This window comes from Pocillopora verrucosa, chromosome 14 (assembly GCF_036669915.1).
Source record: "Pocillopora verrucosa isolate sample1 chromosome 14, ASM3666991v2, whole genome shotgun sequence".
Lineage (NCBI taxonomy): Eukaryota > Metazoa > Cnidaria > Anthozoa > Scleractinia > Pocilloporidae > Pocillopora > Pocillopora verrucosa.
Window position 1 is genome coordinate 18,958,045 of NC_089325.1, and position 72,089 is coordinate 19,030,133.

At 40.2% G+C, this 72,089-nt stretch overlaps 4 protein-coding genes and 2 pseudogenes across 4 annotated transcripts; 4 read left to right on the forward strand and 2 right to left on the reverse strand.

Annotated features, from left to right (window-relative positions):
* Positions 1–9,695: 9,695 nt before the first annotated feature.
* Positions 9,696–11,427, forward strand: LOC131793352 (craniofacial development protein 2-like). Its single transcript, XM_059110765.2, has 2 exons — positions 9,696–10,436; positions 10,552–11,427. The coding sequence occupies exons 1-2, from the start codon at positions 9,696–9,698 to the stop codon at positions 11,425–11,427; spliced, it is 1,617 nt and encodes a 538-aa protein (XP_058966748.2).
* Positions 11,428–12,746: 1,319 nt separating this feature from the next.
* Positions 12,747–13,445, forward strand: LOC131793324 (uncharacterized; annotated as a pseudogene).
* Positions 13,446–24,898: 11,453 nt separating this feature from the next.
* LOC131772416 (uncharacterized) lies at positions 24,899–25,708 on the forward strand. The gene has a single exon (XM_059088305.2). It carries the CDS (start codon positions 24,899–24,901, stop codon positions 25,706–25,708), a length of 810 nt encoding a protein of 269 aa, XP_058944288.2.
* Positions 25,709–35,045: 9,337 nt separating this feature from the next.
* LOC136278307 (uncharacterized) lies at positions 35,046–35,762 on the forward strand. The gene is made up of 2 exons (XM_066161826.1): positions 35,046–35,310; positions 35,464–35,762. The coding sequence occupies exons 1-2, from the start codon at positions 35,046–35,048 to the stop codon at positions 35,760–35,762; spliced, it is 564 nt and encodes a 187-aa protein (XP_066017923.1).
* Positions 35,763–42,132: 6,370 nt separating this feature from the next.
* LOC131786376 (uncharacterized) lies at positions 42,133–43,123 on the reverse strand. The gene is made up of 2 exons (XM_066161827.1): positions 42,550–43,123; positions 42,133–42,506 (listed from the first exon to the last, which is right to left on the reverse strand). The coding sequence occupies exons 1-2, from the start codon at positions 43,121–43,123 to the stop codon at positions 42,133–42,135; spliced, it is 948 nt and encodes a 315-aa protein (XP_066017924.1).
* Positions 43,124–43,153: 30 nt separating this feature from the next.
* On the reverse strand, positions 43,154–47,821 carry LOC131769936 (uncharacterized; annotated as a pseudogene).
* Positions 47,822–72,089: the final 24,268 nt, after the last annotated feature.

Here is a 72,089-nt window from a genome sequence, read left to right on the forward strand (position 1 = left end):
CAGGCAATAGCTACAGAAGCGATGTAGAGCCCGTGCCCTTGCCTGGACATGATCACAAGACGTATCAGTCATCATATACTGAAACTTACGCAATCAAATGCAAATCCAACTTTTTCTCCATCGTCATTTCGTACAATAGACACACATGATTTCTTTGGCACTAAATATGGGATTATAGATAAAAGTTCTTTTCTCAAGGCAAGAAAACCGACATCCTTTGGGGCCGTGTGAGCCTTTAACACTTAAAACAAATGTACAGAAAACTTGATGTACTACGAAGTCGTGTAGGCTTGTCAGCCCCAATTTACACTCGATTATTAAACAGCTGCTTTGAACTCTCTGAAGAAACATTCGTAAGATGCTTTCAGACTTTTGAGGCGAATGTGACATTAAAACAGATGAAACTGAAAAAAGCGAGAAGTTATCTTGGCTTGGCGGAAGAAGAGGCTCTAATCACAATTTGGAGTTGGAACAGTTCAATGTGGTCTTCCCGGCGCATGGAACCCTTCTTCTAACTTTAAAACTTTCCGTGGAGGTTTAAAGAAGATTTCAACCTATTGAACAAATCTGATAATCAGTCGAACAAGAAGGTTCGGTCATGCTTCACTGGCACTTAAAACTGAACGCTCAAAATGCAAATGGTTCAACAATTGATGTACTCACTACGACTAGTTACTAACGTCAAAAAGAGAAAGCAAGCACGGATGCAGGAGAAGCAAACTCTGAACATTACGTCTGCCTCTTGTTTTTTCTTTGTTTGATTTTGAAATGCCAATAGCTGTTACATTACACAGTGAGCTGAGACTTTCGTCTCTACAACGAGACGTCAAAAAAAAAAAAAAACGGTCAAACTGTGATAACCCGGTTAGTGAAACTTAGTTTAATTAAGAAAACTGACCTGTAGTAACTTTCATCAGGAACCAATGATCCCCCCGCCAAAACAAAGGCCAGAAAATGAACAAGAATGTTAAGTTTTGGCACATCTTGAAAGTTAAACCTGGGTATCTGATCCTCTTGATTAACCTGAAGACGGGAGCAACCCAATGAAGGGCAGAAGTAAGGAGGCAAAGGGGCACAAAAGTACGGGAGGCGGGAGAACGTGGTACGGGAAGCGGGAAACTCTGACTTCAATGTCGGATTGCCGAGTGATATGGATAAAAGCCATATGTTATCTTTAATCGAGCAAAAGATGCGTGCTGACGACAGGAAGGTGTGGTCACGTCATCTGGAGAAGACAAAACAGCCTACTACGCTTAACCAGCTGATGACATGGATGACAGTAGAAATGAAGTCCCAAATGCGAGCAACCGCGCCCCTCAGGACAAGCCGTGGATCCCTATCAGTTCATAATGTAAACAAAGTAAACGATGACGGTAAAAAAACTCCCCATTACAAGTGTTGGTTGTGCAAGAGTCCGACTCATTGGCCAGATCAATGCCAGAAATTTGCAGCCCTAAATGCCGATGACCGCCTCAAAGCTGTGAAGGACAACCACGCCTCTTTTAGCTGTCTCAAACGAGTGGGAAGAGATCATAGGCTTTCAAACTGTAGTCGAAGAAAAACAATGTACAGAAAAGGAGAACAACTTTTAATGCTCGTGGTACCATCATTCTCTGTTACATAAGAGCACAGACCTACAAGTGAGCATATCTTCAGTTACCGACAATCAGGATGCCCTGCTCCCTGTTATCACTGCAGACATCAGTGGACAAACAGGACTGTACAAGCGTGGAAATGTACTTTTCGACTCAAGAGCGCAGATTAGCTTGATCAGTATGGAAACCGCAGAGAGCCTTGGTTTGGAAGGGAAGAATGTTTCCATTATGATAATGAAAGTTAGTGGCGAAGAGTAAGAAATGAAGGCAAAGGAGTTGAAAGTGCAACTAACGTCACCAAGCAACGAAAGAGGTTTCCTCGTAAAGGCCATTAGAATTCCGCGAATCAGCGATGATGTATCGGCAATCATAAGAAAAGCTTTTACAGAACGTACATGACTGAAAGGAAGAAGGATTCACCGAGGTACAGGACCAGTAGACCTTCTTATTGGAATAGACCATGCATGCCTGCACATTGGTGAGACCAAGCAATCGGGACATCTTGTAGCCAGAAACTCACCTCTTGGATGGGTAGTCTTCAGAGCCGCGTCAAGAAAGACTAAGCAGGCCAATAGTGTCCTTCAGGTCAGTTACAGCACTCCAGTTGACCTCTCTAAATTTTTGACCACGGAAGCTATGGGAGTAGCTGTGAAGCCATGTATTTGTTCAGCAGACAATTTAACTCAGTTAGAGTGAGAAGAAACAAGAATAACTCAGAGCTCGTGCAAGAAAATGGGGAGTCAATGGACGATTCCATACCCGTGGAAAGCAGACCCAAAGCTTCTGCCCGACAACAGGTCTCAAGCATTCAAGAAATTTGAGGCAACAGAGTGCCGATTATGAAAAAATCTAGAGAACGCAGAGGCATACGACCAACAAATACAGGAGACAGAACAAATGAGGTTTTCATGGAAGCTGTCAGAAAAGGAACTAGCTGAGTACCAAGGACCAGTTCATTACATTGCGCATCATGAAATTCCACGACCTGACAAGAAAAGTACCACGGTATGAATCGTATTCAATTCGTCTTCTGTTTATCAAGGCCACAAACGGAACAACTATTGGTTGAAAGGGGCGGACCTGCTCAATGGTCTCTTTGGAATCGTACTACGGTTTAGAGAGAACCAAGTAGCTATCAATGGAGATATTTCCAAGCTGTACCACAGAATCCCAATCCCATTAGAAGATCAGCGCGTACATCGTTTTCTGTGGAGGGAAATGAAGACAGATCGAGAGCTGGACACCTGTGTGAAGACCATATTGACTTTCGGAGACAAGTCAGCTCTCGCCATGGCGCCAATAGCGTTAAGAAAAACGGCAGAAGAAGGAGAAAACCCTCACCCAGCGAAAACACTGAAGAGCAATAGTTTCATGGATGATATACTGGACTCTGTTCACACTGTACAAGAGGCTCAAGAACTGACAACCGGAATTGACAATGTACTGGAGAAAGGTGGTTCTCTTCAGATTGAAGAAGAGATTGCTTGCTAAAACGAAACAGGAGGAGATTGAAGAAAGTCTAGCACCGCTTACAGCTCAAGAGCTAGAGGAGCGCAGGAAATACCAAGCAAAGATCTACAGAAGAGCCTGCATAGTTGCTTTAAGAAAGACGACTTCAACATGCTGAGTCCTTTCATAGACGACGAGGGAATAATCTAAGTCGGAGGACGTACGGACAAGGCAATTGTGTTGTACGAAACGAAGCATCCTGCGTTACTGCCACATGACCATGAGATATCCCTTCTAATCACACAGGAAGCCCATCAATGTGGACACCCAGGGGTGGAAACAACAGCAGCCAAAACGAGAACAAAGTACTGGATCTTGCGAGTTCATGAGCTGGTGAAGACAGTCAAATTCAAGTGTATCACTTGCAGAGAAATGGAGCCAAAGACAGAAAAGCAGATTATGGCCGACTTACCTCTTCACAGAACAGCACCAGATAGCCCACCATTTTATTACATGTCGTGTGACTACTTTATTTCTCTAACTGTGAAAGTTGGAAGAAATAAAACAACAAAGCATTATGGAGTTATTTTTACTTGCCTGAAAACCAGAGCTGTGCATCTTGAAATAGCTACTAACTGCACCACCACGGAGTTCATTCAAACACTGCACAGATTCTTCTCTATCAGAGGGTACCCCACTATGATGATGAGAGACAATGGAACGCAGATGGTAAGCCCTCAGAGGGGCGCAAGATGATTGAAGGCTGGGACATTAAGAAACGTCTAGAGTACAGTGCAGATAAAGGCATGAAATGGAGATTCACAACTCCAACAGCCCTACACCAGAATGGTTGCGCTGAAGCACTGGCGAAAAGCTGCAAGATTGGTCTTAAAAACAGGATTTGTTGCCGAGTGTACAGGCAGACTATGGGAATTTGAAGGCAGCACTCTGTGAGCGGTATGTCCCAAAGGAACAGAGAGGGCTTCACAAAGCTGAGTTTCGTGCAAGGTTTTGCGAGTGAGATGAGAAGCTGCCAGATCTCGCCAGTTAATTGCGGAGACTTGTTGGGAAAGCATACCTGCAGGCGGTTACTGATTTGCACGACTGCCTAGCAAAGGATCAGTTCATTGATGCGTTGAAGGATCGGGAAATACGGATGAAAATCCGAGAATCTGCCTCAAAAACGCTCGATGAGGCTATAGTCGAACCTTGCAGATCAAGGCAATGTACAAGGCTGAGTCTTGGCGCACAAAAGGTCGATTATACGGTTAATAAGGTCGATTGTTGCGATCAAGAGGAGAAGAGCGAATTTGCAGAACTCCTGAAGCAAAACATGGCTGCCATAAGCCAGATGGTTCAGTTTGTGTAGAGACAACACAACCCCCAACATCCAACGAGAATGAACGTAAACAAAATGGTCGGGGATTGGGGCCAAATGCTAAAGGTCACATAGAATGGCCATTACATTGCTGAGTGTAACCAACTGCCCAGGGATCAACAGGGAAACTGCCAGTGATTGGCACCGTGAGTCAAGCGTTGGTCAGGGAGAAGGGAGAGACCTACAAAGTACCGGAGAAGGATTCAAATGTGAAAGTAGAGAATTCGTCTGCAAGAATTCATAGTGTTTCTAGTTAAAATGCCGTGTATGTGCCTGGGCTAGTGGGAGGGCAACCTATTAAGATGTTGTTTGACACTGGGTCGGCAGAGACTCTTGTACATCAGCGGGTACTTGACAGGTCCCCTAAAAGTTTTAAGTTAAGCTTCGTGGGTGACCCTGTGGTTTTGGCAAACGGCCAACCTTTGGATATTATGGGGAAGTGTGACCTGCTAATTTGCAATGATAGGGTAAATGTTGTTCAATCGGTGTTAATCGCTGCAGATGTTACCTAGGACTGTTTGCTAGGAAAAGATTTTCTGGGAAAAAATAGTTGCAAAATTGATTTTGAGGCCAAAAAAATTGTAAGGTAAAATTGTTAAGGCATAGAATGGCGTGAAGAAAGCTTTTGAGATAAGTTTGGCGGAGACTGTTGTTGTTCCTGGATGGCATGAAATGGTTTGTTAGGGTTAGTGGAACCATCTCCAAGTTTTGTTAAACAACACGATCTCTTATTTGCTTGTGTGTTATCTCGCCCAAAAGACAATACAGTAAGAATCCCCCTGTTTAACCCATCGCCAACTCGTGTGACCCTGTACCTCAGTTGGTACCTTTAGCGAGTTAGAAGAAAGTGTCCTTGACCCAGTCTAGTGCAACCACCTCAAGCATACAGCACCCTCCCCTAAGACGAAGCCAAAGATGTCCAGCAAATTTGACTTTGACTCCCTGGATCTGATCAGTAAACAAAGGACTGTACTGAAAACGTTTTTGCATGTGTGTGCAGACATCTTTTCAACGGCACCCGCAGACCTGGGTAGAACTGGTGTGGTAAAGCACCAAACTGATACAGGAGACTCCCCTCTGATAAAGCAGGTGCTAAGGCGGGTACCATTGGACCAGCAGCAGGTTGTACACCAGCACGTGAAAGACATGTTGCAGAATGGGATTGTACGTCCGTCTTCTAGTCCATGGGCCTCACCAATTGTTCTGGTCAATAAGAAAGGTGGTAGTACTAGTTTCTGTGTGAACTATTGTAAGCTGAACGACGTGACCAGGAAGGATCCCTACTCTCTGCCACAAATAGACAAGACTTTAGATACACTAACAGGTGCAAAACTGTTTAGCACCCTTTAATCTCAAGTGATGGCATTTGGTCTGTGTTATACATCGGGTACATTCCAAGGGCTTATGGAGTTCGTCCTTTCTGCCCTGCAGTGGCGGACATGCTTGATCTACCTGGACGATGTCATAATTTTTGGATGGAACTTTGAGGAACACCTGGGGCGGCTCCGAGAAGTCTTCGAATAATTCCGCCAGGCAGGGCTTCAGTTGAAATCTACAAAGTGTCTTCTGTTACTGCCGCAAGTATCCTATCTTGGTCATGCGATCTCCGCCAAAGGGGTGCGTAGCTATCCACACAAGATCAGAGCAGTAGAGCAGTGGCCTATCCCTGCCGAGGTGTCAGATGTAAGAAGCTTCCTGGATCTTGCCTTGTACTATCACAGGTTCATTGTAGACTTTGTAGAGATTACTGTCCCTCTCCACCAGGTGGCTGGAGTTGTTAGCCCAGTACCACTACAAGATTGAACACTAATTAGGAAGGAAGCACCAGAATGCTGATGCCCTGTCCAGGAATCCCCTCCTTGCTGCTGAGGAAGCCGACCTGACAGTCCAGACATATGTAATAGATAGCAATACCAGCACGTGGTCACCCAGTTGGACAAGGGCTGACCTGCACTCCAGACAAGCAGCAGATTCTGACCTGAAGCGGATTCTGGCCTGAAAGCAGAACCAGACCACCCAACAAGCTTCCTGAGAGATAAGAGGACCCAGCAAAGAGACTAAGAGCCTATAGGCGCAGTGGAACAGGTTACAGCTGAAGAATGGTACCCTTTACCGCCAGTGGGAAACCAAAGATGGTCATGGTACCCAATTGCAGTTAGTACCTCCCAGATCCATGGTACCTGAAGTCCTATTCGCCCTTCACAATGCAGCGTCAGCTGCTCACTTAGGGGTTAACAAGAGCTTGGAGTAGCCTGGCCAGCAGCATGATTTTGAAGACTGGTGCCGGCAGTGTACCAAGTGCTCCAGGAGGAAGTCCCCACAGCAGCCAAGAAGAGCACCCTTGTCAGTAGCTGCCCAGGTTGCCCATTCGAGAGAATTGCAATGGAAATCATGGGCCCTCTGTCGACTACTGAGTCTGGTCAGAAGTACATCCTGGTTGTTGGAGACTACTTCTGGAAATGGACAGAGGTGTTTCCCCTTCCGAATTAAGAAGCAAAGACGGTTGCAGAAGAGCTGGTGAATGAGGTCGTTTCCAGGCATGGAGCACCTGAACAGATCCACACTGACCAGGGTCACAGCTTTGAAGCCCATCTGTTTGAGGAGATGTGTACCTTCTTCAGTATTGAGAAAACCAGGACAACACTTTACCACCTCAAGAGTGATGGCATGGTTGAGTGGATGAACCGTACATTACAGGATATGCTGGCCAAGTACGTCTCTGAGTACCATCGTGACTAGGATGTTCACCTGCCTTTGGTTATGATGGCATACAGGTCCAGTGTCCACTCATCGACTCAATATACGCCACATTATCTTTTGTTTGGTCACGAGGCACAACTACCCTTAGATATCATGTATGGTCGCAAGCCATATTAGCCGGAAGCAGCCTCGGAATATGTTAGGAACCTTAGGTCCACCTTGGATGAGGCCCATGAAAAAGCCCAAGAGCACCTGAAGACTGCCCAGAAAAGACAGAAGGACCACTACGATCGCTTTGTTGCCGGGGAGGAGATAATGGTTGGAGACCATATGTGCCTTTATGTTCCTGTGATAAAGACTGGGAAAAAGTTACATTCGCCATGGCAAGGACAGCATGTGATGGTAAAGACAATCAGTGATATGACCTTCCAAGTCGAGGAAGTAGGCAACCACAGAAAGCGAAAAGTGGTACATTTCAATCGACTTAAGCTAAATGGTGAGCCACTATCAGCCGACCAGTACTCTTATCAGCCTACTGGTCACTGTTCCAGTTCAGTAATGTGGAGACCGCATCTTCCCCCTCGCTACACACCGGATGAGACTGATCTGATGTATATAGATGAGACTGCGACAGAGGGGAACAACGCTCCAGCAGGAATTGAGGAAGAGATCGCTGAAGAAGCACTGCACACTCCCTCAGAAGAGATCGCTGAAGAAGCACAGGACGCTCCCTCAGAAGAGATCACTGAAGAAGCACAAGACACTCCCCCAGAACCAGTCGTTGAAGTAATATCTCCACCTGTCTTAGACAGACCTAGATGAGAAATCCTTGACTTCTGGAAAGAACTTCAATTATGGCATTTCGATTTAGCTGCATTTAAGAGAAGATTCTGGTTTAAATAGCTCGGTAACTCCATTATGATTTTTTCTGAGGTTTCAGTAGTTTGTCATATGTTTGTTGCTTGGCATGAGGACATACCTTTTTCTAAGAGGGGGATGGTGTGGTAAAACTAAAGAAAGCGTGACCCTAGCAGCACTTTGATTCAGCAAATAAAGGTAGATGTAATCAGGACTAGTATATGCGAGTCTCTCTTCGTTGAGGACCCAAAAACCGGCAAAGTCTAGAGTAAAACAAGCAGTCAGCACTTATTTGTTGGCCACGCAACCTTTCCTGTTGTTCCCTCCCTGTAATGTCGTTTAGATTAGGGTTTTTTGCTTGTATTTTAGTTTGACGTGTTTGACATCAGATTATTACTCTGCAATAAACCGCATTGGAATCACGGTTATGTGTCTGGTGTCAAATTTAGTGCATCGATGTCCTTGTGAGAACTTTGTGATATCCCTACGCTGTAAACGCATGCATTTATAAATTTTTATAATCTTCACCAACTAATCGATAGTTATTAGTCACACATCTACTCTGATCGATGTTATTTTTACAAATTGTCTTAATAGTATTGTTTCTGATGGTGTGTCCCATGCAAGCCAAAGTGACCATAGTCTCGTCTATACATTCCATAAGATCTCCATCATTCATCTAAAGGCCAAATTCAGCGATTTCGACTCCACCAGGTTTCGCCATTATATTTCATCACAAGATTGGGACAGGGTAAACAGTTATGATGACCCAAACGTTATGTGGGGCATTTGGAAATATATTTTTTTCCAATGCGTTGAAAAGCACGCCCCACTCTGTACAAAATGCATTCAGGCATCTAAATCACCTCGGATCACACCTCAGTTGAAGAAAAGAATGCATTGTAAAAGTGTTCTCAAAGTGAAGGCCGTTTGTTCTGGGAATGCATGCGACTGGATGATATTTAGAAAATGTCCCAATGCTGTAAACAGTGAAATCAAACAAGCCAAGGAAAAATTCTTCAAAGATGCGTTGCATGAAAATGAAGGTAATTCCCGTATGACTTGGGGAATAATTAATGAAATTACTTCGAGAAAAATCCACAGCTCTTCTGTAAGAGACTAAATTAGATAACTAGCATTAGCGATGCGCTGGAACTTTTGTCTGCTTTTAATGATCATTTTTCTAGTATTGGACTGAAACTTATCAATACCATCCAACTTACCTTGATTATGTTAAGGAGACCGAACATAGATTCAAACTCAAAACCACTGACCGTTTAACAGTTTTTTTCTTTACTACCTAAACTTTGTAAATCTGAAGGAACGGGATTAGATAACATCTCAGCATGACTTCTTCAAGAGTGTGCTGATCTGGTCTTTTTCCTACTGAGTGAGTAAATGATCTACCAAAATCTCTTGTTAACACACATCCCAGAATATATGCGGATGATACTCATTTGACCTTTGCCAGTAACAATGTTCCGCTCACTGGGACTGTTGCCTTGTCATGGCTGAGTGACTTGTGCGTTCCAGCGACTCCAAGAGCTATGCCGGCGGGGATGTTTACACCCCTGGTAGGGCCTCCCAGGCAGGAAAGGTCAAGGAGTAGGGTCTAGACTAAAGACAACGTTATCCTGTAAAAAGAATTTGTTACGGAGACAGCAACAAAGACAACCAATATCCTGCACGCAGACCTTCCAAGGTCTTCGAACCTTATGACTACCAGTGGTGAAAGCCAGAAGGAAACTACTGGCATGAAGTTGGAAGTGATGAGTGCAAAAAAAAAGACCAGGATTGGTTTTTGGAATGTACGTACCATGTACGAAACTGGAAAGCTTGAACAGGTTACAACAGAAAGGAGACAGTATAACTTGCATGTATTGGGCATAAGCGAAAGCAGATGGATAGGGACAGGGAGATTAAAGAAGGCGTCAGGCGAGAGGGTATTGTATTCTGGATGGGATGATGAGCTACATCGTGTAGGCTTGGCAACTATTCTGAAGAAAGGAGCAGATAGATCGCTGTTGGAATGGAAACCTATCAATAGTCTCCTCATAAAGGCCAGGCTGAAAGGAAAGCAAAATAACTTGACCCTGATTCAATGTTTCGCTCCAACCAATGATAGTGAAGATGATGTGAAATACAATTTCTATCTCAGGCTCCAGGCAGAGATCGAGCAGGTCCCAATGCAAGATCTTATCATCATCATGGGGGATCTAGATGCCAAAGTTGGTGCCTATAACTCAGGCAGTGACAGAGTGATGGGAGGACACGGGAGTGGCAACATCGATGAAAATGGAGAAAGGCTTGTTGAGTTTTGCACAACTGATAATCTGGTGATAGGGGGCAGGGATAGAAATCAAATTGACCATCTGTTGATCAATGAAAAATGGCGGAGATCCCTTCGGGATGTCAAAGTGAGGAGAGGAGCTGACATTGGAAGTGGCCATCATCTTGTAACAGCCTGTTAAACTGAAATTAAAGAGTGCAGGGCGTCTAACTAAGAGGCGCAGCCGTTTCGACGTGAGCCAACTGAAACACCCAAGTGTGAGAAACCCTTTTATCCTGTAGGTGTGCAACAGATTTGAGGCTCTTGTGGAACTAGACGGAAGGGAGGATATTAACGATGAAAGCATGAACAAGAACTGGGAGAGAATTACTACTGCTAACAATGATAGCAGCAAAACATGTCTAGGCTGCAGGCAGCGGAGGCCAAAGGAATGGATGTTATCTGATACCTGGAAAGCAATTGAAAGTAGACGAAGATTAAAGAAGAAAGTGATGGACTCAAAATCCCAACAGCTTAAAGAAAGACATCAAGATATGTATCGGGCAGCGAACAAAGAGGTGAAACGCCGAACAAGAGCAGATAAACGGAAGTATATAGAGAACCTTGCATCCCAGGCGGAGGAGGCAGCTGCATGCAATGAGCAAGGAACAGTGTATAAGGTCACCAAGATCACAACAGGTAAATGCCATACAACCAAGGTGCTTGTAAAGGACAAGAACGGTATCTTATTAACATCAGAGAGAGAGCAGCAATGGCACTGGACGGAGCACTTTAGAGAGCTTTTAAACAGACCACAACCAATAGTTGTGTTTAACATCCAGGAAGCCGCAACCGACCTTGACATCAGCACAGACGTTGCAACTAGGAGGGAAATCATCCAAGCCATTAATTTCCTGAAGAACGGAAAAGCTCCTGGCCATGATAATCTAAATGCCGAGCTGTTTAAAGCAGACCCTGAGCTTGCTGCACCCATTATGACCTCCTTGTTTACAAAGATCTGGGAGCAGGAAGAAATTCCGATAGATTGGAGCAGAGGATTGATAGTTAAGATATCAAAGAAATGGTCTCTAAGTGATTGTAACAACTGGCAAGGAATTACCCTTTTGTCTGTGCCGAGTAAAATCTTTTGCAAGATCATTATACAGTGCATCACCTAAGCTGTTGATGACCTCCTGCAGAACGAGTATCTGGATTTCCCAAGCGACGTGGATGAACGGATAATATTTTCACACTGTGGAACATACTTGAGCAATGTACTGACTGGAACAGGGAGTTGTATATAAATTTCATCGACTATGAGAAAGCGTTTGACAGCATTCACAGGGACAGTCTTTGGCAGATTCTGAGAGCGTATGGCATTCCACAACGCATTATTAATATCATCAAATGCCTCTACTCAAATTTCACATGTTGCATCAGTCAGGGAGATCTAAGTTTTGAAGTTAAAACCGGTGTACGGCAGGGAAGTGTCATGTCGTCCATGCTATTCAATATTGCTATCGAGTGGGTCCTTTGTTGAACAATGGAAGATCAGCAAAGAAGCATAAGATGGACCCCTTTTACTATACTCGAAGATCTTGACTTCACAGATGATTTAGCCCTATTTTTCCACACACAACAGCACATTCAGGAAAAGACAGACCGGCTCAGTATCTTCAGCAACCAGGTCGGCTTGAGAATTAGCTTTAGGAAGACGGAGGCCATGTGTGGTAATGTATCTTCACCAACAAAGATCAGGGTAAGAGGACAGGACATTCCATACACCAACAAGTTCACATACCTCGGAGGTGTGCTCTGCCGAGATGGGGGTACTAGTGTAGATATACAAAGCAGATTGGACAAAGCAAGAAATGCCTTTATGAGCTTAAGATCAGTGTGGAGGTCAGCAAGCTACAGCACAAAGACGAACCTTAGAATCTATCAGAGCTGCGTATTGTCAACTATCCTTTACAGCTCGGAATGCTGGCGAATGACAAAACAAGACCTCTCAAAACTAGCACCCTTCCACACAGCAAACCTAAGGAAGATTCTGAGAATCTTCTGGCCTCAGAAAATATAAAACGACCAGCTACTGAGGCAAACCAAGCAGGAGGATATTCGTACACTTGTCAACAGGAGAAGATGGAGGTGGATCGGTCATGTGATGCAGATGGCTAGTAACAACGTAGCCAGAATTGCAATGCACTGGAAACCTGAAGGAAAACGAAGCAGAGGGCGCCCGAAAACAACCTGGCGCAGGACAGTAGAGAAGAGACTAAGGGGGCTCAATTACAGCTGGAGCACCATTGAAAAACTGGCTAAAGATAGGAGGGTTGGAAGGATTTCGTTGCTGCCCTATGTGCCACACAGGCATGATGGGTGGTAAGATAAGAGAAACAATGTTGCGTATCTAGAAGAAAATATGAACGATTATCTAAGTAAAATTACTGAATGGTTATCGGCAAATAAACTCACTTTAATAAGTCAGACTGAGTTTATGTTGATTGGTTCAAGGCAAAGGTTAAGTACTTCTAATAGAATCCCGTCTTTTACCATTGACGGTAATTCTATAAAACAAGTAGAATTGACGAAATCTCTTGGAGTATATATAGATGAAAACCCAACTTGGAACGTACGTATGAAACATGTTCCCAAAAAATTTGCCTCCAGCATTGGCATCTTGAAGAGAAGCAGATCTTTTGTTCCTTTTGAAACGCTCCTATGCATCTCTAATGCCCTAGTTCAACCTCATTTTGATTACTGTAGTGTCGTATGGGGGAATTGCAATAAATCTCTTTCCATTAGACTACAAAAACTACAGAATCACGCTGAGCGTATTTTGACCTCTTCTTCATATGATGCCAATCCGGATGATCTCTTTGTTAGACTAGGCTGGCGAAAACCTAATCTTCAACAAGAATTAAAAACAGCCACTATGGTATAAAAATCTCTTAATGGTCTCGCCCCTGATTATCTGAAATCAATGTTTACTGACCAGAGTGCAATACCTACCTATTCTCTTAGGAATTGTGCGGGCAAACTACCTGTTCCACTCCCCCGCACCAATTTTGTAAAAAACAGTTCCAGCTACAATGGTGCGGTTATGTGGAACAGCTTACCTACCAATCTGTGGTAATCACAAACTATTGCTACTTTTAAATCCAGCTGCAGGGATTTCCTTTTTGATAATAGATAAGTTAGCTAACCACACGGCATTCATGAAAAGGAGGCACTTCGTTATTGTTTTTATTTTATTGTTATTAGATTTAATTAGTAGTAGAACAGTATCTTAACAATGTAATTAATGCGATTTTAGTAATTACTTTAAGTCCTGATGTTTTATCGATGTTAAATAAATAATAATAAATAGAATAAGGACGAAATTCATTAAAAATTTTGCCATACATATTGTGCGGCTTTTCTTTTTACCACAGGAATCAGATGGACCAAATATAAGTAGGGCAGGGAAGAAGCTTACCCTAGATCCAGTTAAACGGAAAAGATCAAACCGATTACATTAAAATTCTTCCATTAAAGTTGACACAACAGGAACTGCTGTGGATTGTTGTAAAGCCATTGACATTTATCTCTGTAACGGAAGGATGGCTGAACAGGAACGCACTAATTAGTATATAATGAAACTGCTGTTTATTTTGTTTCAAAACTTTTATAGGTAACGTTTTATTGACTTCAATTTTCTACAGTCAAATAAGCAAGGTTATAATGTGAACAAAATAGTTGCCAGACTTGAAATTTGCGAGTGTGTTTTGAAAAATCTTCACATTATTAACAGATACTTGCATAATATGATAATGAACCACTCTGTTGGAGCATTTTTGGTTTTCAGATGGATTTTCATCTTTGTCATGGCTAATTCTTATAACTTGACATGCTCTGCATACAATCAAATCATCATGAGTGATGTGAAATGAAACTGTTTACGTTCCAATACATACACACTGATCAGAGCGCTAAATCACAGGTTAAGTTAAGTGTTTCCTATTTGAAAAAGCTCAAACCATTTGAAATTGGTAACCTTAAATCCCAAGCCACTTTTTTTATTTTTTAATACCTATGCTTGTAATGTAGTAGTTACTAATTACTTTTCTTAAATTCTTATTACTTCATTATATCTTTTGAATAACTTTTTCTTTAACTGATTTATTTTTAAACTTCATCTAAAATGATTTGATGATCAATAAAGAATATCCTTCTGATCAAACGCGACCTCATTTCACTTTTATAATTAACCTTTGTTTTGTCAGTGTTATACAACAAGTATAGAGTCAATAGATTTTCATCAACTTAGTTATACCCTGAAGCAAATGTAAGAAACTTTTGTGATCTCAGGTGAAAGACTTGTGCAAAGTGAATAATCAAAAGCAAAGGTAAAAATTTTGAATTTCTCGCTATGTTAATAAACTTTGGGAAGAGCAGAAAATGTTTTTGCACTCACAGACACTTAAAAAAATGGTTGTTGGTTATTGCGCAAATATTATTGTATCCTAATAACCGTCTGATCACACAAGCATTGTGATGCCCCATATATTTTATTACTTTAATAACGATTCTCCTGTTAATTACAAAGCCAAGAACAAACAAGAGTAAAGTCTGATTTTGGAAACTAGTTAGAACAAACTGTCCACAGTCCAAAAAAAACTGGACAGCAGCATAGAACAAAAATACATTATTCTATGATAATGTACTACTGCACATTTCAAATAGCCCCTTGCAGTTGAAAATAACTCGCTTGATTGGCAAGCATTGTTATCATCTATGGATAGTGGTGAGGATCTTCACAACTTCATAAGATTAATTCTATTAATATACTAATACAATCATGCATAGTCATACATCAAGTAATAGGCAGGGAAAAGATATCTTCAAAGTCACAATGTATGGGAAATTTTGCAAAAGAATTGCCATCAGGTGTTATGATCCAGACTTATAGAGAAGATTACTGAAAGAACAAAGGCATTTTTCTCATTGTCTTTACAATTTTAACTGTTTACAAAACAGTGGATTCCAACTTGAAAGAATTTGTGCAAACAATGTGTACTTCTTTGATAGCTCCTATCAGAAAAACTTCAAATTTCAATTATGGTTTTTAGTCCAAAATTCAATAAATTTGCATATGCCAAAGGATGCTTCTTAGGCACTGAATATACCCCTCATGGGAGGTGCAATTTTTCCAGGAGTCAGGCAGTCATGATGCATAGAAACATAGCTTAAATGACCTCAAATTATCTGAAGTCCAATTTTCCAAGCTTCTTTTAGGGGAGATTTTATTGAAGGTTGATAAGAACGCTACTAATGTAAACCAATGTGGTAAATTCGCTCCACCCAACCAAAAGACCACACCCATCAGAATATTTTATTTCAATCACTATTTACTTGTAAAAAGACCTTCATATGGAGTTCTGATAGTTTTTGAAGGAAACCTTTCAGGATTTCCAAAATTGTCATTTTTCCTTTCAATACTGTATTCCCACTTACCATAATCCTTTGTCAACTCAGTTACTCCCCGGGTATTTCGAGGTTCGTATTACAAAAAAAGAAAGATGTTATTTTATATGACTTATTCAGATACTGGAAATGCAAGAGTTGTGCCAGCTCACTTACCATTTCCCTCAAGAGAATAGTAGTGATTAACCTTGGAATAAAAATCATTTTCAATATGCAAGCAGTATTCATGTCATATCAAAAAGCACACGAAATGCAGATGCCTGTCCACTCTACATTACGGAGCACCCACAGCTAACAAATGAAAAGACAGACAACAGAACAACATACTCTGGTACAACCCCCCATTCAGAAAAAATTTCAGCACCAAAATTGGACACAGATTCCTCACCCTAATAGACAAGCACTTCCCGAAAGACCGCAAACTTCGAAAAATCTTTAACTGTAGCACAATCAAAATCTGCCACAGCTGCAAGAATAACACTAAACAGACCATCGCCAGCCACAACAAACGCAATTTAAATTCATCCAAACACATCGATGACACTGCAGATAACACCAACACAAAAGACACCAAAACTTGCAGCTGCCAGCAGAAGAACACATGCCCACTTAATGGAACCTGCGTCCAATCATCACTTATCTACCAAGCTACCATCACACGTAAGGACAACAGCACTACTGAAACGTACATCGGACTTACATAAAATGGCTTCAAGACTAGATACAGAAACCACACCACATCATTCCGACACAAAACACAGAAATTTTATTGAACTCAGCAAACTTATCTGGACCCTTAAACAAAATAACATTGACCACTTTATTTTATGGCATATCCTTTCATCAAGATAACTTTACAACAGCGCAAGCAAAAGATGTAACCTCTGCCTCAAAGAAAAAAATTACTTATCATCCGCCAACTTGAATTATCATCACTAAATAAACATAATGAACTTATGTCCTCATACCACCACAGGAAAAAAGCATTACTGAGTATTAACTGAAAAAAGCATTGAAATTTACCACCACGCAAGTTTGTAAATTATCTAAATGTGGTTATGAATATTCTGAACAATAAAATCCCCTGATGAGTGAGTAATCATGATACAGGCTTGTAGGGATGAAAGTGTAGTCTCTGTTTTTTTACTTATCTCTATACATGTCACGCTCTACTTCTACGTATCGAGCACTGTACAACAGAAATATCAAAACACAGACTTCCTATATGTATATCTATATGTATAATTTTACGTGAGGCACATGTCTTGATAGGAAGCTCATGAGATAGATATCTAGCAGGTTACAATCAACCTGACAACTAACTTGCCAAGACTTTTCTCTTGTGGTAGCGATTGTCCTCTGAGATGACCAGTAAAGGGTCGTAAACCATTACAGAAAGAAAAGAAAGGCAAACTAGAGAAACATTCCCTGTGAGAAAAGTTGTTCATACAGACTCCTTAATTGATAGTACACCTTGGACACTCCACTCCACCAACAAGGAATTGTTAACGGTCTCTGAGGATAATATTGACTCCTATGGAAATTGCACCTTTTCAGTCATTGCTCCCTCACTCTGGAACAATTTACCAGACCAAATAAAAAGTGCAGCATGCCTAAGTTGCCTTAAGAGTAAAGTTAAGACCTTTTCATTTGGTCACTCCTTTTAGCTTTTGAACACCGTTGAATCATTTAAGCTACTTATACACTTTGTCCAGTTGAAGAGTTCAAGGTGGTCTCACCATTTTTACTTGTTCAACTAGTTTAGATAGATTTTGCAATTGGTGCAGTTTTACTGTCTTTGCTAGTTTGATTATTGAATCACCTCAACCAGTGCAGCCATCTTGACAATTTGAAGTACCTCAACCACTTTTGGATACGAAAGCGATCTTCGCAGTTATGAACACTGCTTAAGTAGTGGTGAAAAGAAGGCCTGAAAAAAATTCGGGCTTGTACGGGATTTGAGCCCATCATATCATCAAAAGTCATATACTTAAAAGTTCAGGCCTTCTTTTCACTATTGCTTAAGTAGTGTTCATAACTGCTAAGATCGCTTTCATATGCACGTCTTTATCTGCATTTCAAATATATGACTTTCATATATTCAAAGCCGTTCAACCACTTTTCTTAGGCTGTAAATTTTTTTTTAAATTTTAACTTTGTTTAAATTAGTTCTACTTTTAAGCAGTCAGAGTAACAGAAACAGTTAAGCTGCACAAATTGCTGTCTTTCTCAACTTGTTCAGATACTCCAAATGCTCAATGACTTGCGAAAACTGCAGAATCAAGCTGAATTGCTTTAATTAATCAAAAAAGTCAAACTAGTTTCACCGGTTCAGCTGGTTAAATAGTCAAACTAGGGAAAACAGCTTAACTACACAAATTGCAGAATCTATCTTAACTGGTTGAAGTAAGTCACGAATTGTTCAAACTAGCTTAAAAGGTTTAACTGGACAAAATGCACATCTACTTTAAGAGGTCAACTTCAGAAACTGCACAATCTAGCTTAATTGCCTCAAACTAGCTAAAACAGCAAAATTGCAGAAATTAGACAGTCTATCTTAATTTCTTAAGTTAGTTCAAATAGTCGAACTAGCTAAACTGGTTCAATATTTTTCAACTACTCCAAAAGGTTTAATTGCTCAGACTGTCAAATTCCAGGTTAATTGGTTTAAATAGTCATAGTAACGAAAAGACTGAATTTCACAAAACTGCAAAATCAATCTCAACTGGTTGAAATGTTTGAAATGGTCCTACTAGCTTTCATGAGAAGCTTTGGCCCCCTAAAAAATTCGCACTATGCATTCTACAGAGGTGCTACCATTTCTCTCATCAGTGTAGATAGTTACATAAAAAAAAGTTAATGCAGAATTAGGCCGAATGCTTTTGCAAAGAACGAAATGTTTCGTCAATTCCCTTATCACTGCAATACGTTCTGTCCCGCCAGAAGGGCTGAAGTGCGCCAACGAAGACTGTTAGTTCAACACCAAGAAACCAAACAACATGTACGTTGTATGTTCATTTGGTCTCTATGCAGGACTAAATAGACAATGAAAATTTCCAGCAGATAGATTGGTGAGGTCTCAAAATATAATTCTGCTGTTGATGCGGTATCAAATTGCTCTCGATTCTACACTTTAGGAAATGCCTCTAGTCGAAAAACTATATGGAACTACAAAGATGTCCATCAAGAATAGGAGAGCTTGATCTAATGTTTGGACCGAGGTGCATATAATAGAAGACGACGCAAAATCAGCACACTGGTCATGTTGGAATCACATGTAAAATTACTTTATTTCCAGCATGCTTGATTAGATGGCAGGGTAAATGTAACACTAGGAACTACACTTCTCTTTTCCTATATTTGAGAAGAATCGCACAATCAAAGGGTTGAATATCATGAAATAAATAAGTAACAATAACAAATACTATGCGACAGAACTAGACTAGGCAAAATAAACCTAACCATGGGGAAACATAGTCTTGTGCAAAGTCCTTTATCACTAAATGCTCAACTACTAAATGTTCTTACAAACTAAAAGTCGATAATTCTCAAAGATGTCCATAAATCAATTCTTGAGTCACTTTGAAATCACTCAAAAGAATATTTATCAAATAAATGTTCAAAATAAGTTTAAATTAGTGAATCATCGTTAATAATATCTCTTGGATAGTCTCTGTGGGGGCACAGAGACATGTGCAGACTTTCGAGGCCCAGGTTCAGTCAGGATCTCAGCACTTCCACCGGGGTCCACTAGTGAGCCTGTGGACTCCTAAACTGAGACTGGAATGCAGGAAGAGGAGCTGCTCTTGGTGTCCAGGTCAATTGCCTCTCCCTTAAGTGATTGACTGGTTCTGAGTGTGATGGAGTCGTCAGCCAGAAGCTTCCTGAAATGAGATAAATTATGTGTCACTCGTGGGTCAGCGCTCTCTGCTTTTACCATGCTGTGATGCTTCCTAGTGATAGTCAATGGGGCCAGGTGATATGGCGTCGACAGCTTTGCCTTGCCTTGTTTGTCTACATAGTACTGTAGGAGGAAAGGCTGCTCTTGGTGTGCACGTCAATTGCCTTTCCCTCACGTGCTTGACTGGTTCTGAGTGTGATCGAGTAATTAGTCAGAAGCATCTTAAAGTGGGGTGTTGGTCGGCGCTTTCTGCTGTTAGCATGCTGTAATGCTACCTAGTGATGGTCAATGGGGTCAGATGATATGACCTCTACAGCTTTTCTCGCTTTAGTTGTCTAAATAGTACTGTGTATCCAGCCTGAATGTCGCGTAATTTTGCACAAGGTGGTAAGCAGCCAGGTTATATGAATTTTCCAGACAACTTGCGCACTATCTGTGGTACACGCCTGCCAATTCCCTAATAGACTTTTGGAATCGACTTTACCCTACCTTTACCATGGCCGTACACTTCTTTAATCACTCTACATCTACTAATGGAACCACAAATCCACCCAACACCGGTACCGAGATTTGATCTATGAGTGGGGCAAATTGTAAAATCATCGATATCTTTTGGCGTCTCGAAGATGCCGGCCCACGACAAAATAAGATCAACTTCAGTTTCTGGATCTGCGCAAGTAACTTGAAATGTCTTTTTTACAACTATGCAAGGGAACAATAAAAAATATGCAACATCGGTCTTTTCGATAATTATACCAAAAGTCCTACCAGCGAACGATTTAAATAAACAGGAAATCTCTTTGTTAGCATGTAAGATGAGACACTTATACAACAGATCAGTTAGCTAAATCAGTATGCAGCTTTTCAATCGAATTGACTCTTGTAAACATTCTTTGACTTCCGCCGCTAAAGGAATCATTGATGGATCTGGACATAGTTTTCTGAATACAGTAATTCTTGGAAGGTTTTTATAGATATGCAAGGTGGGAAAAAAACCCACCTCTTGGTAATTCGGAGGTTGATTCATCTTTGAATTTATAAGTGTCACGCTTGTCATGCAACTAATATAATAACGTGGAGAAGATTTATAAAATTAAATCTGGCTTAAATGTGGCAGAGCATAACTTGATCATCGAAACAGCTAGTAAAATCATAAATAAACAAGGTAAGAGTGTCATGTTAGATTTCTTTTCAAACTGTAGTGATTTATGCCAGTAAACGGTGGCGACAAGTAAGCACACCATGTAAATTTCATAGTCGCTATGAAGTAAATTTTGCCGAACTTTGAGTTCATCTCACGATAGAACAACACAATTACACGAGGAAATTTTTACACTAACTTTATAACCATCCTTTTGTCTTTTAAAAGCTAGAAGTCCGACAAAAATATTCACCAAAAAAAATATTTCTTTGCCAGCTTCAATAATGACAGGCGATTAAGTTTAGATGTTAAAACAAAGGATTATGCCGACAGAAATATCGGAGGTCAAGTAAATTCGTTACATGAGGTCACACAACTCGGGTAATATTCAGAGTGAAAATTTGCATATTTGAGCAGTCGAACCAAAACTATAATTTCTCGAAAACTAAAATACATTTTCACAAAAAAACTACACCACAATTATAAGGACATATTGGGCGACCTGCCACATTATTTCAAATTTGTTCGATGGATGCTGACATCCTCTCTTAAAGTGGATACTAAAATAAATAACATGTAAAACCGCATTTTTTCACTTATACATCATCAAAAGGATAAGAAAATTTCTTAACTTGAATTTACAAAGATTCTAGTAAATGCTTTTGTAACTAGTCGTTTGGACTCCTGTAACAGCCTGCTATATGTGTTGCCTAACAACCAACTACATAAACTACAGAGAATCCAAAATGCGGCCGCTCGCCTAATCTGCAATGTAGGTCGTTTCGTACACATCACCCCATCGCTGTACAGGCTCCATTGGCTACCCATTAACTGTAGAATCCAGTTTAAAATCCTTCTTTCTGTATATAAAGCCCTCAACGGTATCGCTCCCCCTTATATATCTGAACTTGCAGAACTGAAATCAGCCTCAAGATACAATCTCAGAAACTCTGATGATACGCTTTTACTGAGTAATCCTTCTTTGAAGAGTCGCATCACATTATGTGACAACTCATTTAAATGTGGAGGGTCTATACTGTGGGACGAGCTACCGAGAGACATACGATATGCCAATACTGTACATATTTTTAAGCGCCTTCTCAAAACTCACCTGTTTAGGAAAGCCTATGTGCTTTAAATACCATCGGTCTAATAATATTATGAGAGTTCAAATCTTAATGATTTCAAAGATTGTGATGATTATGAATACCACAGTTTTAATAACACATTTGTAGAGACTTTAATGATTATAAAAATTGTTAAGATTGTAAATACTATACTTTCAATAATCAGGATTGTGAAGATTTTAATGATTGTGAAGACTGCTGTAAGACTATTACAATGTAATGCACGTGTGAGCATCTGCGAAATATAAGTAAGTAAGTTATTAATTATTACCTTTGGGCAATGGAGTCATTGCAGAGGCTCGAAGAAAGACTTAGGCATTGCAACTTGACAGGGAACACAACGTTTCACAATAGAATCAACTAGGCTGTCCATTCTTGAAAACCAGACCTTTGAGTGCAACAGGCTCTTAACCTTTACCAGCTTCTGATAGCCTTTATGGGCCAATTCTGTCACTCATTTCTTAAATGCATAGGGTACTACTATGCAGCTTCCACGAAGCACAAGGTTACCATCGACAGAAGTCAGCTTACTTTTCATGTTGGCAAATATCTTTAGGGTGTTTGGGTCGACTCACTCCACTGGCTTCAGGCTGTCCGACTGGCCAGTTGAGATGAGGTGCATTACCTCTTGAAGAGTGGCATCTTTTCTGGTTGCTTCACTGATCTCTTCTCTACTTAGAGCCTTAGGTGTCGCTTGAGAGCATGACCTGCAGACTCTGTGATGAGATGACACTTTGCATCACCCTGGAGATGCATTAAGATGTAAACTTTATCCATCACAAAGATGGTTATGAGTATCGAGGCGTAATTCTTGCACAACCTCGTCGCCGATGTAATGTTTGAATGAAGGTGTATATCACATATGACAACACAAAGTTATTGAACGGAGGATGATAGTGATCGTACATACGGAGAAACTAAGTCATTCACGGCGCGAAAACTGACAAACTGCGTTCAGTTTCAATTAAAGCCGGAAAGATTTGTGGATGCCGTTTCGGTTGACAATTTCATCGCAGAACAAGACACACAGAGATGTAAAACTTTTGCACACAAAGAAATTTAGGTTTAGCAACTAAGTTCATGTGGTAAATCAACAACGGTGCAAGAATTCAAAAGCTGACGGTTTGAGCATTTACCCTAGCCTTGGTCAGAGTAAATTAGAGAATTATGGGTTGTTTAGCGGTATATATACTGAACGAAACAAAGAATGAAATATGTATTAATGGTCAAGTTTTAAGCAACTACTATCTTTATAAAGAAGAATAATTACTATGGCCTTATTCAGCCGAGCTGTCATTCAAGGTTGGAGTTTTTTCATTACATTAACAGTTAACTGATTTGTGATCAAAGCTCGCACTAGAGGAATCTCGCTCAGCCACTGACTAGACTGAGCCTTCAGGGGATGTCAGTGATGATTTGAACTGGACTTTACAAAGGGCAGGTTTGATAAGTCCTATTAGACATACATCCCGGACAAATTAAGTATGTAACACTTAGTGCATTATCATAATTATCCTGGATAGATCTCCTAAAATTTTAACTGATATACTGAGCGATTAAGGGAGGTTCAGCTCATTTAAAAATTGATTGAAAACTTTACCTATGTTTCTATCAATTCCTCAGAACGGGCACCTCATGAACGCTTTTTTTCTCAAATGTGAGGTGGTAGCGGTTGGGTGTGGGGGGACGGGGTTATTGGCAGTTCCTAGATCCTTAGCTTCTCTTTATCAATCAAACGCCTAAAGAGTTTCTTTGCTATTTCCCGCTGTAAAAGCTTTCTGTAGAAAAGAAAGGAAGAAGTCTGCCTTCTTCCTTGAATCGTTTGGACTGCACCTGTACTCTTACAAGGCAACTCGGCAACGTGGCGTGATGTCTTTCACCGGCGGCTTTCCACAACACTCCCTCTCCGTGGAAACAACCGTGTTGAACTTATTTCTGTCCAAGATTTTTAGCTCACAAATTCTGATGAACCCCTCAGCGTATTTCTGGCAACTCCATATTTCTCCATAGCCTTGGCAAGGGAACACTTTCTCTGTTTCATTATCTTCAGAACTCCTTCATAACGGGCGTGAATTCCTCCCAGATCCAGGCCTGTCACTATAAAGTGTAATAGAAAGTATCAGTGAGATTGTGAATCTAATTAAGTTCTTTCCAGTCCAATAACTTCCGTTTATGTTATATGCTTCGAATATCGTAATTCGAATGCAATACAGTGCAGCTTTTTGTGACAATCACGTAATCCTATTAGTTACTCTATTGGCTACTTTACATCACGTGGTTGGACGGTTATCAGGCGATAACACCTGTCTGCGTCGATATTTGTCCTTAGATTATTTCCGTCAAAAAGAAGGAAAGCCAGCGAAAAAAATCCAGCTTGAGAGGTTCAACTTTTCATCTTTATTATTTTACAAGGAAGAAAAAAAACTCTTTTCGTAGAGTACAGTGATAGTGACATTTAAAAGCCGGACGCAAATGCTGTTCCGGAAAATACAAAAAAGTAAAAAAAATATGCTGTCAACGTCTTTAATAATAATGATAACTTTCCTTAAGTCTCAAATCATTTAAGCCAAACACGAGTGCTCTACTTATTGGGGAGACTGTAAATCAAAGAGGGGGAAACTAGTGTACCCAGAGATAAACCTCTTGGAGCAGAGTTGAAAACCAACAAACTCCACCCACTTCTGACGCCAAGTACGGGAATCGAACCTGGGACATACTGGTGGAAGGATAGCGCTCTCACCACTGCATCAACCCTGCTCCTTTGAAAGGGAATAAGGTTATAGGTAGACTTTCAGGTTTAGTCCATCGTAAACTTAAACTGAGGCATTTTATGAAAATAGAGAAGTAATAGACTGTGTTTGCTAACTATAAAATAAACCAACCACTCTCGTCCAACTTTATATTAGCGTAGAGGGAAGAGTATAGACAGCACCTCTCCGAAGGTGAGGACGCTGAGCTGAGCGGACGCATATTTCTCGCTCTGTGTTATTTCATTCTATTAAGTTTCCCTAATTATGACTGGTAAAGAAAACCAACTAAAAAAAGAAAATCAGCAGTTAAGGAATGAAATTGAAGATCTCAAGAAGCAACTGGATAAATTGACTGAGGAAATTGGACATCGACGTGAAGAAATCAATCATGATGCTGGCATCGAACATGGCGGCGACACTGTGGGCAAAAAACGATCAGTTGAGTTTGTTTCAGCTCAATGCGATGATTTTGAAGCGTTTAAAAAGTACGCATCGAAAGAACTGAAGCGTTTAAGCTCAAGGCCAAATGTAATTTCAGATGCTTGCGATAGAATCTCGCAGTCAATTGATGGCTTCGAAATGTACAGCTATCAATTTAACATCAAAGTTATCGGTCTACCGTTGCTGGCAGCGAAAGAGACGACCGAGCAGACAGCTAACCTGTGTCTTCAACTATTTCATCAGATGGGAGTGAAAGATGTTTCGATAAATGACATTGACATTGCCCACCGAGTTCCATCAAGGAATCCCTCGAATCGACCAGACGCAGTAGTTTGTAAATTTGTTAGAAGGATGGTAAAGGAAAAAATCATGGCGTCTAGGAAGACAATAAGGAACATAACAGCACAGCAACTAGGATTTTCTTCAGAGATTGATGTGAGTCACCTCAATATTTACGATCATCTGACACCTCGTCTACAAACCCTTCTGTATGAGGCAAAGAAGTTCAAAGAAGCCAACAGCTTCAAATTCTGCTGGGCGAAAAATGGTTCCGTATTTCTCAGGAAATCAGAGAATTCACCGATCCGCAAATTTGCAAATATGGAGGACCTAAACGCATTTACCCAAGGATAGAGATAAGTAACGCAGTGACAATATTATTGTTTGTTTTTAATATCTCACCTATGATATGATTTCAAACGCGCTTTAGATGCAAAAGCGAACCAGAAGATACAAAGAACAGGACCGAAATAGAAAACTCTTTCTTAAAGAACTTCCATATTATAACTTCACTGGCAACTTAACTCTCTACCACGGGCAATTTAACAACTCTCTGATCCAAAATCAGCTACCGACTAAGAGACAACTCGAAAACCTAAATGGTTTGCATGATCTTGATCTTTTCAGACTAAACTCAAATCTTGATGACAGTTTAAATACCAACAATAACTTATTCAATCAACAAATCTACAGCCGTTATTATTCTCCGTATAATTTAATAAAAACCAAAATACCCAAATAAGAGACGTGATGGAAACGAGCTTTTCGATTTTTCATAACAATATCATCAGTTTAAATCACAATCTCGAAAAACTCCAAACCAACTACTTATCAGAAATGGATTTTCAGTTTGATATTATTGGACTTACAGAAACGAAAATAACTAAAACGACTGGTAATATTAGCTTTGAAATTCCAGGTTACACTTTTGAATACGTAGCCACACCATTGGCGTCAGGAGGCGTCGCGCTTTTTATCAATGAAGACCTTAGTTACACAGTGCTTGAAAGGGTCTCTTGCGAGGCGTTTCAAGCATTGTGGATAGAAATTTCCCATGAGAAACAAAAAAATGTCATATGTGGAATAATTTATCGTCAACACAACTCCCCAGATCAATTCATTGAATATTTTAATGATACAATCGAAAAGCTGGCTTCCACTGGGAAAACACTTTATTTAATGGGTGACTTTAACCTATGTCTTTTAAAGACGGAATCATCTTCATATAGTCAGGATTTCCTACTGGCCCTACAGAGTTTTTATCTTCTTCCAACTATTGACAAACCAACACGCGTACGTAATAACTCAGCCTCTCTTATTGATAATATTTTTGTTAATAATCCTGATCAAGTTCTAATTAGTGGAAACATTATTACCGATGTCTCTGATCATTTTTCTCAATTTTGTATTTTGAAATCTAAGCGAGACAAACCTGTCCAGAAAACAATTAAAAAACGCGACTTCTCTCAATTCTCCTCTGAGGAATTTAATAATGATTTGTCCGCGATCGACTGGGATGCTATTATTGCCTCAAAAACAAATAATATTGATGAACTATTCTCATCTTTCTACAGAAAATTAAATTCAGTCGTGAATAACCATGCGCCTGTTAAAATTTTATCCAAACGTAAAATTAAACAACTTGCAAAACCGTGGATAACAAAAGGAATAAGGACATCAATAAAAATAAAGAACAAGCTATATGTAAATGGAATACACAGAAAATATAAATATTATAGAAATAAAGTTACAAACCTTATTCGTTTGAGTAAAAAACGTTATTACTATGATTTCTTTGACAAAAATACAAATAATATGAAAAAGACGCGGAAAGTAATAAATGAATTAATAAATAACCAAAGGACAAAAAGCAGAGTGTTAACGAAGCTGATAGACCCAAGCAATAACAATCAAATAACACAAAATCCTTCCAGATTACCAAATATTCTAAATAAGCATTTTGCAAGTGTTGGTAATTTACTAGCAAGTAAATTGCCAAAGAAAGATAACTATATGAGTTATCTTGGTAAATTGAAATCACCTGATTCTTCCTTCTTTTTCAAACCCATTACACCAGAAGAAGTTAAACAGGAAATATTATCCCTACCAAATAGTAAATCCTGTGGCTTATACTCCTGCCCTACACAACTGCTTAAATCTTCTTGCAATATCATATCTCCAGCTCTTTCTCATATTTTCAATTTATCTGTTATCCATGGTATCTATCCTTCAAAACTTAAGATTTCTAAAATAACGCCAATATATAAAAGTGACGACGAGACCGACCCTTCAAACTATCGACCAATATCTCTTTTGTCTAATTTTAATAGGATTTTTGAAAAACTTTTGTACTACCGGATGAAGGAATTTATTGACAAAAACAACCTATTGTACTCCTCACAGTATGGCTTTCGCAAGTCACATTCCACAGAGCATGCAGTACTTGATATTGTCGAAGATATACTACGTAATATGGATAAACGGTACTTCTCATGCGGTGTCTTCATTGACCTGAAAAAGGCATTTGATACGGTCAATCATGAAATATTACTCGATAAATTGAACTTTTACGGTTTCCGTGGATTGATAAATGACTGGTTTCAATCATATTTAAAAAATAGAACACAAACAATTCAGATTGGAGAGCACTTATCAACAAAACTTATCTCTCCCTGTGGTGTCCCCCAGGGATCAGTCCTTGGACCTCTTCTATTTTTACTTTACATAAATGACATTCACCTTTGTTCTGATAAACTAAAATTTTATCTCTTTGCGGATGATACTAATATACTTTATGCTGATAAGAATCTTAAGGCGATCGAGCAAACGGTTAATGTAGAGTTGAATAACGTACATGACTGGTTAACTACAAATAGGTTGACATTGAATACAAAAAAATCAAATTTCTTAATTTTTCGTCCTCGTCAGAATAAAATGCATTTTTCTCCACAAATAGGTATTTTAGATTGTGAGACAAACCGAAGAGTTAGTTTAGAGCAAAAAAGTTATATCAAATATCTAGGCGTTTTAATTGATCAAAATTTGTCATGGAAAAACCATGTTGACTCTGTTATCGTAAAAATAAGTAAAACAATAGGGATGATTGCAAAGCTGAGGTACTTCGTTCCCTCTACTGTCCTTGTAAATATTTACAATTCATTAATTCTACCTTATATAACTTATGGACTCCTTGCCTGGGGCAATGCGTCAAATGCTTATTTAAACAAGATTTTAGTTCTTCAAAAGCGAGTTTTGCGCTTAATCTATTTCCCCGATCGAAGAGAGCATGCCATCCCTTTATTTGCCAAAGCAAAAATTCTGCCTGTTACGTTCCTATATTATGAAGCCGTAAGTAAACTTATGTTTGATGTGCACAACCAGAGGGCTCCCATTAATATTTTGAAACTATTTACTAAAACATCTCATATTCATACCTACAATACTCGATCATCCAAATCGCAGCTCTTTAGTACAAAGTACTCTAGACTTAACCTACAAAAAAAGGCTTTCTCGCGTGTTGGTGTCAAAATTTGGAATAAGATACCAAAAGAATTCAAAACGTTATCAAAACATTCCTTTAATAAACAAATAAAAACGTCTTTATTTCAGATACTAGATAATGAAGATTCTTATCTTGATGTTGAAAAGATCTCCTCTAAACTTAAGGACTGCATAATTAAAACAAATTGATCCGATTGCTTTCAGTACTAATTTATCTGCTTCTATACTTTATTGAACAACTATTGATGTATTTACCAGTTATGCTTCTCTTTATAATTTAACAATATCTAACTATTTAGTTTTTAATTTTCTTTATATATTGTAAATAATGTTTGTTGACGATTGACCCGCCTCGAATAGCAAATTTGCTATCTGCGGGTCAACATAATCTAAATTATTTTGTAAGAAAAAGAAAAATAAAGTGTGTAAAGTGTGTAAAGTGTGGAAGAGAGAAAATTTTCAGACACACTTGAAAACATGGAGCCAGCATGTTTACTGGCGGTTTTTAAGGAATGGAAAAATTAATCGGAGGGTCATAAAGCTGATAAGCCCATTTCTGGCTTACTGGTATGATGGCTAATAATGTCCGAGATTGTCCTCAAAATTTTACGTGTGCCCTCTTACACTTGGCTTCTCGGCCAAATATTCATTTTTTGGACAGACCAGACAGTCTCTCAGTCATGGACATTATCAGCCGCCTGAAGGGGTTTATTTACTAATTGGCCACCTCACTAGATAAAAACAACAACGATAACAATAATTGAAAGGGTATTGTTAGGGCCGATCCAAGTCGACAGTCATTCAGACCTTCCTTTCCTGCAGCCACACCCACATACCCTGTTATTTTAAAAGCGTCTTTTTGAGCGGTAGCAGTGAAAATTAGCCACTAAGTCCAGAAAATGTAAAGGAAATTGTAAAAGGAGGTGGTCGGGCGTTTCATTTTAACAAGAAATCAAAAACTGTCATACCTTTCCCGTACTTTTTCTTCGATTTTCCATCGAAGTCTTGTCCATCTTCTTGGTGATCTCTTTCGCTGTCTTCATCGGAATCGCTTTTTCCTTCCTCACCATATTAGTGTTCCTCCTCTTCAACTTCCACTGGTTCCTTCCCACCCTTGTCCTCGCCACCTTCACTCTCCTCTGACGAGCTGTCTGTTTCACGTGTTTTTCTAGTTACACTTCTGCATTTCTCAATTTCTCCTAGAAGAAGAAATGTTCAGATATGACCAAGACAAGCTATGTTTGTAACTGTCAGTATTTCCCGTTCAAAAGAGAATTGGAAAAAGTTGTGTTTTCGTTCTGAACAAAAGCGTAGTTTCTCACGCGGGAGCCTCGCATTTCTAATAGTTATCTCGTGGCTTGCTTCCAACATTCATTTCTTTTTTTGTTTGTTTGTTTCTTCTTTCCTTGTTTTTCATTTTGACACAGTAGGGAGAGGTTAAGGTTGCATCTGAAGTGAGTTTGCTCGCAGACAGAACCTTAACCGAGGGGAGTACAAATTGGCAGAACCCGATTACTCAATTATACAATGGGCTAGCAAAAGCGACTTGATTCACTCGAACAAAAGGCAAACGTTCGCAACATCAGCTCTGGAATTCTAGTACGGTGATCAGTTTACCATGTTAACTTAGTTGATAAATCCAAATTTCTGTGTTTCACTTCCCCACCGATGCAGCACCACAGTTTCGTCAGAAACTAGTTCCCCCCCATCCATTTGAAATAAAACTGTTGGCCAGTCCACTCAATACTTGATTAGACCAGATGGCTAGAAATGAACTACCTGTTTTAAATGTATATATACGCAGACACTTGACACTTACCCTCCAAAGCGTCAATGAGGCGCTTTATATTTTTTTTCATCCCCAGCTGTTCATCTTCCTTTTTCTGGAATAAAGCCTCGTATTTTTTCTTTGTTACATTGCTGCGGCTAGTTCCTCCTGGACCTGTTTATATTTCTTCTGCCGTGTGGCCTTTTTACCGCTGTAAAAATGTAGCCACGAAAAAGTTGTCAGCAACATAAGTTATTCATGACTAAAGTGAGCATAGTAGATACTAAATAAGTGAAAAAACCTTACCTATCCTTTTTGATCCCTTTCTTCGCAGGCGGCTGTGAAGCTGATGATCCGTCTTCCTGACTAAGAGACCCCTCTTCCGAGTTTCTTATTTCTTCAACTAAACTGGCATCTTGACAAGCACAACTTTTTACCGGTTTTCCACAATACCTACATTTAAAAAGGCAATCGATTAGCGTATGCCCATCCAACAAAGGTGCTAGCCATGATGCTCTGCATCAGTGCTCACATCGATGTGACAATTAACTGTGCTGAAGTGTTCATTTGTAAAAGGATATTTATTTACAAGTCACCCGTGGTAAATCCAACAAATACGAACCACCGCACGATAGATTAGGGTATGACTGACAATGCCAAGAACAGACGGTACCCTTCTTCTTGGGTCATGATCTTCTTTCTTGGCCTTTAGTAAAATTGAGTACTCGCACTGTCACTGAAAACAAACCTCGCAGGGATTTCATTCGTTTTGACGCCAAAGAAACTCAGCCTGCATTTTAGTCGCCAAGGTTATTTCCGGAAGACTTTGATTACTTGAACGCCTAACGAACGGGTGGTACTGTGTGGTTTGTGTGAAAAGCCGGTTTCACTATTACTGATTTATATTTTCCTGCTTCTGGTTTCAAAATCGATTATACGTGCTAACCAGTTGGACATACCAAACCTTACCACGAAAGTAGAAATACTAAGTGCCATTTTATACAAGTTTTTTAAGATCGCTAATTTTAACGTATCACCAAAACATGACGATCAGGAAATATTACTCTGTATTACTTTCTTTCGGAATGTGCCAATCCATACTTCATGGGTGTAAATGGCTTTACTTGCACAGCTTGTGGTTTTTGGTCAAAGACATGAAGCCACTAAGGCGCTTTCCTATTCCGATGTGAGTGAGAACAACAATGAGCAGAGTGAGTGAAAAAACTTAAGAGGAACGGAAAACACTTTTGCAGCCCAAAAAAATGATGATGGCGTTATTTTTTAAAAAATGAAAACAAGACAGCATGCATCTTGAAATAAAGAGTGCAGTTTTTTGGTTTGCTGCCAACTTACCATCAAGGAAATGCACTTCATCACGCTGCCTTAGAATTTAGAAAACTGAGTAATCGAACTATCTTTAAAAAAAAACTTCGCAAACCTTTACTACAGGGATTTAAATCGTTTTTTCGCTAATATTGGACAATACTCAGCATACCTTTTTTGGCTTCTAAAGGTATTCCCGCAACACTATAATTACTGCCACTCCCTCAAAAGGAGCAGCCCGTATTGTGTGGTTTGTATGTGAGGCGATTTTCCATGTTATTGTATCATATCAATTACACGCGCTAATCAGTTCAGCTGTTCAGTTATACACATCAAACGTTTCTGTAAAACACTTGCCTCTCATATTCACTCACTTTTGGAGCTGCTGGGTGAAGATGCAAATGATCACCCAAGCGGTCGCTTTTATTTTCCCTCCAACCTGTCAACGACAAAAAGATAACTCAATTAACTTTGGGACAGAGATTTTAGGGCTTGCCGCTCCTCGTAGTTGGCCGGAACGGAAAGCACTTCCCCGGCCGAAAAAAGCTAGTGTGGGAGATTTAAACCGGAAAAGGAACTGCACGTATCTTGTAATACATACAGTGTTTTTGGATTGCATTGGCTGCAAAAAAAAAAACCTTGACTGAATTGGAAAAGACTCAGCATGCCTTTTTTGGCTTCCAAAGTTATCTTGGCCACACTCAGTTTAATTCTGCCACACCTTTGGAACGAGTGGTATTTCCAGTTATTATGTGGTAATTAAATTGTACTCATTATTGAAAGGTATAGTTTTTTGAAAGTAGCAGGCTCTCACTACAGCAGCATGTTCAGTTTCTCTGGAAATGGGCTAAAAAAGATTCCTTGAGAGCCACGTTTTTCGAGGGAATTGCATCACGCAAAGTTCTCATCAAAATGGCTCGAAAGTGTAGAGAAGTGGCCTGGCAGGCTCTAATCTTAACCCAATCCCAAGCCCTGGTGGATCAGGGGTCATTATTCAAATTGACGAGTCAAAATTTAACCACAAGTCAAAGGTAAGTCAAAAGGGTTTTGTGAGAGATAACTCAGCGTTAATTGATTTCCGGTTGCTTTTTTGCAATAAGTGACAGATGATTGAACAATAGGATCATATTATATATTTAAAATGAGAGAGACCAGAGCGTGAGACGAGAATGGTGAGAGAGAGAGATCAAGTTGATTTTATAACTAAAACGTGAAGTCTCGAAACATAGCAGATTCTTTAGTCCCATTCCTAACACAGCGGCACTTCCGACGGGACTTGCCAAGCATGGAGGAACGAGCCAAGAAAGCAGAGGCTAAATTGCAGATGTTGCTATACACAAGTGGAAAAATACATGGCATTGTGGAAAAGGGAAACCTAAGAGTGGTTGCACGGCATCACGACAACCTACAAGCACTAGTAAAAGAAGTAGATGCGCTTAAAATAAGCGTTGACCAGACCATGTTTGAGGCCGGAAAAAGTGCAGAAGACGTTGGAAGTTGGAGCAACACCATTGAAAAACCGATTGCGGAGGCTGATGAAGAAGTTTCGCGACTGGAAAAATGGCTTGTGGAGAAGTATGAAAGGATCGAACATTGAAAGCAAAACGACGAAGAAGAGAGGAAAGCCCGTGCTCGCAAAGAGGAGCTCAATTCGAAAGAGAGCAGATGGAGATGAAGCTAGAATTCGAACGCCAGCTGGAAGAGACCAAGGCAAAACAGCAACCTGTTGAAAAGGCTAATCAGAGTAAACAAAGGACAACAAAGCCACCAAAACTACAGATCACAAAGTTTAATGGGACATATGAAGCATGGCTGCCATTCTGGAACAAATTTCAAGCTGAAATTGATAAAGCAAACCTTGCATCTGTGACCAAGTTTGCATACCCAAAAGAGCTGGTAGATCTGAGGGTTTGAGCAGAGATAGACGGATGGGAAAACGAGTAAAGTCGTAAATGCGAACGTCCAGAACATCGAAAATCTGCCTGTCAAACCGGAACACAACCTGCGCCCGTACACGAATTTTACAAGAAGCTCGTGTACAATGTGCAATCTTTGAAGACTGGGAAAATTGAAAGACGTGACTGGAAATGCAAGAAGTGTTGTCGACAAACTAAAGGGTGTAAAAGCTAGGTAAGCAAGTAAATCGTAACAAGTTCGTGACAGTTAGTGACCGCAGGAAGCAATTAGGTCTGAAAGAACTATGTTTTAGTTGCACATGAAGTCGACACCACGCTTCTGAGTGCAAATACCGTTCTGGCTGCCAGATCTGCAGGCCTAGACATCATACCTTGATCTGTGACAAACCTTCATCGTGAGATCAGCTGATGACCACAAAGAGCGTAGAAAGAAAAGGAGTGGTGTATGGCTACAGTTGACATGAATGGTGTTAAGTGTTAAGCATCGTTGGATACGGGAGCCAGAAGTTCCTACGCTTCATCAATGCTTCTGGACTGTTTCCATTTGTGCCCTATCCGTCAACAATTCAAGCATATTGAAATGATGTTTGGTACTTCAAACAAAGTGATAGACATCTATGGCCTACAAACTCGAAGCATAGATGGCAAATTAACCGTGGAAGCTGAAGTAAACAAAGTTGACCGCAAAGAGTTGTCGACATGGGAAAACCCAAAATGCGCAGAAATTGTAGTTCAGTTTTCTCATTTGAAGGGCGTAACCACAAGTGATAACAACGAGAAAGCGATGTTGCCTGTTCTTTTGATCCTTGGAACAATTGAATTCGCTAAGATCAAAACATGCGCAAGACCAAGAGTTGGGCACTGGGGAGAACCAGTAGCAAAATATACGAAATTTGGCTGGACGATCTTGTCACCTGGATCGGAGTTGAATCTCAGCAACATGTTCTTAACGCAGACCTCCGCAATCGATTATGAAGAATTGTGCTAGTTAGACGTCTTGGGGCTAAAGGACAATCTAAGTGGAGACCAGGAAACCGTTTATGAAGAGTTTAAAGAGCAACTAACCAGGATTTCAGAAGGCTGGTACGAGACGAGCCTGCCCTGGAAAGGAAATCATCCTCCCCTACCGAACAATCACCCAGGAAGTTTAGAACGTCTCAAAAATCTTGTGCGGAAGTTAGAGATGCAAGGCAAGCTGGAGAGGTACAATGACATTATCCAGTCTCAACTGAGTCAAGGGATTGTAGAACACACTGATGAGGTGGTCAAGGACGGAAGAGAGTTCTACATTTCTCATAAAGTGGTCGTGTGCAAGATTGCAGAATCTACAGAGATACGCATTGTTTATGATGCTTCTGCAAGAGTAAATGCAAGTGTCCCCTCACTCAACGAGTGTCTCGAAATTGGCCCTTCACTACAGAACCAGCTTTGGAATGTGCTGGTACGATGTAGGTTCTATCTCGTGGCAATAGCTGGCGATTTAAAACAAGACGCCTTACGCTTTCATCGGATAAAGGATATGGCAAGCAAACAGGTAGAAACCTCGTGATTCACTCGTGTACTCTTTGGTTTGGTACTGTCTCCACTCCTTTTGGGGGCAGTTATCAAAGAACATCTACAGCGATACAAAATGGTGAACATGGAGCTAGTGGAGAAGATAGAGTGCAGTAAGTACGTAGATGATTTAATCAGTGCTGGAGAGACAACGAAACAAGCATTAGAAATCAAGATAACAGCCACAGCAATCTTTGGTGAGGCGACTTTCAAGCTGCACAAGTGGCATTCTAACAATCGCAAGTTAGAAGTTGAAACTGCGACTTCAGATGAAGAAAGTCAGAGTTATGCCAAACAACAACTGGGAACCAGAAAGGGCGAATCAAAACTGCTGGGAGTCCCCTGAGACAAAGAAAAGGACGAAATTCAAGTTAGCTTCCCGATTTCAACTGCTGAGCTGACAATAAGGGGCATCCTTGGAACAGTCGCAAAAATCTACAATCCACTCGGTCTGACTTCACCTGTGACCCTCTTTTGAAAAATGCTCTACAGAGATGCCTGCAACATGAAGATCGCGTGGGAAAGCCCCCTACCAAGCGACTCACAAGCCAAATGGAAGGAACGGGAACAATGTAGGGAAGATTTTATCAATCAACTTACACACATTCGGTAACACAAGCGGGAAAGGAGCTGCAGCTGTGGTTTATGCAGTGGTGGAGCAACCATCAGGCACGAATGTGCAAGGCCTTGTGATGGCAAAGTTGCGGTCCACGAAGAAAGGACTTATGATGCCCTGATTAGAACTAGTGGTTGGACATATGGCTGCAAACCTAGTACAAAATGTGAAACAAGTCCAGCAGGGTTTTCCCATGAGAAGTGTTTGTGGTTCGCTGGATAGCACAGTAGCACTGCACTGGATCCGTGGCAATGGCAAATGCAAACAGTTTGTGAGAAATCGAGTGAGAAAGATCCGGGAAAAAGAAATCAACTGGAGGCATGTACCAACAAAGGAGAATCCAGCGGACATGGGAAATCGGGGAGGAGATGTTGGTAGACTGACCGCTTTTGATGAGCTGCTGGAGAAGCACGAGCTGTGGCGTGTGTTGCGAGTGGGTGCCTGGATTGGGAGATTCCTCTGCAACATAGGAACTGTCCTTAAACAGAGAGTCATTGATCCCCTTATAACTGAAGAAACAGACAATGTTCTGGATCAAGCGAGCTCAACAACAAGCAAATTCGAGCCAGAAATTTGAAGAAGACTGTTTACAGTTGAATGTGCAAGGAAACCAAGAGTTAATATTAAAGTGAAGGGGAAGAATTCAAGGCCATTACCCCATCTTTCTGCCAGATTCCTTGCCCTTCACTTGCAAGTTACTTCACCGATCACATGTCAACACACTGCACGGAGGAGAGGCCCTAACCATGACCAAAGTGTGACAGCTATACTGGGTACCGCATTTAAGGGCACTCATGGAACAAGTTCTCAGGGAGTGCTCAGGCTGCAAGCAGTTTTTTTTGTACGCATGCAGTCTTACATAAGGATTATTCCTGGAAGTACTACCAAACCTGGCGACCAGTGAATTCCTAAGAAGCTTAAAACGGCTCATTGCGTGCCACGGGTGTATGGAGAAGATATATTCTGACAATGGTAAAAACCTTTGTTGGTGCCAAGAAGTGGCTCAAACAATTTATGCGTGACAAGAAGACACAAGACTTCTCAGCACATGAGAACATCAAGTGGCAATTCAACCTCAGCCGCACTGCTTGGTGGGGAGGACAGTTCAAATGCCTTGGCAGACTGGTCAAAACAGCTTTAAACAAGACTATTGGATGCAGAAGGTTGACCTAGACAGAGCTGTGTGAAGTGATACTGGATGTGGAGATTGCTTTAAATAATCGCCCTTTATTTTACGTTGAAGATGACATACAGTTACCTGTGCTTACCCCTAACTCATTGCTATTTCGTCGATCAAACCAACTACCAGAACTGGAACCACACCATCTAAGAGAATTTGTTGTGTACAGAAGAGCTAAATATGTGCGAAGGTGCAAGCACGCTTTGTGGACCAGGTGGACTACAAATATTTACGAGGGTCGAGAGAATGACACTGGATGAAACACAAGGGTCAAACCACGCCCTTAGCCAAAGGAGAGGTGGTCACCATCAAGGGCAAGGAAAGAAATTGCAATAAATGGAAAATTGGAATCGTAGAAGATCTGATTTTAGGACTAGACGGAGTCGTTCAAGTTGCCAAACTTCAAGTGGGGAAAGGAACACTTGAATGGGCGGTACAACACCTTTACCCACTGGTGCTGTCCTGTGATCGGGAGAATGTATAGGCTCCTCCACACCTCATTCCCGAAGCCCTGACATTCGGGCCCGGGAGGGATGCAGTGGTAGCCGCTTGTTATTGCATTCAAGATGCGAACATTGATGCTGATTAGAGATATTTAGGAACACTGAACTGATATACTGGACTAACTTTCCGTTTCGTTCATTGAATTTCAAATTTGATCGAGTGTGCCATTCTAGTGTTTTTTCTCCTTTGAAAAAAAAAACAGGGGAGTGTGTGAGAGATTATTCAGCATTAATTGATTTCTAGTTGATTTTTTGTGATAAGTGACAGATGATTGAACAATAGGATCATATTATATATTAAAAATGAGAGAGTCCAGAGCGTGAGACGAAAATTGTGAGAGAGAGAGAGAGAGAGAGAGAGAGAGAGATGAAGTTGATTTTATAAATAAAAACGAGGTTTTGGAACACAGCAGATTCTTAAGTCTCATTTCCGACAGTTTGAAAAATTTGGTAAGTAGCCGATACTGTCACAGTAGGCTGCTCATTTGATAGGTTGAACGCACATCAATATATCCAAAACTGTTGCTAAACTTTTGTGCCATGAATGTAAAGGAATAAAAATGTGGTTCTATTACCATTAATAAAAGTGAAAGGTCGACAAATTTACCCCGATCGACAAATCTACCCTGCCTAAATCAAGAGAAGACAATAAAGTATTAATCAACCTTAAACATTTTTCCTAACTTTCAAATCCCAAACTAAGAAAATCACGTTGTAAGGGTGAGGAACTCCGGCAAATTTTCATTCCCAATGACAAAAATTCGTTCTGTTCAGAAGCTCTTGTCTACTGTAGTAGTATTATTATTTCACTTAACTATAGCAACCAGATCATTTTCATGTCGGTCAACTACAACAGAACAGTTATGTATCGATGATTATGATAACTAATTTCTTTTTAAGGACCAAAATAAATTGTCTTACAAAAGGAGCGGGCAGCCAGGTACACTATTAACCAGAAAATTCTATGGTTGTTGACTGTTAGGGATAACACTGCATTTGGTCTTTTTTTGGAAACAGAGAACAGCTCACAATTATTTGATAGCTCCCACAAAAATTCAATATTCACTTGTCTGGTATCGTTAAGTGGTGCATTACCAAAAATCTTGTTAATCATATGAGACTGTGCTCCTTTCGCAGTTTCCTTAGAGGATGCCACCCTAGAAGAGAGAAATGGGTACTTGGCTTGTTTGATACACAGTACGTGCCAGCCTGCCCGTACCTACAGCTCGTAAGGCAACGTAATGCGGCCACTCTTGTGCATTATACAACGCCAAGTACAACCCGGCTCAATTTTGCACACCAACCAGTGGGCAGCATACCACCAGATACAGAGACAACTGGGTTTGAATCACAGAACAGTCAATCATTCCCTGCAATTCGTCAATCCAGTCACTGGGGTACACACGCAACACGCAGAAAGCAATTAGTCAACAGCAAAAGAAAAGCTAAAAAAATGAAGGGCAATACAAACCCCTAACTTACTGATAGAATACCTTCATAAATTTATGTGGAGGAGGTGGTGTGGTGATACTCATCCAAATGGATGTTTTCAGCGTCTTTTGCAAGATATTGCTAAGCAGAATCCGCTTTGTAACTAGTGTAGTCTGCTATGCGGAGCAAGATATACCAAGAAGCACAGAAAATAAAATGTTTAGAAATTTGAAAGGGGAGGGGAGGAAGATTCTGAGGCTTCAAATAGACCTTTCATGTTAAATAGGCCACTGATTTTACGGTGCTAAAAAGAAAATTTAAAAAGACGCTTGTAATTGTTGCAGGCACTTGAGTAGGTTTACAGTAAAAACCCACAAGTAAGAACCTACTTGTTAAGAACCTGTTAGGCTTAAGTTTGCTAATTAGATTCCCTCTGTACAAGAACCTCTTTAGCCTAACATTTGAAACATGTTCTTATTTTATATAAAACTAAACGGTGCACACTTCCACAAATAAGATAGATCAACATTTTGGACCTCTTTGGAGACACATGCAATCAACTTTCTAATTATGGTCAATTTCCCATGAATAGCGGGAAGGGGGGGACAGGGGGCGGGAAGCGGGAGAGAAATGCAAAACGGTAATGATTGTCATTATTAACACTTTAAAATACGGTCGAAAACAAGAACCCAAAATGCTATTTGACGTGCATTTAGCGTCTTCTGAGCAATCGAGGAAACGAAAATTCGTGCTTAGGCTGAAAAACAGGGTTACATCCAGTAAAAATGTAAACCCTTTTACGGTGGCTACGTCAAGTGGCATGAGTGCACATGTGCTGTGTATTATAAGCAAGTCTGAGTGCGCGACTTGGTTATAAAATAGCAACTGAAGTTGATGAGAAACCCAAACCAGTCATTTTGGAAACTCTTAAGATAGTTATAGCAAGAGAAACTTTCCAAATAGCTAAAAATCTGCCTGTAACTGATCGCACAGATCCTGATAGTTTCTTGCAGGCCCGGACGCAGCATTTTGAACCACAGAGGAATATTATTGTTAAATGTTACCTGTTCAACAGAGCCAACCAAGTAAATGAAAAGATCGATCAATACCTGAACAGACTACGAAAACTACCGTCAACCTGTGTTTATGGTGCTCTGTGTGACGAACTGATTCGAGACAGACTGGTCACTGGAATCAAAAGCAACGAAGTCAGAAAACGACTACTCCGTGAGAAGGCTCTCGCTCTCAATACAGCCTTAGACACAATTAGAGCAGCAGGAAACAGCCAGCAATCCACTGAAAAAGATTGATGGAGGAATAGAAACTTCGGTACACATTGTCAAGTACTGAGGAAAGAAACCAGATTTTACACAACGAGTAGAAACGGTGAAACAGTGTAAATATTGTGGAACAAACCACAATTTGCGCTAGTGTCCGGGTTATGGAAAAAAAAAGGCAGCAGGTGTAACATGAAGAACTATTTTGCTAAGATAAGCAGAAGTCGAGATCAAGAATCTCAAAGGAGAACACAGAAACCTGTGAAGAGCGTTTCCAAGAAACTTACGAGGGGTATTCATCAAATTGATAAAGCCGAACCAGCAATCACTGATGATGAAGTTTACTGCACGTATTCAGTCATCGACAGCAGCCGTTCTAAATACATGATTGAACCTCAGCTAAGACGTGGACAGACAAGTAATTGGATTGAGGTAACCATGCAGATTGATAGTGGATCAGAGGCAAATTGTTCGAGAATGGAAGATTTTGTGAAGATTCAAAACAAACCAGACTTGAAGAAAACTCGTGCCATTTTGAAAGCATACAATGGAGGACGTATCTTTCCCAAGGTGAAGTCTACCTTGACATCCAGATTGGATGAAAAATAGCCAGAGCAAAATTCCTAGTGATTGATGATGCTCCAAGTTCACTGTTATCAAAATAAACATGTGAGGAGTTAGAACTCCTGTCTATTAACAGAGAACTACTCGTCAACTCAGTTTCTGACGTGAAAGGGTTGGCTAAGGATACTATTTTACAAGAACACAACGATTTATTCACTGGCCTAGGCTACATTGGAAATTATAAGATTGAACTGACAGAAGGAGCAGTACCGAAACAAGATGCCCTTAGAACCGTTCCTGTCGCACTGAGAGACAATCTCAAGAAGAAGCTTCATGAAATGGATCAGAAAGGCTACGTAGCGAAAGTTGATGAGCCAACAGACTGGGTGAGAAGTGCAGTAAACGTGAGGAAGCGCAATGGCCAACTACGTGTTTCCCTGGATCCCAAAGAATTGAACAAGCATATCAAAATACCAAAGCTCTGCCTTCCAACCATTGATGATGTGACCTCTAGGCTTGTTAAAGCGCAAGTCTTCGCAGTACTGGACGCTAAAGATGGGTTCAGGCCAGTGAGGCTCGATGAGGACTCCAGCAAATTAACATTTCACACTCCTCTTGGTAGATGCAAGTGGCTTAGGACGAAGTAGAATATCAGAGACATATAAATAAAATCATTGAGGGCCTGGAAGGAGTCACTGCTATAGTTGATGACTGTAACAGCCGTCAATTCGATGTCAATTCCACGTTTTATTCGATCCGATCAACTACGCTCAGCACACCGTTCGAATACAATACCGTACAAGAAATCCTTACAAACAAGCAATTGTCTCTATCCGTAACCTTGAAAACTGCTGAAATATCCGTAATGCTTCCGTAATGTTCTATTCCTTCGATGTGAGACTAGTTAAACGATCCTTATCCGAGAAATAAAGGCGAAAATAACAAGCGATAAAAGCACATATATGCCGAGGTTTGACCTAGTGTCGAATGACAACACCTCGGCGCAGACTGGGCCTAGTGCACAGGACACCTAGCATTTACATGGCTCCCCTAAAATGCTTGTCATTTTAACCAAACAAATCTTACTCTAACTCGTTTAGAATACTAGAATTGCTAAGCGTTCTAGATATCCTGTTTCTGTACCATTACAGTTCCTCAGGCTCCTCGTCGGGGATTCCCGGTCTATCCTTAGGTGACTCTAGCAACAGCACAAGTTTATTGACTGGTCGATCCAATACTGATCCAGTTCCGGTTTGAACAGTCACCGATCTGACTTGGCCTTCATCATCACGACGTGTGGTAAGCACTTTAGCCATAGGCCACTTATTCCTACAAGAATTGTTGTCCTTTAATAGAACAATGTCGCCTTCCGTGAAGTTTCTTCTCTTGTGTGTCCACTTTTGTCTCAACTGTAAGATCTGAAGATATTCTTTACTCCATCTATTCCAGAATTCGTTAGCAATATGCTGTACGCGCCTCCAGCGACGTTTGCAGTAAGTATCTTCTCGTTGAAACTTTCCTGGAGGGGAGAATGAGCTTGGTTTTACCAGTGAGAAGGGTACTTGGCGATAGTGGCAACGGTGAGAGCGGATCACTTAAGGTCTCGGTAGTCAGAGGACGACTGTTGACAACAGCTTCAGCTTCACATAACAAAGTTCGCAACGATTCGTCGTTTAAGCTGTGACCATGCTGTTTCATAAGTGCTGCCATGACGTTCCGCACGGACCGAATTTGTCGTTCCCAAACGCCTCCGAAATTACTTGCAGTAGCAGGATTTCTGATCCAATCAATGTTCTCCTTAAGCAACTCTGCCTTGATTTTCTCATCATCCATTTCTTGAAGTGCTGCCTTTAACTCGTTTTCGGCCCCAACAAAACTAGTCCCTTGGTCACTGCGAAGTTCTCTTATGGGTCCTCTACGACAGGTAAAGCGCCGTAATGCTTGTAAGAATGAATCTGTTTCCATGGAGTGGGCTACTTCGATATGTACCGCACGACTGGCCAAGCAAGTAAATAGGGCTCCGTACCTTTTAACTTCTTTCCTGCCTTCTTTGACATACCACGGACCAAAGTAGTCCACTGCACAGTATGAAAACTGTGGCGCGGGTTCAACACGGGAACTTGGGAGGTTGGCCATTTTCTGTTCTCCAAAGGTACCACGGAGATGTCAACACGTGACGCACTTTGATATGAAGTGTCTGACCGCAGCATTTCCATTGATAATCCAGTAACCACTCGAACGAAGTTCGTTTAAGGTGAGACCTCTTCCGCTGTGGTGAGTTTTCTCATGGGCGTGACGGAGGACCAGCTCTGTAATATGACCAGCCTTCGGTAAGATGACAGGGTTCTTAAGACTGTCTGAGAGGTTAGCCTTCCTTATCCGTCCTCCGACTCTCAACATTCCGCTGGCATCCAGGTATGGGTCGAGGGCGTTAAGGCTGCTACTTTTCTTCAAAACTGCTTTCCTTTCCTTATCATGATGACGATCTTTAGGCACACTTCCGGTCTGGGTTTGGAAATCCCTCAGAATCTTGATTTCTTTATCGAAATAATTCGCTTGCACCAGCTTGAGAATTTCTGTTTCTGCTTGTTCAAGGTCTCTGACCATAAAGGAAGTAGCCGGGCAACCTTCACATTCACGGCTTCGTCCATTAACTTGAGGACCGTCAACAGTTACAGGTCTCTTGTCTGTTTTACTGGCTCTCATCTTGAGACGTCGTTTGTATTCCATACAAAGCGCAACTGCGCCCTTTAGGACTTGCCACTTGGAGAATCCTTTGAATCTGCTTAACATGTTTTCATGTTCTTCAATCACTGTCGCGTTAGCGGTAACCCCTTTAACGTCAGGAGAATTGTGGTCGACCTCTTTTTCGTATGAGTCTTGTTGAGGCCAGTGATCTTCCGTCTGCCACAAGAAGTCTGGGCCCTTAATCCACTGTGACCTTTGCATAAACTCCTTAGCGTTCATCCCCCTCGATGCTTCATCTGCTGGGTTGGATCCAGACTCCACGTAGCGCCACTGGTCTGGTGAAGTGTGGTCACGGATGAATTGCACTCTATTTGCAACATACACTTGGAATCTTCGAGATTCATTGTTGATGAACCCGAGGACAACCTTACTATCGGTCCAGTAGAAGTCTGGGAGTCCGCCATAGTCTAACTCTTCCTTTAGCATGCTTGCAACCCTTACTGAAACGGTAGCGGCAGTTAGTTCAAGTCTTGGAATAGTGACTGTCTTCAACGGTGCAACACGAGCTTTCCCCATAACAAGAGAACAATGAATTCTTCCGTTTTCATCAACCAGTCTGAGATAAGAACATTGTCCGTACCCGACTTGAGACGCATCTGACATATTATGTAGCTGAGCAGTGGCAATGCTTCCAAAATCAGGAGGCTGAAAGTTTCTTGGGATGTTCAGCTGCTCTAATAGCGGTAACTGACTTCTCCATCTTCCCCATTTGGCAAGAACTTCTCCCTCGATTGACTCGTCCCAGTCTTTTCCGTGACAGATCTCTTGAAGTATCTGCTTTTCAACAAGGACGACGGGCGCAATCAGCCCTAGAGGATCAAAGATCGAGCTTATAGTTGCCAGTATACCCCTACGGGTGCACGGCTTGTCCTTCAACTCTATTCTGAATTTGAATGCGTCCGATTCAATGCACCATTCTACACCCAAAGCTCTCTCTATTGGTAACTTGTCACTACCTAGGTCTAGGCCCTTGATCTCCTTAGCTCTGTCTTCAGCAGGTACTGACATCATCACCTTTCTACTGTTGCTGACAAATTTCGTTAGTTTGAACCCTCCCTTTGGACACATCTCTTTAACAGCTTGTACTAGTTCTACAGCGTCCTTCTCTGTCGGTACCGAACTCAGAGCATCATCGACGTAAAAGTTCTTCCTTAATGTTTCGGCAGCCTTTGCACCAAACTCTCTTTCACCGTCTTCGGCTGTACGTTTCAAGGCGAAGTTAGAACACCCTGGAGATGAACCAGCTCCAAAGAGGTGCACTGTCATGCAGTACTCTTGAGGCTCTTGAGTTAAATCTCCATTTGGCCACCATAAGAAGCGAAGGAAGTTCTGATCTTCCCTTGGAACCTTGACTTGAAAAAACATTTTCTCTATGTCAGCCATGAAGGCTACCTTCTCCTCTCTGAATCTTGTGAGCACCCCAGTGAGCTTGTTTGTTAGATCGGGCCCTTGCAATAGGTGGCCATTCAGCGATTCACCCTGGTAACGAGCTGAACAGTCAAATACTACGCGTATGCTGCCTGGTTTTTTGGGGTGGTAAACCCCGTGGCTAGGTAAGTACCAGGCCTTTCCTTCTTGATGGGGTAGCTCTTCAACCTTGACCTTTCGAGCATATCCCTTCTCTATGATTTCAGTCATGAATCTGACGTAGTCAGCACGATACCTTGCGTCGCCTTGGAGTCTCTTCTTAAGGCCGTGCAGGCGTTGCTCTGCTTGAGGACGGTTATTGGGTAGCTGTACATTCTTTTCTCTAAAGGGCAGAGGCATCTCGTAATGCATGTCATCTCTATGATGGATTCCATCTTCTACAATCTTCAGGAACTGACGGTCTTCTCTTGATAATGCGACTCCGTGCTCCCTTTCAGCAAAGTCCACCTCAAACATTCGGGAAACCACTTGAGGGGTTAGCCACTCCTTAATCTCTGTCTTAGCAATGATGTACCCATTCACGTTATCCTCTGTGTTGCTCTTAAGAATCTGAATACGGTTACAATGTACTTGTTTACTGCTCTTTTGGTTAACAGGACCGTTTACGTGCCATCCTAGTAGTGATCTTACTGCATAGGGTTCATTCTCATTCCCGCAAACAATGTCTCTTGGTCGCACTGCACTAGGGCAATTTAGTCCGATCAGGAGTCCTATTTCTACGTCTTCCATGTAAGGAGGTACGTGTTTCCTAACCATCTGCAAATGTGACCATCCTTGCAGCTCTTCGGGACGAGGAATCTCATCACGATCTGCTGGAATCCGTTGTCTGACGTAGGTTCTCGGTAGGGGTACGATAACGTCGTTTTCTTGAAAGTGGGAAGCCATTAGCCCATCTACCGCTTTAGTATCGACTTCTTGGGTACCATGCATAGTAGTGAGCAAAAGTTTGGTTTCACTTCCTTTAACACCAAGCCTTTTTAACGAGTCTTCCTTAATGAATGTTCCACCACTGGCATTATCAAGGAGGGCGTAAACACATATCTTATTGTTTGGATTGTCCTTGTGGTACAACCATACTGGGATAATACCCATAGCAACTGGTACATCACCGGCATCTGTCACATTGCAAATTGCAGTACACACGTTAACGACTCGCTCTTCCGTTTTCCTTTTACTGGCTTCCGATTTCTCATGTTGGCCGTTTCCACTTTCCATTTTCGCCTCTTCTGATTTCCAACTGTAATCATGGAGTGACGTTGGGTGTTTCTTATTGCAGATCTGACAGGTTCTTTTACTTTTGCAAAGCTTAGCAATGTGTTCACAACTATAGCAACCGAAGCATAAGCCTTTCTGTTTGATAAAGTTTCTCCGCTCCACTAGCGGTTTTTTAAGAAACTCAGCACATTTGTCCAGATGATGCGCCTTAGAGCACAATGTACAGCTGATGGGGTGAGAATTTCCTCCACCTGCACTCTTTCCTGCCAGGCCTGTTGCAAAGTTGGTACCCCTTCCTCTCTTGGGTTTGCGTTCGTTCTGTTTGTGGTACTTGTCAACTGCGTTCATCGGTTTACTTATGCCTTCCTCGGAATAGATTGGGTCTGTCGCTAAATCGGCTTGCTCTGATACAAATTGGCAAAAGTCATTAAAGCTAGCTGTCTGTCCCTTGACACTCCTAATCCTGCTAACTCTTTCAGTCCACTTACTACGTAGATATCGCGGCAGCCTTTCCCATAACTGGCGCATAACATTGGCCGTGTTCAAGTCGTTCATGTATTGCATGCCTGTCATGGCGTTCCTTGCTTGCTCAAGGACAATAGAAAATTCTTGTAACCCTGTTCCGTCGTTAGGCTTAACAGCGGGCCAGCTCGACAGCTTGGCGATGTATGCACTTGCAATCTTGTATGGGTCACCAAAATGTTTCTTCAAAAGCCGTCTAGCCTCCTTGTACGAATCTTCGCCTTTCGTTTGTAAACAACCCTTTATCAGTTCCTTGGCCTTTCCACTAGTGTATTGATCCAAGTAGTACAAGCGCTCATTAGAATGATCTACCTTAGATTCTATGAGAGTTTCAAAGGCTGTTATGAATGCTGGGTATGACATAACATCTCCCGAAAACGTAGGTGGCTTGTGACTAGGTAGGAGACTCCTAGCCTGTTGGGTAACAATCATTTCTGAAAGTTCAGCCTGCTTCCTTTGAATGTCAAGATAGTTTTGATCTAACCCTGTACCGTCCACAGAGCTTGAATCCTTTCCGAAACTGCACGTACATTCCCTTTTAACATGTGGTGGCTTATAATCAGTGAGGGTTTCGTACTTGTCCTTATACTCTTCTTCCTTAATGGGAACACTCTTTGGAACAAAGGGTCGGGCAGTTGGGTTCATACAAGCAGCACTGGCTAAAGCTGGGGTGGTTACAGGAGTGGTCGTTGAACCAACAATAGCTGAACTTTAGAACTTCACAGAAGGCACCCTTAGTGTAGCCTGATCGTTAGATTGTACCCCGGGTGAGATGGTAGTAGAAGTGAGTTTAACCTCAACATCTTCCAAGTTTTCATTCATTCCGTCAATATTTTGTTCCTTCTCGAATTTCTCATAAGTTTTTTCTTCTGCCTTTGCCTCTGCGATTTAATGCCTAAGTTCAAGCTCTTCAGTAGCCATTTTTAATGCTTGTTTCTCTTTTAGAAATGATGCCTTAACCTCTAACGCTGCGGCTTTAGCTTTCGCTTCAATTAACTTTAACCTAGCAGATGTTGCCGAGGAAAGGGAGTGCCTTGAGCGACGAGATGACTTAGATTTCACTGAGTGTGTATCACGTAAACCGCCACGTAGCTTATCTGCATCATCCAAAAAGCCAATAATCCTTTGCTTTAGCTGGAGCACATCCTTATCGCGAGTGCCAAACCATTCAAGAGCTAATTTAATTTCATCATCATCATCTAAGGCCTTGAGATATGCGTCATGTGCTTCTTGCACTTTAACAAATAGCTGATCTAAATGAACAACTTCCGTACGCACTTGTTTTTCGTTCTCAAAATCCGTTAACAAAGGTGAGACTAAGTTAATCTGCTTAGTTAAATTAGCAAGTGCAGTTTTCCGTTTTTCCTTCAACTTTTGAATCTCAAATTGCCTACCCCTTTCTGTAGGAATCCGTTTTCGCACATCCATGTGAGTTTCTTGAGCCAATAAACCGGTCAGCGGCGATATCGCACGAGGTGACGAGCAGATTGTATCGAGATCCATATCGACTTCGCGCCAAGTGCAAAACTTCTCTTCATCGGGGAGCTCCGTTTTCCCTTGTAAATCTTCTTCTTTGTCTCCTTCCATGTGATTCGTTTGTAGGTCAAACTGTAACAGCCGTCAATTCGATGTCAATTCCACGTTTTATTCGATCCGATCAACTACGCTCAGCACACCGTTCGAATACAATACCGTACAAGAAATCCTTACAAACAAGCAATTGGCTCTATCCGTAACCTTGAAAACTGCTGAAATATCCGTAATGCTTCCGTAATGTTCTATTCCTTCGATGTGAGACTAGTTAAACGATCCTTATCCGAGAAATAAAGGCGAAAATAACAAGCGATAGAAGCACATATATGCCGAGGTTTGACCTAGTGTCGAATGACAACACCTCGGCGCAGACTGGGCCTAGTGTACAGGACACCTAGCACTTACAATGACCTTTTAGTAACTGGAGTAGGAAACACTCATGAAGAGGCCTTGGCAGACCATGACAGAAACCTGATTGCGTTGCTACAAAGATGCAGGGAGCGAAACTTCAAACTGAACAAGGACAAGTTCGTTTTCAAACCACAGAAGTTGAAGTACTGTGGTCGTATATTGACCTCTGAGGGTTTTTTACCAGACACAGCCAAAGTTGAAGCCATCAGTCAGATGCTGAGGCCATGCAGTAAGACTGAAGTGAGAAGACTACTTGGAATGATCAATTATCTGGGCAAATTTTTTACCTCAGCTGTCCGACGTATCTGAGCCTCTCAGAAGCCTAACCAAGGAGCAAAACCAATTCATTTGATGAAACTTTCACCGAGATGCCTTCAACAAGTTGACTCAGCTGATTTCAGAACTGCCACTTTTCCGTTATGTAGGAAGAAGTAACGATTGAGACAGATGCAAGTGACTATGGACTAGGAACTATTCTACTTCAAGCCAGCAGACCAGTGGCATTTGCTAGTTGAACTGGACTGGGAGACGTTACTCTTAGATCAAGAAAGAATGCCTTGTACTGGTGTTTAGTTGTACACGATTTGACCACTATCTCCATAGAAAAGAAAAGATTACAGTAGTCACAGATCATAAGTATCTAGAAACCATACTTGCCAAAAGTATTAACAGCACACCCAATAGGTTACAAGGCATAATGCTACGACTGCAAAAGTACCGCCTGAATATTGTGTACAAAAAGGGAACTCAGATGTACATAAGTGATCATCTGTCAAGATCTGCCCTCCTAAACGGCCAAACGCAAAAGAAGGAAATGGGTGATTATGAAGTCTTTACAATTTACGCAGAAGAACTTCTCATGAAAGAGAAGAAAGGAATAGATCCAAATATATTTCATAACATGACGGATGCAACCCTTCAGAAAGTAACACCAGTGACATCAAAAGATGGAAATGTCATGACTTTAGCTGAAATTATAGCGAATTGATGGCCTAAGGACAAGATGCAAGTACTGCCCACTGTCTAAGACTATTGGCTGTATAGAGATGAACTAGCAGTTCAAGATGAAATAATCCTAGAGAGGAACGAGAGTGCTCATTCCCACGGCTATGCGCCCACAGATGAAAAAACACAATCCGCTCACCCGGGAGCAGAGGAATGCACGAGACACGCGAGAGATACATTGTATTGGCCATCGATTCATCATGATATCAAATATCTCCGCGATAATGTCAGGAAGCTAAGCCAGATCAACCTAGAGAAACCATGCAGAGCCAGCCAATTCCAAAGAGAAGATGGCAAGTAGTCAGTACTGATCTTTTCAATGTGAAGAAAGTCTTCTACTTGGTTGTTGTGGATCATCTCACAAATACTGGGACTTAGAGCAATTGAATGATACTTATGCTGAGTCCACAATCTTACAGATGAAGAAGATTTTCGCCCGGCAGGGAGTCCTTGAGGTGGTAATATCAGACAAAGGTCCTCAATTTGCTAGCAAGGAATTTAACGAGTTTTCAGAGAGTTGGAACTTTCATCACTATACATCTTCACCACACAATCCAAAAGGAAACGGAACGGTGGAAGCTGCAGTCAAATAAGCTAAGAGGATACTCGAGATGAGTCGCAACCCCTGGATGGCTATTTTGGAACACAGGAGTACACCTGATGAATTAGCATCACCAAATGAGAAATTGAATTCCAGAAGAACTAGAACAGTAATACCAGTGAAATCCGAGTCACTTGAGCCCCACGTGATACCAGCCTCAAGCATCATACGAGCTTCAGTCAAGAAGAAGCAACGGAACAAGAGGTACCATGATAAGAAAGGAAAACCACCACCCTCTCTTGTTGTAGTAAATGGTATTCACGCCAAGTCAGGCCTCAGTGTCGCCCCTGTGGACACAAGGAAGTGTGGTCATAAGAGAATCTGACAGATCCTACATAGTGAAGGCTGATGGCTGTGAGTTCAGAAGAAATGATGTCGTATCAGGAAAACTAGAGAAATAATAAAACCCAAAGTCGTTGTTACAGACCCTTCATTAGACCTTCCTGTGGGCCCACCCACACAGTCAGAAGCAGCCATGTCAACTGCCCCACAGCCAAAGTCCATAGAACTACCTGGAGTCAATGATTAAACAGGACAAATGTAGTTTAGTGACATGAAAAATAAATCAAAATCAGAACCAGTACCGATTCGACAAGGCGCAAGATCACAGAGACAAGTCAAGTCAAACTCAAAGTATAAAGACTTTGTTCTCTTTAAATAACCTTAGAGTGATTGTGATTTCTCGTGATTTCTTTAATGAATTATTCGTCAGTCTTTGTAAAGAAGAGAGGATGTAGTGTCACAGTCAAGAATGTTCTAGAAGTAGCTGTGTCATGCTGAGTCATCCCTGAATCAATATATGAATAGAATCTATTGTAATGCCACGGAACGTTCTAGATCCTCAACCATACCTGTAAAATCTGAGCTTGTAACTTGATGAAGCGAGTAGTTTAGTTGCTGGTATAGCCCGTCAGATATCAATAAAGGTGTATGCTGCAGAATGCAAGACATCCACACTCAAAGCTTGTTTAGTTTGCACCATTGATTCATTTAAGCTACTTATGCATTTTGTCTGGTTGAAGAGTTTAATGTTGGCTGCAACTGGTGCAATTTTACTGTCTTTGCTAAATTGACTATTGAACCACCTCAACCAATTATGGTAGTTTGACTTTTTTATGAGTTAAAGTCATAAAGCTAGATTGTGCAGTCAAACAATTTAAGGTCGTCATGCATTTTGTCCAGTTAAATCATTTTAGCTCATTTCATCGTTTGAACTACTTCAACCAGTTAAGATAGATTGTGCAATTTGTGCAGGTTAAAAGTTTTTTCTAGGTTTCACTATTAAACCAGTTAAACCAACTAAGCCAGTTTGACCATCTGGACTACTTATACCGTTTCAGTTAGCTTGTTCGGTCTGCCTAGTTGATTCATTGTAGTTATTTTGATCCTTTGAAGTACTTCAACCAATCATGTCACCTTGTCCAATGTGTTTGAGTTGAACTGTTTTCGCACAGTTGACTATTTAATCATTTTAACTTGTTTTTGAGCCGTTATGTATCTTGTCTGGTCAAACCATTGAAGTTAATATTACCATCTGAACGACTGTAACCAAATAAGACAGATTGCGCTTTTTGTGCAGTAGAATTGTCGTTGCTAGTATGACCTGCAACTCATTTTAGCTAGTTGAGCATTTTGTTCGATTAAACTTTTTGAGCTATTTTGACCATTTAGACTACGGCGGCAAATTGAGATAGATTGTGCAGTTTAAGTAGTTAAGATTCTTTGCTGGTTTTGACTATTTAACTGTCTGAACATTGATCATTTTTACCACTTGAAACAATACAGCTTCTGCAGATTCTGCATTTTATGCTGTTCTTCAATAGAAAGTAGTTTGGCCATTTGAACTACTTCAACCAGTTGAGAAAGATTATGCAGTTTTTAACTTCTTAGCCAGCCCAACCATTTAAGCTAGTTGTGCATTTTGTCTGGTTGAACCATCAAAGTTAGTACGACCATCTGAACTACCTTAACCAATTAAGATAAATTTTGCAACTGGTGCAGTTTAACTGTTTCCGCTACTTTGAGTATAGACTAATTAACGAGTGTATTCAATTTAGCTAGATTTTGTAGTTTGTGCTGTTAATGCTATCAGGCAAGTTATGCATTTTGTCCAGTTAAAGCACTTACGCTAGTTTGTCCAGTTGAACTACTTTAACTAATCAAGATAGATTGTGGTTGAGCCATCTAAGGTAGACTTTCCAGAATGTACAGTGGAACCAATTAGGCTAGTTATGCATTTTGTTCAGTGGAACCATCTAACTTAGTTTGACCATCTGAACTACTTGCAGTGATGAAGGCAGTCTGTGCAGTTTAACTGTTATCACTAGATTGACATTTAACGAGTTGAACCATCAAACCTATTTATGCATTTTGCCCAGTTGAACCATTTCAGCTAGTGATGCATTTTGTCTTGTTGACCTGTTTAAGTCAGAGCAACCGTTGAACTTCATTTGACTTATTTAGTAGAAAAGGTCGTGGTTATTCATGGTGGTGAATGACAATAAAAGCTAAGCTTTTCGTTTGTCTCACAATGTAGTCACATGTGATGTAGATTGCGTCGTTTCGAATGCATACTACTACTGTTCTTCAGGTGATGAGATTGACAGTCATGTGTGATCTTATAAAGCATGATTCTCTACTGTGATTAGTTGTTTTTCAACAGCTCTGATTGCTGCATTTCGATCCTTGCTGTTCACTCGGTGATTTGTATCCACCATTAGCAATGAGACAATCTTAGACAACGAGATCATGGTATGAATGAAAGTGATCTTCGCAGTGATGTGCACTACTTAGGCAGTAGTGAAAATAAGGCCTGAAAAAAAATGGTATCTTTCAACGTAGAATTGCTGTTTACCAACATTCCTATCGATGCCGCTGTACAAGCCGCACTGCAGAAACTCGAGAATGACCCAAGTCTTGCAGACCGCACCATGCTAACACACTCACTTACCTTTTGACCTTCGATGGCACCACCACAAGGAGTTCGATTTCTGCTGTTATTTCTAACCTCTACATGGAGAGTTTCAAAGAACAGGCGATAACTACATCATCCTACAAGCCTAGGATCTGGAAACACTACGTGGACAATACCTTTACCATCCTAGGTCGCGAAAAAAGGATATGACTTCTTACAGCATTTAAACAACCAGTAGCCTTCCATCTACTTCACCATGGAGACAGAGAAAGAAAAAAAACTCGCCTTCCTAGACACCACAGTTTTAAGAGAACCTGACGGCGCCTCACCCTCAGCATATACAGGAAGCACATGCACACTGATCATTACTTAGCGTATGATTCACACGACCCTCGATTACTAAAATGCCGTATTGTTAATTGCCTTTATAAGCGCACCAAACGTCTCGTAACAAAACCCTCTGTCATCTCCAAAGAGAAAAAACTTCTGTCATCTGTTCTGGTTTCTAATGGTTATCCTTTTCCTTCTTGTAGAAACTCACCAAGACCACAAAACGAAACAGCAGTGCCCAACCCGCCAACGAGCTCAAAGCTACTGTGGTTTTACCTTATGTCAAAGGTCTTTCCGAACAGCTTCGCCAATTGCCATAACCGCAAGGCGTACCCGCTGTTTTCAAGTTTGAGACTATGTAAGATATCTCAGTTAGTGCAACCAAAAGACGCTGTCAATCCGGCTTAACACGATGATGTAGTTTTCAGGATTCCCTGTGAATGCAGCAAGGTGTACATCAGAGAGACTGGAAGACCTATGCAAGTCAGAATTAAGGAGCATGATCGAGACATTCAACTCACTGGTACTGAGACCTCCGCCGTTTCAGAGCATGCCCACAACACTGGACACAGGTAACTCACACAAGACTTCACCCTAGCAACATCGACAGGGATAGTGGAATAGAAATTCCAGAAGCATGGATGCCCACAATCAAAAAACACAACAACAGGAGAGCCGTGTGAAAGCGGACCGCCAAGGGAGCAAATAACTGAGTGAACAGCAAGGATGGAAATGCACCGATCAGAGCTGTTGAGAAACAACTAATCACAGCAGAGAATCATGCTATATAAGATCAAGCATGTCTAGTCGTTCTCATTGCCTGAAGAAGGGTAGCAGTATGCAGTTGAAAGATCGCAATCTACACCACATGTGACTACATCGTGAGACAAACAAAAACTTAGCTTTTAGTCACTTGACTAGTTAACCAGTTAAACTATTTCAGCTAGATGATGCAGCTTGTGCAGTGGATTAATTGAAGCTAGTATGAGCATTTGAGCTGCATCAACTAATCAAAATAGATTATGCAATATGTTTAGAGTCTAACTGTCTTTATTAGTTTGACCATTTAACCAGTGAAGCCATTGAAGCTAGTCACATAGTGTAACCATTTTAGCTAGTTGTTGAACTATTTGAGCTAGATCGACCATTTGAACCAATCAAGATAGTTTGTGCAGTTTCACTGTTATTACTAACTGACTATTTAACAAGTTAAATAATTTCAGCCAGATTGCACAGTTTTTGCAGGTAAGCGGATTAAACTTTCCAGTAAATTATTTAGTCTACTTTGAAGCATTTGTGAAATGTGAAGCATTTGAGCTTGCTGGTACTGTTTTTTTAGTTGAACGACTTAGGATACTTATAGATTTTTCTGGTTCAACCATTTTAGCAAAATACACATTTTGTTATTTAATCTAGCTTAACCCTTTCAAAAGGAAAACCAATTAAGATATATTTAATATATTTCCAAACAGTGAACATCATATTATTGATTGACATCTATAAATATGCTAGTTTGACCATATGACTCATGTCAACAAAGTAGGATAGATTGAATAGTTTGTGCAGTTTCACTGTTTTCAATATTTGACTATTTAACCAGCTGAACCAATGAAGCTGAATTGTGCTATTTGTGCAATTAAACTTATTAGGCTAGTTAAGCATTTTGTCCAGTCGAATCAGTCAAGCTAGTTTTGACATTTGACCTATTTCAACAAGTTAAGATAGGCTGGAATTTGCGCAGTTTCACTGTGTTCCCTAATTTAGTCACTAAATTAATTTAGCTACATTGAGCAGTTGAACCATTTATGCTATTTATGCAATTTTTTCAGTTGAAACATCAAAGCGTTCGACCGTTTCAGCTAACTTAACCAATTAAGTTAGCTCAACTCAGTCAAGTGCAATTTGTGTTGTATTACTCTCATCCCTAGTTTGACTATATAACCAGTCTAACCGAACAAACTAGTTTGAATATTTTAACAGCTTTAACCAATAGGGCTAGATTGTGCAGTTTGTACAATTGAAGGTATTAAGCTAGTTATACATTTTGTTCAGTGAAACTAGTTAAGCTGGTTTGACCATTTAACAAGTCTACAAGTTTCGGCGCAATACGCTATTCTTATAATGGCCTTTTAAATTTGACAGTTTTGGACCCCCAGTTTTAGTTATTCCAAAGACAACACTCTTGCAAAAATTGTCTATAAAAAGGTAGAAGCTGGTGATCACGTTTCTATGAAACAACGTTATTGCATTTTAGGTCACTGTGAGCAATTTCACACTTATGAATATCATCTAACATGACGGCCGTCTAAGGAGGGCAAAGAAGAGATTAAAAATAACCCTTAGGCATATACTATCTAAGGAATAATAGGAAAGATTAAAAATATATAAGTATAAAAGAAAAAGAAAGAAAGCCAAAGGTATTCACTAGCTGAAACGGTTCAGCTAGGTTCAACTGGCGTAAAAACTAGTTGAACTACTTCAAGCATTGAAGATGGATCGTGCAACTTGTGGAGGTCTTTAACTATTTGACCAGTTGAACTGTTTAGACCAGATTTTATTTTATGAGCAATTGAACCTAGTAATCTAGTTTAATCATTTTAATTGCTTCAAGGAATTAAGATAGATTGAGCAGTTTTTCAGTTAAACTAGCCTTGCTGGTTTGACTATTTAACCAGTTGAACCAATTAAGTAAGTTTAACTATTTTAACTACTTGAGCCAATTTAGCTTAATTGTTTAGTTTCTGCAGCTGATTCATTGAAGCTAATTTGACCAATTTAACTACTTTTACCAATTAAATTAGATTGTGCAGTTTGTGTAGTTGAAGTATTAAGGTTAGTTATGCGTTATTTCCAGTTGAACCATTTAAGCTAGTTTGATCATTTTAACTACATCGACTAACTAGAATAAATTGTACATCTATTTCAGTTTAATGTCTCTCCTAGTTTCTCCATTTATCCAGTCGAACCAATTGAGCTAAAACTACTACCTTGTTGAACTATTTCAAATGGTGAAACTAGCTTCATTGCTTGAAACGGACAAAATTCAAAACTAGCTTAAATGGGTTAACTGTACAAACCGCAAGATTTAGCTCTATCGGTTCAAGTAGTGAAAATAGTCAAACTAGCTTAATTAGTTAACTGGTGGAAAAGGCAAAGAATCAAAAAATTGTTTAAATACACAAATTTCACTATGTATCAAAGTAGCTCAAAAGGTTAAATGCATACTTAGCTTAAATGGTCTTACTTGTCAAATAGTCGAACTAACAAGGACAGTTATACTGCACACATTAGTGCAATCTATCTTAATTGGTTGGAAGGGATCAAATGGACATTTTAGCTTCTATGGTTCAACTGAAAAAAAATTCATAACTTGCTAAAGAGGTTCAAATTGTTAAATTTAAAAAATTGCGCAAGCAATCAAAAGTGGTTGAAATTGTCACGAAAGCTACAGGGAGACAATTGCACAAACTGCACACTCTGGCTGAATTGTTTCAACTCAACCTTTTAAATAGCCTAGCCAGCGAAAACAGTTAAACTGCACAAATTGTACAATCTACCTTGACTAGCGTAACTACTTCGAATGGTCAAGAAAGCTAAAGTAAGTGAGCAGGACAAAATAAGAGGCTTAAGTGATTCAATCACTCAAAATAACGTAACTGGTTCAGCTAGTTAAAAGAATCAGACTAGACTAATTGGTTCAAATGGTTAAATAGTCAAACTAGTGGGAACCATTTAACTGCGTAAATCGCACAATCTATCTTGAATGGTTAAAGTAGTTCAAATGCTCAGCCTGGCTTAAATGGTTCAACTGGACAAGGTATATAAACTAGCATAAGTAATTTAACAATCCAACTGCGCAATCTACCTCAAATGGATCAACGGCTTAAATAATCAAACAAGCAAACACCGTTAAACTGCTAAAATTACAAAATCTATCTGAAATCGTTGCAGCAATTCAAATGGTTTAACCGGTTTAACTGGACAAAATACATAGCTAGCTTAATAGGTTCGATTGCTCAAACTGCGTAATCTAGCTTAATTTGTTTAAATAGCCAGAATAGTCACACTAGTTCAATTAGTTCTTTTTTTTAAATAGTCAAAGTAACGGAAACAGTTAAGCTGCACAAATTGCTCAGTCTTTCTCAACTTGTTAAAATACTCTGAACGCTCAAACTTGCTTCCAATAGTGACTTGTGAAAACTGCAGAATCAAGCTGAACTGCTTCAAGTAGTTAACAGTCAAACTAGTTTCATTGGTTCAGCTGGTTACATGGTCAAACTTGGGAAAACAGCTAAAGTACAAAAATTGCAGAATCTATCTTAACTGTTTGAAGTAGTTCAAGAATTGTTCAACCTAGCTTAAAAGGTTTAACTGGACAAGATGCGCAACTACCTTAAGAGGTTCAACTCCACAAAGTGCACAATCTAGCTTACTTCCCTCAAACTAGCTAAAACAGCAAAATTACACAAAATGCTCAGTCTATCTTAACTTCTTAAGTTAGTTCAAATGGTCGAACTAGCCAAAATGGTTCACCTGGAAAAAAATTCCCCACTACCCTAATAGGTTCAACTGCACAAACTGCCAAATTCCAGCTTAATTGGTTCAAACAGTCAAAAAAGTCAAACTAGTTTATTCGGTACTCTCTTTTTAATAGTCAAACTAACGCAAAGAATGAATTTCACAAAACTGCACAATCAATCTCAAGTGGTTGAAATATTTCAAATGGTCAAACTTGCCGTCATGAGGAGCTTTGGCCCTGAAAAAAAAATTCACAGCATGCATTTTAGAGAGGTGCTACAATTTCTGTCATAAGTGTAGATAATTACATAAAAACGTTAATGTGGAATCAGCTTGATGTTTTAAAAAACGAAATGTTTTGTCAATTCCCGATGACTGCAATATGTTGTCCTGCCACTAGGTCTGAAGCATGCCAATGAAGGCTGTTTGCTCAACACCAGGTGACCAAACAACATGTATGTTGTATACTTATTTGGGTCTCTGTGTCGGACAAAATAGACAACGAAAATTTCCAGGAGAAGGATTGGTGAGGTCTCAAAACATAATTTTGTAGTTGATGTGGTATCAAATTGCTCCCGACCTTACACTTTAGGCGGGAAATGCATCTACTCAAAAGATTATGGAGAGCCCCAGAGATGTCTTCAATTACTAAATGTTCTTACAAATTCAAACTTCATAATTCTAAAACGATGTCCATAAATTAATACTTGAGTCACTTTGAAATCAGTCAAAAGAACACTTATCAAAAGAATGTTCAAAATCAGTTTAAATTAGTGAATCATCATAAATTAATACAGTCACTTTGAAATCAGTCAAAAGAACACTTATCAAAAGAATGTTCAAAATCAGTTTAAATTAGTGAATCATCATTAATCAAATTGCTTGGATGACTCTCTTTGGGGCACAGACACATGTGCGGACGTTTGATGCACAGGTTCAGTCAGGATCTCAGCACTTCCACTGGGGTCCACTAGTGAACCTCTGGACTCCTGAACTGAAGACGAAGAAGACTGAAATGCAGGAGGGAGGACTGCTCTCGGTGTGCACGTCAATTGCCTTTTCTTTACGTGCTTGCCTGGTTCTGAGTGTGATTGAGTCATCAGTCGGAAGCTTCTCAAAGTGAGATGTTAGTCGGCACTTTCTGCTGATAGCATGTTGTAATGCTACCTAGTGATGGTCAATGGGGTCAGGTGATATGACGTTGACAGCTTTTCTTGCTTTAGTTGTCTAAATAGAGCAGTGTATCCAACTTGAATGTCACGATTTTTGACGGCTCTCCTAGAATCAGCTTGGCTCTTGATCCCGAGTCGCTACTGACCACCTATGTGGCACATGATTGCGGGGTCGCAACTTTCACCGCTTGGTACAGCAACAGGGTTGGGTATTTTGGTTCTAACTGGCCCCCCAGAGAGGGCTGTAGGAGGGAAAAACACCCACAGTACAATGGGAAGTAGTTGACAAGGGACTGATCCATATCTTCCTTCCACTGAGTAGTTGTGCGTAGTACCTTTCCAAAAGTTCCTCATGAAGTGTTCCACTTCTCCATCAGCTTTGGGCCACAATGGAGACACCTTTCGGTGCTTGAAGCCAAGATATATTGTGTTGTGCAAATTATGTTAACTCGCCACCAATAAAAGGGGGAACTATTATCGGACTTTACCACTTAGAGTACACCATAGGCAGCAAATATGTGGTCAAGCCAGGGAATCACTGCTTTGGCAGATGTAGAGTGGAAGATCTCAATCTTAGGAAATCTTGAGTATTTGTGAACTATAATAATGGCATAGTGTCCAGCAACTTCACAAAGTCAATGCTTACTTGTTCACAGGGACCAAGGGGCAACAGAGTAATCTGCAGAGCCTCACAGGAAGGCTTGAGCATCGCAACTTAACAGGGAACACAAGATTTCACAATAGAATTAACTAGGCTGTCCGTTCTTGGAAACCAGACCTTTGAGTGCAACAGCCTACGAGTCTTTACTAGTCCTTAATTGCCTTCATGGGCCAGTTTGATTACTCATTTCTTAAGTGCATCGAGTACTACTATGCGGCTTCCAGGAAGCACAAGGTTGCCCTCCACTGAAGTCAGCTCACTGTGGATGTTGACAATATCTTGAGGGTGTTTGGATCGACTCTTCCACTGGCTTCTGGCTATTCCACTAGGCCATTCAAATGAGGTGCATTACTTCTTGAAGAGTGGTATCTTCTCTGGTTGCTTCACTGATCTCTTCTCTACTTAGAGCCTTATGTGTTGCTAGGGACATCACGAAGTTGACATATTGCTCTCTAGACTCTGCGATGAGATGACACTTTGTATCACCCTGGAAAGACCTTAAGATATAGTCTACTGGATTTAGGTCTCCTCTCAAATACAACATTTCAAAGTTGAAGGACTCTAGTTTGAGTTCTCAGTTCTCAATCCTAGCTGAGGCTTGGAATATAGGGTTGGTGAAGATGGCTGGCAGTGACTTACGATCCATACAGAAGTGGTTACAACCCCAAACAATTGCCAATGCCTTGTGCTTGATTTAAGAGTAGCGCCTTTCCACTCTCTAGACAATATTGACTTTCAATAACACAAATGGAGCACTAACCTTGGTAGGAGAAGTTAACAGCAACGTGTATTCATTATCTGAACTTAACGGCGGTAAACGTGGCTTTAACTCTTTGTTCACCTACCTAATGGTTTAAGGGGGCCTGAAGTTTTGACACCCTTGCTTCCTGTTTCCTTTTTGATGTGTTCCACCTCTCCCATAGGACTTACCCTTTTGATAACCTCGACAATACTGCGCATAATGGCAACATTTTTTGCGGGAGTTGCACTTTCAATTGAAAGCAGGACACCACCATTTCCAGGGGATTCTATGTCGGTCGCTTGCTGCTCTGAGACTTTTAATGCTCCTGCTTTGGCTATCAGGGCTTTAAGTGTCATGGTCAAATCTCCCTGTGGTTTTCAGCAAAGGCTCTGCGAAGTGCATGACTGAACTATTTGAGATTTAAGTGCCGCTCTTGCTAAAAGCGGTCCTCTCGACCTCCCATTGGAAAAAAGTTTTCTTTTATTTTTCGCCCATGAAAAGGGTTTAGGACAAATGTTTAAAAAAGAATAGTTTAGTTGTTCTCCAGTTCTCTCTTTGCTTCACCACGAGATGATTTTTGGCCAGAGCACCCCTGTGGACAGCAATTGAAAGTGTGAATTTCAAAGAATTTGTCCAGTGCGTAGTAGCTGCAGCAATAAAGCTCACGGAGTTCTATCTTGCTACAAGTTACGAGATGTATTCAGTTAGTTGACAGACAAAATATGGGAACTTCAGCTGAAATATTTTTCATACCAGCGTGATCAGAGGAGACCCTTCTCTTCGACCTTGATTTGCATATCAAAAATTCACTACTTTGTACGAAAGAATTCTCAAAATGCAGGCGTTTATCGGGCTGAAAAAGCATATCAGTGCATAGTTTATACACCAATGAGGTAGCGGATTGCCTCAAGCCTGCGGGTATATCTCTAGCTTCCATCCAGCAACATCTTAAAAACAACGCAAATCTATGTGTTTGCTCAATTGCGCTCGTGTCAAAGATCATTTCCATGATTCTGAAAATTGACCAAGATCTCTTTTTGACCATTCAAACTTCGTTCGTTTATCTTATACATTGAGGATTTTAGGTTTTCATAGCCACTGAATGGAGAATAGATGCCAAATTGTCCTAAAACGTTGCGTAAACGTAATCGGTCATAACACTTGTGCACTTGCGTGACCTACAAAGGAAACAAAGGGGGATCGGAAAGTGCCTTCTCAATAATTTAAAATATTATGTCATGAACTACGCACAGTGTGGAGGAGATCACTCTGTCTCATAACAGACACATCACGTTGCTTAAAAGGACACAAAAACGAGGTAAAATACGTCACAGTGTTTATACTTACAAAACAACATGCATTCACTCTGAAACAATTATTGCAAATATATCTTAATTCGTTCAACTACAAAAAAAGCACAAGCTTACGTAAATGTGTCACATGGTGAAAGCAGCCTAAGTAATTCACAGGAAAAAGTGCAGAACAAGCTTAATCGCCTTAACTTCACAAACTGCACCATCTAGCTGAAATGGCTTTACTGGTTAAATAGTCAATTAGCAATAACAGCGAAACTGCACAAACTGTATAAAGTATCTTGATTGGTTCAAATGGTCCTACTAACTTGATAGTGGTTCAACCAGACAAAATGCACAACTAGCTTAAATAGTTGGACTGGTTGACAAAGTAAAATTGGGAAAGACAGTCAAAGTGAAAAAATTACAATCTCTCTCTACTGGTTGAAGTAGTTCAAATGGTCAAAATATCTCAAAAACTTCAATTGGACAAAATGCTCAACCAGTTGAAATGGTTTAACTGGTCGAAAGTCAAACTAGCAATGACACACACTGCACAAAAAGTGCAATCTATCTTAATTGGTTAGAGTCGTTCAAATGGTAATGTTAGCTTCAATGGTTTAACCAGACAAAGATAAATGACAGCCAAAATAGTTCAAATATATTAAATAGTCAACTTGGCGAAAATAGTTCAATTCAAACACATTGCACAAGCTGTCATGACACAAAAAAGTACTTCGAATGGTCAAAATAGCTGCAATTAATCAACTGCCTAGACCGAACAAGATAACTGAATTGGTACAAGTAATCGAGACTGGCTTGATCGGTTCAACTGGTTAAATAGTCAAACCTACCAAAAAGTGTTAAACTGCACAAATTGCACAATCTATCTTAACTGGTTGAAGTAGTTAAAACGATGAAATGAGCTAAAATAGTTTAGTTGGACAAAATGCATGACTACCTTAAATGGCTCGACTGCAAAATCTAGCTTAATAAATTCAACTCGTTAAAAAAGTCAAACTACTGGTACCTTAATTGGTTGAAGTGGTTCAATAGTCAAACTACCAAAGACAGTAAAACTGCACCAATTGCAGAATCAATCTAAATTCATTCAATCAGTAAAAATGGTGAGACCACCTTCAACTCTTCAACTGGAAAAAACGTATAAGAAGTTTAAATGATTAAATGGTGCAAACTACAAAATCTCAATTGCTTCAAGCGGTTATAAAGTCAAATTAGTGAAAACAGTAAAACTACATAAATAACCTATCTTAAATGGTTGAAGTAGTTCAAATGGTCAATGAGCTTAACTGTTTCAGCTGGAAAAGATGCACAACGGGCTCGATTGCATCAACTGCACAAACTGCAGGATATAGCCTAGTTTGGTGAAACTGGTCAACTAGTCAAATGAATAAAAACAGTTCAACTGCCCAAATTGCACAATCTTTCTTAAATGGTTGAAGTAGTCCAAACGGTCAAATTAGCTCAACCGGTTCAACTAGCATAAGTAGCTTGATAGGTTTAAATGCACAAGCTTCACAATCTAGCGTAATCAGCTGAAGTCGTTAAAATGGTCAAACTGGCTTAGATGGCTAAACCAGAAAAAATGCATATCTACCTTAAATCGTTCAACTGGTTGAATATTTAAACAACGGAAGGCAGTGAAACTGCAATATCTATCACAACTAGTTGATAAAGTTCAAATTGCTCAAACTAGCTTTAAATGGTTTAAGAAGACAGAACATATCTCAAGCTTTACAGGTTCACCTGGTTAAATACTCGAGCAAGCGAGGACAGTTAAACTGCACAACTTACACAATCTAACTTCATTGGCTAAAATCATTTAAATGATTGAGCTAAAAATAGATTTTTCAATGGGACAAAACGCATAACCTACTTAATTGGTTCAATTCCATAATTTTATAATGTAGTTTAACTTGTCTAACTTTAAGAAGTCAATTTAGCTTAATTGGCTCAACTGGTTAAATAGTAAAATAAGGGAAAACATTTAAACTGCACAAACTGCAAAATGTATCTTGATTGGTTAAAGAATTTCAAAATGATGAAACTAGCTTATTATACTAGCTTTAATAGTTGAACCACACAAAACGCATAGCCTTAATGGTACAATTGGAAAGTCTCCAAAATTTAGGCGACATTGGTTCAAGATAAAGTAGTAAAGTTACCTTAATGGATTCCACTTGGTGAGTAGCTCGAAAATTGCACAAACTATTTAATTTCTTCAGGTAGTTTTAATGGTCAAACTAGTTTCAGTTGTCCAACTGAAAAAACTGCACGATCTAGCTGTATTGGTGAAATTAGTGTTGGGCTTAGCAAAAATATGCCCTTAAGTCTAAGTAGGTGTTTGAGCAACTCTAACGTTGTGGCTATTCTTAATTCTCTTGATGGGTTTTGTAAAACCTTGAATGTGAGGAAGAACATGAAAACCAGTCGCTGGTTTCTTCTCATCAGGAATGTTACTAGTTGTAACTGGTCTCTGGCAGTTACGGAGAATAGCCATTTACCGTTAGGTCATTAGAAACATATCTTTGCTCCTCAGGCTTTGAATCAAGTAAAGATGGTTGACGATCAGTCCTGCTGAGTAACGTTTCAGTCTATTTATGATAAATCTTCCTCTTCCACCCTGCACTCATTTAAATAAAGAAAAGGCAAATGTCTATCCTTTTCATGCTTAAGCGTAAATTAGATAGATGGCTCTATGGATTTAATACGACTAAGGCGTTCCACTTCATTTCTGAATACTGCAGAAATAGCATCATTGATATATCGTTTTCAGGAAAAGGGTTTAGTGGTAAAGTGGCAAGGCCCTTTTTTTTCGTCTTCCATAACTATATTGGCAATGAAAGCAGAGACCGGCGAACCCATTGCTGTACCAAAACCTGTTGGTTTTGAGGCAAAAAGATAGTATATCAATAATATTCTCCATAGGAAAGGAACTTTTTTCTTCTCTGAGTCTCTTCACTGCAACTTTATGTTTAAATGCTTAAACCGGACAAAATACATAAGTAGCTTGGTAGCTTTTACTGCACAAACTACACAATGTACCCTAATTGGCTAAAGTAGTTAAAACAGTTAAACCAAACTAATTTAATTGTTTCAACTATTTAAAAGTCAAAGCTAACGAAAATGGTTAAATTGCACAAATTGCACAATCTATCTTAATCGGAGGAAGTAGTTTAAATGATTGAACTGGCTTTGATTCTCCCGCCGGACTTAATGCATAACAAGTTTAAATAGCTCAGTGGGTTAAATGGTATAGCTGGAATAGACAGTTTATTTCGGTCTCAGCTGGTTGAAGTGGTTTGATTGGTCCAACTAGCTTCGATGCTTTAGGTGGAAAAAATGCGCACCTAGCTTTACAGGTTCAACTGGTAAAATGCTTAAAGTAGTTAAAGCAGTAAAACTGCAAAAATTGCATATTCTGCACTAATTGGTTAAAGTAGTTGAAGCGTTTCAACTAGCTTCAATGTTTAACTAGCTTAAATGGTCCAACTGTACGTTCTAGTTGAATTTAATGTTGGGCACTTAAAAATGCTTAAGTATCTAAAATAGCAAAACCGAAGAAACCGAAAACTATAACAATTGGTTGAAGTAATTCAAATGGTCGAACTAGCTTCAAACGCCATAACAGTAGCAAATTAAATGCCCAAATCGCGCAAAGCATTGCAATTGGTTTAAGGAGACTAAATAGTCAAACTAGCACAAATTTCGATTCAATCGGACAAAATACTTAACTAGCCTAAATAGTTTAACTGGTTAAATAGTGAAACTGACAAAGACAGTTAAACTGTACAAAATGTGCAAACTACCTGAGTGGGCTCGATTGATCAAACAACCTAAAACAGTTAAATGTTGAAAACTGAACAAACTAGCTTAATTGGCTTGTTTCCTGCTAAATTAAGTTGTTTTTCGCTTTTGTAGCACAGAAAAAAGGTTTTCTGCCTTCTTCCAGCTAGTTGAGCTGAGTTTTGCTTAAAACATCACTTCTTGTGTTCATGTTTTTATTTATTTGCAGCTGAATTGGCTTGCTTTGAGTTTTATACCTTAAGAGAGGTTTTTTGGCTAAGTTACGCAATATTCTACTTCTTGCACCGAAAACAAGTCACTTTATTTGACTAAATTACGCCGTTTTCAGGTTTATTGCACTAAAAACGTTTTCTCACCTGTCTGCCACTGAATTAAGTTGTTTTTAGCTTTTTGACACTGGAAGAAAGGTCTTCTGGCCGTTTGCAGCTGATCAAAGCTGAACTTAGCTTTATTTCTCTTAAAAAAAACATTGTTCTGCTTTTTAGAGCAAATTACGCCCTTTCCAGCTTTATTGCATCGAAAACGTTTTTTCGCTTCTTTCCCGCTGAAGCATGCTTTTCTTAGCTTAACTGCACTGAAAAAAAACTCTTATTCTAATCGGTTTAGCTACTCACGTTAATTTCGGCTTTACTTCAATCAAAACGTTGTTTCTGCGCACCGAAAACGAATTTAGGTGTTTTGAACCTTATTTCACAGAAAAAAACATTTTGCTTTGGATTGCTGAATTAACCTGTTCTCAGCTGTAACGCAACGAAAACGTCTTTTCGCTTCTCTGCTGGTTATTTATGCTGCTTTAACTTTGCAGCTAATTAGACGATGTTAGCGAGTTAAATCAACTGAGCCAGTTTGTGCATTTTGTGCATTTTTGCCGAACTAAATAGACAATGAAAATTTTCAGCAGATGGATCATTGAGTTCTCAAAACACAATTCTGTTGTTGATGCGGTATCAAATTGCTCTCGACCTTACACTTTACGTGGGAAATCCAAAAGCCACGGGAAACAAGAATAGCCGAGCTTTATGTAATGTTTGAATGAAGGTGTATATCCCAGAAGACGACGCAAAATCAGAATATCGGTCATATTGGAATCACATGTAAAATTACTTTATCCTCAGCATGCTTGGCTAGATGACGCAAGGCGTGTCACACCACTGTGTAACGCTGAAGACTACACTTCTCTTTTTCCACAGTTGAAAAGAATTGCACAACAAAAGGGATAAATATCTTGAAATTAACACTAACAAATACTATGCGACAGAAGGTCCAAAGGTCCACGTAAAGGTCCTCACAAAACATCCCACTTCTCCATTACCTTTAAGCCGCAAAGGAGACACCTTTCGGTGCTTGAAGCTAAAATACTTAGCAGATTGTGGAACTTGCCACTATTAAAGGGGGGATCATTATCGGACTTTGTCACTTAAGGTACACCATAGGCAGTAAATATGTGGTCCAGCCACTGAATCACCACTCGATCTTAATCTCAGGAAATGTTGAGTAGTTAGGGTACAATAAGGGCATTGTTTTCAGCAACTTCACAAAGTCAATGCTTACTTGTTTCCGGAGATGATTGGGCAATAGAGTCATCTGCAGAAGCTCATGGGAAGGCTGAGGTGTGGCAACTTGACAGGGAACCCTGCATTTCATAATAGAATCAACCAGACTGTCCGTTCTTGGAAACCAGACCTTTAAGCACAATGCATGCTCCAAAAAGGTCGTGTAAAACCTCATCAAGGGTAGGCATGAGGTGTCTTCCTCGGCTTATTGCTTTGTTAGCTTCCCTCATGTCCACGCACAGCTATACGTACTCAGCCAGGTTGTCTGGACTTGAGCACCAAAACCATAGGAGATACCCAGGGAGTGGGTCCATCAGCAGGCTCAATAATATCCTGTTGCAGCAGAGATTTAACGCAAGCTTCAAGATTCTTTAGTTGATGGAATGGGATGTGTCTCTGGGATTGGTGCATAGGTTTCACATTCTCATTGATATGCAATTTGACCTCAACATTCTTCATCTTTCCAAGGACACTGAAAAGACTTTACTCACAATGACAAATACATTACTCACAATGTTCACACTGGCCCCAGAGTCCCCTAGGAACTTGCATGTGACACCATTGACTTCCAATGACACAAATGGAACACTAGTCTTAGTAGGAGAACTTAATGGGAACATGTATTCATGATCTGGACTTGATGGCGGTGAGCATGGTTTTGATTTTTTGTTCACTTGGCTAATGGTTTGGGGGGGCTTGGAATTTCAACCTCTCTGCTTCCTGTTTCCTTTTTGATGTGTTCCTCTCCCACAAGACTGAGCCTTTTGAAGCCAACAAGGCTTTAAGTGTGATGGTCCAATCTCTCAATTTTAATTTCCTTGTCAACGTTAGTAAATTCACATGTAGCTGCCAACTGTTGCACGTGAGATTGATACATATTCATGGTTTCACCTGAGTATCCCCTCACTTGCCTAACCGTGAAAATCTCAAATTCCACACTCTTCTTCGGGTCAAAGTGTAATGTAATGTGTCGTTGTTGTTTATTGAAAAGTGCAACTTGCAGCTGGAGGGCTGAACTGCGTGTACACAAAATAATACTTTTTAAATAAAATTAATAAATATATATTGAATAATATTGAAAACGTGAATTACAAAATTGGATCTAACCTATGCGATCTAAATATGTGTTATAAAAAAGGCCATTATATCTCTAAGTCTGTTGGAGAATATAGTTTATAATTTATACATCAGGATTTGTTATAAACTCCAACTGAAGACAGGACAAAGGTGTTCGTAAACCTTTGCTCTTGGGGGACAAAGACTCGAGTCTGTCTAAGATTATATCTTGGGTGTATCTCTCTGGTAATTGTCCAAGGTTGTAACTGGGTGTAGTAACAATGTCATTGAATAGTATGTCACATGCCTTTAAATGCCTGTTGCTTAGCTTTAAAATTCCACTGAGGTCCAAGCTGTCTGTTAGGGTAGATGATTGTCAGAAAACGCTCCTGAACCGAGTAGGCCGGTAGTACGAAATGGAAAACCTGACAGCTGTACTCCAAAACAGGTCCTACGCAGGTCACATAAAAGTTAATAATGTCTTGCTCTGGGACTTTGGTGCGTTTGAACTGGACAATAAAATGTAAACGTTTCTTAGCTTTCTTGATAATATTGACCCCGTGGTCATTCCCCTTCAGGTGGTTGCTAACGGTTAGTCCTGGTATTCTAGCATTTGTAACTGCTTCAAGCTGACCAGAGTCGATTTAAGCTTGGGAAATGGTACGCAGTTTTTGAGAAAGAGATCTCGAGGACTTTTCACTTAGCAACATTTAGCTGTAGCCTGTTAATGGTTGACCAAGTTTGAATGTTTTCAATGGCATCTTGAATGCTAGTGGTGGAGCCTTCAGGCACGACTTCAGAAATGGTGGTGTCAGGTTTGCACTTGAGGTGGCTGAAGATCATTATCATGAGTAGAAAAGGCCATGGTCCTGACTTTTTCTGCTTTGGCACACCAGACAGGATATCAGTCCATTTGGAGAGACACTTTCTAGCTAGCCTTACTCCCTGTTGCCTGTTCATGAGAAAGTTAATCACAAAGCGCTTGACGAAGAGAGGCATGGATAAGAGAGAGACCTTCTTAGCTGGGATATGATGCTTCACGAGGTCGAAAGCCTTGTAGTAGTCAAATGAGGCAACTCTGACTGTGCTTCCTGTTCTGTCAGTTGCTTCGGCCCAAGAATTCACCATCGAGATGAGCGCATGGGTCAAGGGATACTGCCAAACTGAGATCAGGGTAGCTTCTGCTTTTTACATGAGGCATTGAGTAGGTGCGTGGTAGGAAGTGTGAGAACTTCAGCGTATTCTTTCAGGATCCAATTGCCAATACCATCAGGGCCTGGTGCTTCAGACGGGTTGAGGTTTTTTTAACTTCCTTAACACAGCGTTAATTAGTATGCATTCAGCTTTGTTTTTGCAAAATCTTCACCAATGTCGGCTTGAGTATTAAAGAGGTCAGGCACCTCCTCTTGGGCGTAGCACAGTGAAAGAACTCTCTGTCTCTTCTTATCACTGATAGCAGCGGCAAAAAAAGCTTTTTGAGTCATTTGATTCATCTGCACCATTGTTAGGCAATCACGCCATCCACATGTATGTTGAACGGTTGGAAGGTTGGAAGCACCTCTGCCATCACAAAGATTAGTCACACGGTTGCACAAATGGTTATGAGTATCAAAAAGTGACTCTTGCACATCCTCGTTGCCTATGTAATGTTTAAACAAAGGTGTACACCGACACAGAAGATGACACTATGTCAGCACACTGGTAATATTGGAAACACACTTAAAATTACACCATTCCCAGCATATTTGGCTATACGATACAAGGTGTGTCACGCCACTGTGTAAAGCCAAACACTACACTTGTCAATGACGTTCGGGAACTAGCAAAGAATAATGATCATAGAAGTTAACTGTAGATGCCTCAACTTTCAGTCAAAACAAAGAGTCCAGACAAAGAGAAGTCTGCTCACAATGAACTAAAATGCAATAACGTTGTTTTAGAGAAACGTGATGACCAGCTTCTACCCTGCTATAGGCGATTTTTGCAACAGTGTTGTCTTTGGAATAGCTAAAAATGCTGCCCTAAAACTGTCAAATTAAAAAGGTCACCATAAGAATAATGCATTGCTCTAAAGCTTGTAAGCAGAACAGGGAGACCATCAGTTGAAAGTGGTGTGTATTTCCTGGTTTACCTGATCAACAAAGTTTCCGCACTTTCAAAGGTCAAAACCATGACCTGAATAAAGAAGGGTTTGTAGGAGTTAGCTCAATAAGTGTGAACCTTCGATCATGGAGGTTGTTATTGTAGAGATTCTAGAGGTTTCTTCTTACTCAGATCCTAAACAACTACAGGATAGCGTGATGCAAGATGATAAGTGATTCGAACTCCACTTGATAGATTCAAACAAATAGTAGCAGCTACGAATGGGAGTAGTTGTACAAGTAGATTCGAACTGAAAAGGAATAGTTGAGGATACGTACTACTTAGGTAAGGCATAAAATACAAATCTAACAAGATAGAACAATCATAATAAAACTAACAAGATCATTACATGAAACAAAGAGACGTGACAATTGGATTAATAAAGTAACGACAATAAGCCTTGGCAATAATAAAGCTCGTGAAAACAATCTCAACAAAACCTAGATAACTTAAATGAAACCCTTTCGTGATACAAAAAGACTAACAATTCGCGACTCAGCAAATAACTACAATAAATAAAAACCTACGTACTTTGGTTGACGACTCGCACCAAAAGGCAGCAGAGAGACAGCGAAATACACTCGAAATAGCGATAAATTGGATACTCTGATCGTAGCACGGTAGCGGTATGACTTCATCAACAATCTCTGACTAAAGAAGTTGCGCGTTGTCTTTTATTACCTATACTACGTGAAAAAACTAGGGCGTTGTGAGAAACATACCGCCCACAATAAAGAAAACTTCCCAGTGGCAAAAGTTCTAGAACTATTAGATTAGTGAGAAAATCACGATTTTATGAAAGCCTTGATTTGGAAATCACGTACTTAGCTTGAATAATAACTGATAATATATTAGTAAGAGGTTGCATAAGAAATTGACAAACGATCGGCATTTCAAAACTAACAGTGGTGGAATCAGCTTTACTAGTGCTGCTACTTTTGAGTTTCTTCTTTTTTCGTGGTTTTTACGGTTTCTGTTATATGTTACTGAAACATTTGGACGGGACTATTTGTGGACTTTGTGTTAACAATTTACTGTTGTCCTTTTTAAGACATGGATTGTTTCTACAAAAGAAGGATATTTTTAATTAGACTAGCCTAACGAGCTTAACTGGTTCAACTGCACAATGTGGCTGAATTGGTTCCACCAGGTAAAAAAGCGGGAAAACTGCACAAATTGCACGATCTATTTCAACTGATTAAAGTGCTATAAATTGTTAAACTAGCTTAATTGGTCAAATCAGCTTTAAAAGTTTAACTAGACAAAATGCATAACTAGCTTAATACCTTCGATTGCTCAAATTGCACAATCTAGCTTAATTGGTTAAAGCTGTTAAATCGTCAAACCAGTTTGAGAAATTAAAATTTGGAACACAGTTAAACTGCACAAAGTGCATAGTCTATCTTGATTTGTTCAAATAGGTCAAATGCT

Bases quoted from the DNA above. Each gene is read 5' to 3' on its own strand.
- LOC131793352 (XM_059110765.2), top strand. From the start codon at position 9,696: ATGACTACCAGTGGTGAAAGCCAGAAGGAAACTACTGGCATGAAGTTG. The intron at 10,437-10,551 runs GTAACAGCCTGT...TTTATCCTGTAG, and splicing joins TTGGAAGTGGCCATCATCTT to GTGTGCAACAGATTTGAGGC.
- LOC131772416 (XM_059088305.2), top strand. From the start codon at position 24,899: ATGACTGGTAAAGAAAACCAACTAAAAAAAGAAAATCAGCAGTTAAGG.
- LOC136278307 (XM_066161826.1), top strand. From the start codon at position 35,046: ATGCAAGGCAAGCTGGAGAGGTACAATGACATTATCCAGTCTCAACTG. The intron at 35,311-35,463 runs GTAGGTTCTATC...TTTTGGGGGCAG, and splicing joins TTGGAATGTGCTGGTACGAT to TTATCAAAGAACATCTACAG.
- LOC131786376 (XM_066161827.1), bottom strand. From the start codon at position 43,123: ATGGCCAACCTCCCAAGTTCCCGTGTTGAACCCGCGCCACAGTTTTCA. The intron at 42,507-42,549 runs GTACCCTTCTCA...TCTCCCCTCCAG, and splicing joins ACCGTTGCCACTATCGCCAA to GAAAGTTTCAACGAGAAGAT.